Source organism: Oryza glaberrima, chromosome 2 (assembly GCF_000147395.1).
Source record: "Oryza glaberrima chromosome 2, OglaRS2, whole genome shotgun sequence".
NCBI lineage: Eukaryota > Viridiplantae > Streptophyta > Magnoliopsida > Poales > Poaceae > Oryza > Oryza glaberrima.
The window spans coordinates 23,627,059-23,696,066 of NC_068327.1; the positions used below are offsets into that span (position 1 = coordinate 23,627,059).

Consider the following 69,008-nt stretch of genomic DNA (forward strand, 5'->3'; position numbering starts at 1 on the left):
GGCGACAGCGACTCTGGGACCCTAAAATGGACCATTTTTTGGATAAGTTTTTCCAAGTGTCTATTTACAAAATAAGTTTTTCAAAAGGACTAAATTGTAAAAAATCCAGCTCACTCGATAGTTTCCGCTGGTGGTGGTGTTGAGCTTTTGATGACGCTTTCTGATTGACATACCGATTTTACCGCTGGTGGTGGTGTTGAGCTTTTGATGAGCTTTCTGATTAACATACCGATTTTACCGCTGGTGGTGGTGTTGAGCTTTTGATGACGCTTTCTGATTAACATACCGATTTTACGTATGTTTTCATTAACACGTTTTTCAAATTACTAAACAGTGTATTACATGTGAAAACTTTTTATATAAAAATTACTTTAAAATATCAAATATTCATCTATCAGGTTTATATTAATTAAATCTTAATTAATTTCTCGTTTTACATGCATGAATTTAATTCATCTACATCAGTTTCCTCGGTTGAAATCTTTGGAAAAGCTGCAGGAACCGCTGGTAGCACATGGGAGGGTTTGAGACGGGATGCCAGTATGCCACTGCCAGCAAAACCTCAGTGTTTCAGTGTTTGGCTGTTTGCAGCACAGTGCCAGCAAAACCGGCTACAGCAGTGGATCTTGTTCCTGCTCAGGGCGTTCGTGTGCAATGGCTCGTCCAATTGGCTCGAAGCTTATCCTTTTTCTCTCTCTCTCATAGAGAAAAATGTGAAATGGATTGGGAATCATGGGTACAAGCACTCCTACGCGGGCCAAATACGTTGCAACTTGCGAGTTGCGATACCATGCGCTATGGCTCAACGACGAATGGCACACGTACAATCACGAACATTGTCGCAGGGCGCACCTAGACGAGACAACAAGAACAAGGATAAAGTTGGACAGTCAGAGGCAAATGCAATTTGATGAACCGGCAGATTACATTGGAGCATATATGCAAAAAAAAAAAAAAAAAGAAAAAAAAGAAGGTAGTACTAACATACACTGGTGGAGAAACATCTTTCTCGGTCGACCCAAATCCACAGCAGTCCCGATTTCATTAAAAACCGGGAGTAAAAACGATTTTTAGTCCCGGTTTATAATAACAACAGGACTCTTTATTCCCGGTTGGTGTTACCAACCGGGAATAAAAATCTAACGCGTACTATATAATCACTATTACTTATCCTCTTATATCGTCCACACAACAAACTCTCTCTGTCTATTTTTTTCCTCTATAACTCTCTTCCTCTTTCCTGCCTTATCTCTTTCTTTTTGATAGATCGAGCGAGAGCGAGAGCGGGTCGGCGCGGCGGCGCGGAGGACCGCGCGGCGGGGCGGTGGCCGGCGCGGCGGCGCGGCGGTGGCCGGCCGGCGTGGAGAGGAGGCGACAGCGGCCGGCCGGCGTCTCTGTGAATTTTTTTTAGAATTTGTGATTTATTGCATGATCCTGTGATGTATTGATTTGTGTGTGATGTATTTGCAATGAATTTTGTAGAACTTGTGATGTAATTTGATTTGTGTGCAATTTTATTTTAGGATTTGTGATGTATTTGATTTGTGTGTATAAGTAACTTTAAAGATTTGTGATGTAGATTTGGGATATTACCTTGATTTGGTATTTGGGGTTTAATTTGGGATACGCATCTCACTTGATTCGGAAGAAAATAAAAAAGAAAAAAAAAAGAAAAAAAAGGAGGGGGCATCTATACTGCTGTTAATTATCTCCTTAACCGGGACTAAAGATCCCCTATCTTTAGTCCCGGTTGGTGTTAACAACCGGGACTAAAAATCGATCTTTAGTCCCAGATTCGTAGTCCCGGTTAGATAACCGGGACTAAATGAGAGTTACGAATCGGGAGAAAAGATGGTTTCTCCACCGGTGATATTACCATGCACCAACCTGTCTGGTCTCAATACCGTTCATTTAACCGCTTAAAGCGGTTAGATTTAGTAACAACCTCTACCTATGAGGATACAATGTTTTGCTCCCTTTGCCCATGCTTAAAACGGAACGCATTACTGCTCTCCATAAAACGCACTACCCAAAGGTGGAGGTGTATCACACACCATGATGGCGTACTAATTTGGAGGTGACAGCTACTATCAGGATTTGCTCGGTTCAATGACGCTCAAAGCAAAAACGCACCAACCAAAACCGGAAGTACATCATATAACAATGCCTAATTCGTATCGGCAAATGACGCCTTACCTTACTAAGCAGATCTGCTAATCCAAGCAAACACTCGAAACGCTCGAACAACAAAAGCAGAAGGCTGTTGATCACACATCCAGTGGATACCAATACCATATCCCCAAGATTTGCTCGTTTATGTGACCGCAACTAGCAGTAGAAAAGGATAGTAGTAACGCGCTGCCCCTTAAAATATGTCGAGGTGACACGCGATTCCCCGGCCGGTTCACTCGAACCAGGCCAGCCCAAGCCCCATCTCTATCTAGCCCGGCCCATCACCCCGTCAAAAGCCACACATCACATGACGGATGATGCCCCAGTGGATCGACGTATCCCGTCGCGTAGATACGATTTGCTTGTTTAGTATACTGTCGCGCGTAGCGACCGAGCGAGCCATGAGAGCAAGTTTAACGGTACAGCCAACTAATAACTTCAAATCATCTATAATTAATATAAAAGCTAATACATATAATAATTACTTACTATAATATTAACTAGCTGGGTGACCCGCGCAATTGCGCGGCTAACACCCATACAAAATTATATATTTTTAATATAATTTTACTTAAAATTTATTAAATAATTATCTCGTTGGACCAAACATTATCATCATTGTGTTTTTAATTTTATAGTTTTTATAAAAGTCACACGCCAGTTGATACCCCTTAATTATGTCATATCTTTTTTTTATTTGCTTCCTCGATCTAGCACTGTTTCTATTCATTCTTCTTGGAACATTTAAAAATTGGATCATATAGTTTTTAGAGTTTATTGTTCCGCCGGGTTTCGTTTTTATAATTTATAAAAGTCGCATCAAACGTTGCCATTATACTCCTCTACGCCCGTCCACTACCTCTTCTCTTAATTGTCATTAGTATTTTAAAAATCGAACATAATTATAGTTTAGGTTCATTTTTTTAACTTTCTGGAAGTTCCACCAAAATGTCAGCGACTTTGTCACTGTACTCCAATACGGCTCGCCCGCTGCCTCCCTTCTTTACTCTCATTGAGATTTTATCATTGGTTTTTTTACTTTTCAGAAGCCCGAACCTTTTAAATTTGGACCTTATAGTTTTTATAATTTATTGTCTCGTTGGATTTCATTTTTTATAATCTTTAGAAATCTCATCAAACGCTGCCACTATACTCCTCTACGACCCGTCCGCCGCCTACTCTTTATTATCATTGGGATTCTAAAAATCGAACATAACTATCGTTGGAATTCATTTTTTTTACTTTCTGGAAGTCCCACCAACCATCGTCGGCTTTGCCATTGTACTCCTGTACGACCCTCCCGCCGCATCTCCTTTTTATTATCATTGAGATTTTAAAAATCAAATATGGTTATCATTGGTTTTTTTTTTTTTACTTTCCAAAGTCCCACCAACCGCCTGGACCGGTTGCTTCACGACCTGCCCATTATCATTCTATTTAGTGTTTTATTAATAGATTTTAGATATCCCATCAACCGCCACCACTCTACTCTTTTATAGGCCTATTACTTAATTAATCCCGTCATGTGTTTTAGATGGTCTTTTCTTCCAATAGTCTTTATTTTTTATCACCAATTTTAATTATTTATAAATTGTATTCCTAGTTTAAATCTTATTTTAATTTTTATAATTTCAGAGTTTATTTTATTTTTTATTTCAAAATTTAACTAATATCGTATTGTGTTCTTTTAATATTTTTATTTTTTATTTTTATTTTTAGTCGTTTCAAAATTGTATTCCTGCTTGAACTCTCTTTTTAATTTGTCCAATTTCGGATTTTATTCTATTTTTCGTTCCGAATCTTAATTAGTATTATTGGGTTCTTATATGTACTCTTATTTCAATATTGCTTATATTTAATTCCGAATTTCAGTTAATTTTAAATTGTATTTCTACCTGAACTCTTCTTTTCTTTTCTTTTTTATAATTTCTATTTTTTTATTCCGAATTTTAATATTTTCGTATTGGGTTTTTATATAGACTCTTCTTCCAATATTGCATAATTTTAATTTCGAATTTTAGTTATTTTTAAATTGTATTTCTACTCAAACTCTTCTTTTCCTTTTTTTTTTTGCTAATTTCAGATTTTATTTTGTTGTTCTGAAAATTAATTAATCTCGTACTGGGTTCGTGTGTTAGTTTACTATGAGCCTATGCTTTTCACAGTAAATCTAGAATTCTAAGCACAGTAGCCGTGCAGCCAGACAGAGTCTGAAGGGCCGGTGGGTTCGTGTGTTAGTTTACTATGAGCCTATGCTTTTCACAGTAAATCTTCTAAGCACAGAAGCCGTGCAGCCAGACAGAGTATGAAGGGCCGGTCGGCACTCGGCTCCTGGGCAGCTGCAATTCTACCCCGTAACGGTTTCATTAAAGAAAAGGAAAAATTCGTGCGGCTGCAATCCTAATCCTACTCCTTAACGGTTTCATCAAAGAAAAAAAAAATCCGATTCTAATCTGCCTGATTCCAAATATGAGTAGTAGATTGCTATATTTCATCCACAACTTATTATAATTTAAAAACTACAATTGTACTACATATATATTGCTATCAACCTACACCGTTATAATTTAGATCCACTACGATCTAACAGTGTAGATTTTTCTCTTTTTCTCCGATTAATGTGGGAATTTCTAGCCCCACAGCGAACGTGGTGCCTCCTTTCAAGCCTGTTTTAATAATATAACAGATAGATAGATATCTGGTCCTACCTGTTATACACACATTACGTTCTGAAGTCCGTATTACAGCTGGCTATAGATATATAGTCCGCTGCTCTTCTCTTTTTTATTTATCTTTTTAAAATATAATTTATATCTGGTTTATAGCCCTGTAATTGTACTTGCTCTCAGTGGCTTGTGGTGACATCGCGCATTCGCAGGTCAGGTCGAGATAAGAGACTCCACTCAGCCGGCAGGGCTGCCTCCTCGTGTTGGCTTTCTGGGAATTTTCTTTCCCCCAAAAAAATTTTCCGGCCTCGACGTGGTCGATGGATCGATCGATCGATCGATCCATGATGTGATGTGACCAACTCACCAACGGCGGAAAGCCAAGCCCATCGAGCGAAGCGAAGCGAAGGCCGCCGCGGACAGCGAGAGGGCGCAATTTTTGTACAGTACTCCATGATTTTGAATTTTTGCTTGCAACATCTGATCACTCGTCTTATTTAAATATTTTTATAAATATAAAAAACAAAAATTATACTTAAAGTATTGTAGATAATAAAGTAAGTCACAAATAAAATAAATAATAATTTTAAAAAAATTAAATAAGACAAGTGGTCAAATATTGTAATAAAAAACTTAAAAGCCCTTATATATAGGACGGAGGGAGTAAAAGCGTTTCCACTTCATTATAAAAAAGGCAGCGGCCGCGCTGGCCACGCTCGGGCACCAGGAAGGCGGAGAGAGAAGAAGTTTTCCGCATCGCGACCGCGCGGACGAGGCAGGCTGGCCGTCGGATCGGGCTGACCGCGTCTCGTTTAGAAATATCCTCGTGACTTCTCCTCCTCCTGAGTCGTCGTCGTCGTGGTGGTGGTGCTCGTCCTCCTCGGCGGCGGCGGCGGAGGCGGAGATCCGGGCGGCGGAGATGGCGAAGGGAGGGGGGCCGCTGCTGCCGATGTCCGCGGAGGCGGGGAAGGGCAACGGGGGAGGGGGCGGCGGCGGCGACGATGCCGCGCTGTTCAAGGGGTCCGCCATGACGCGGCGCGGCGCGGTCGCCGCGCTCTCCTACATGGCCTGCTCCGGTACGTTCCCCCGATCCCCGCCGCTTCTTCTTCTTCTTCTTCTTCTTCTCTGATGCGTCGGCTGGGTCTCGGGATGCGGTCGTCGTTAGCGAGAATTTGAGGGTGGCGTCTCGTGATGCGGCTGCGAATTTGGGGGGTAGCGCGTGGTTGGGGTTCCTGCGGGTTCAGCTCACGAATTTGTATTACTACTAGGTGACTTGTGGTTTCAGTTTTGGTCGTTAATTCAGTTGGATTCGATTATCTTTGGGAAGAGGGCCGGTTGGTTGACTTATGTCCAACAACTTCAGAAAAAAAAGTTCATCCATTTTGGCATTACACGCAAAGTACATGCTGCTTGGTGCTTGGAAATTCGTGGTGGTTTCACTTGACGGATGTGTTCCGGGGGTCTGGGAGGCTGCTTGCATCTTCAACATTAAATACTAGGACAGGAGGTGCTAAGTGGTCAGCGGCTGTACAAACATCATTATGTAGTAATTACTGTCAGCGTTTCAGTGAAAATCTACAAGGATAATAACCTTTTAGAAGAGAAAAACTGCGTTTGGTGAAAATTCTGAAACTTTTGTTTCGGGTTTGGCCATGATGGCAGATCTGCGAAGCAATCAAAATCGATAGAGATCTCTGAGATGCAGATAGCATGTCGATGATAGGTTGAAAACCTGGTGATGATTGAGTTGAGAATCCAATATTATGCCACTTAGTTGTCCAATACAGATAGTCAGCTAGGTGGTGTTCTTATGAAACAGGGATTAGTCACTTAATTTCACATACGGACATCTTGTTTTCGTTCTTTCTACATTTGTTTTCATTTTTCAGATCTCAGGTATCATTTTACTAACTTTGGCAACTTTTCAATCCGCAGTGTTGCTAGTGATGTTTAACAAAGCAGCACTGTCTTCATATAATTTCCCCTGTGCAAATGTCATTACGCTCCTTCAGGTACTTCTCATGTCACCTTGGATGGACTCTGGAAAGTCTGGCTTTGCTGTTATGTTGTGCAAGTGTGCATTACACATTTACACATGAATAACTTGCTTGTAGTCTAGGAGATAAACTGTAGGATAGCATAATAAAAAACATTACATATTCGATTTTATCTAATCAAAGAACATTCTGAACTTCCGACCTTTACTTGAGCATCTGCTTAGCAATGGATATTGCTAAAGGTCTTTTCATACCTTTATTTGATATCACTGTTGATGAACTTCTTGATGCATATATGTAATCTGCTGCTCGCATCTCCTGCCTCTTTTTTTTTTGACACTTAATAAACATGTGCAGATGGTGTGCTCAACAGGCCTTCTTTATGTTCTGAGGCGGCTAAAGATAATTTCATTTACAAATAGCGAGCCATCCGTGCCTTCTGATGCGTTATTCTTCGTTCCGTTCAGAATACTGTTGCGTACTACACCTCTTTCTTTGGCTTATTTACTCTATATGGTATGCTTCTTTCTTCACTTATAATACATTTATTAAATACACTTAGTCGCATGTATTCTATTTGAATTGAATCCTGAGTAATGTTTTCCATCATGGTAAAAGTTAGCTTCAATGGAATCTGTGCGTGGAGTCAATGTTCCTATGTATACAACACTGAGGCGCACAACAGTAGTCTTTACAATGACAATGGAGTATTTCTTGGCAAAACAGAAGCATACGCCACCTATAATCGGCAGGTACATGTCTATAAAAATGATTTTTCCTTTGTTTTTTTTTACTGTATTATAAATTCGTAATATTCTCCGAATAGTCTGATGTGCTAGTAACTAATGTAAGCTTCCTTTTGTCATATGCTTTCTTATTTATTTCTATATATTATTTCCATCTTTTGGAAACCCTGAAATTATTAGTCTATCCCAGTGAACTAGCGATTAGTATCTGTTTCTGTTTTTTGTTTTCTGTAGCCTATTGCTAACTGTTGTACCTGTATTTTTGTAGCTTGAAATAAGGTTGCAGTTGTAGCACTTGTTTTCTTACGCTAAACATTTCCAGAACATTGTTATGTTCTGAATATGCCATATTTTACTTTCTGATTTTTTTTACCATGGGTTTGTCAGCGTGGCTTTGATTGTATTTGGAGCATTTATCGCTGGAGCTCGAGACCTGTCGTTTGATGCTCGTGGGTATGCTATTGTCTTTGTGGCCAACATTACAACAGCTGTTTACCTTGCTACTATAAACCGTATAGGTAACATTTCATTTTCAGTTTTGCCACATACAATCCCCTTCTAAACTACATAGCTTTCTAACCAGCAGTTTTGTTTTGTTTTAGGAAAATCTAGTGGTCTAAATAGCTTCGGCCTGATGTGGTGCAACGGTATTATTTTGATGACCTGTTTCATATTCATAATATCCAGATTAAACCATATTTGCCTTAGCATTCATATCCTATCCATTTGGATTCCAGGACTTGTCTGTGGGCCTTCAGTACTTTTTCTGACATATATTCAGGGTGACCTGAAGAAGGCTATAGAATTTCCCTACCTCTATTCCCCTGGGTTTCAGGTACAGATTTCACAGAACCATGGCCATCACTGATCTTATTTGTGCAATATCTACCCTCCTTTTATCTGTAATGTTTTTAGACACCTAAAGATTCCAGCACTTCTGGATGCACCATTTTTTTAAAAAAAGGAAAACACAATCATGCCTGTTCACTTCAGTGGAGGAGTGACACATCCAACTTCTGTTATTCTTCAGAAAGCTATCAATATCATATGATGTTATTCCGATTGTAGGCGGTGCTGCTATTCTCATGCATGCTAGCTTTTCTGCTAAACTACACTATCTTCTGGAATACAATCCTGAATTCTGCACTCACACAATCGATGTGTGGTAATTTGAAGGTATAACAGCCTGCATCCAGTTCCTTCCACTCCACTAAACTTGCAAGTTGTTTTTTAGTGTCCTTTCATATTTACCTTTTTCTGCAGGATTTCTTCACCGTCGGAATTGGCTGGGTTCTGTTTGGTGGGCTTCCTTTTGATCTGGTGAGTTAAATGTAGTGTTCGTTTAGGATGGAAAGAAGATTTGTCTCCTTTTCCACGCGTGCTTTCCGAACTACTAAATGGTGTGATTTTGTAAAATTTCAAAAAGTTGCTTTAAATAACCATCTTAATCCATTTTTTAAGTTTAAATAATTAAAATTCAATTAATCATACGTCAATGGCTCAACTTGTTTTACGTATCTTCTCAATCTTCACTTTTCCTTACGTAAATCTAGGAAAAGTGAAGATTGAGAAGATACGTAAAACAAGTTGAGCCATTGACGTATGATTAATTGAATTTTAATTATTTAAACTTGAAAAATAGATTAATATGATTTTTTTAAACAACTTTCCTATATAAATTTTTTTTTGCAAAAACACACACCATTTAGCAGTTTGGGAAGCGTGCGCGTGAAAAACTAGCAGTTTTCTCCCCCTTCTGCCCGGAACAAACACACCCTTAAGTCTTCAGTCTTTCCCTGAATAATGACCCCAAACTTTCTTATGGCAGCTTAATGTTATCGGGCAAGGTCTTGGCTTTCTTGGCTCTGGCTTGTATGCCTACTGCAAGATCAAAGGGAAGTAGATACGGATGTCCAGTGGGGATCAAAAGGAGAGTAGATATTGAAGTTTATTTTGGAGGGGCCAATGTGCCATACTGAAGTAGAGTTCGTGTTGTTTGCTCCTGCATATGGGAGAGAAATTTTGTAGGTTTTCCTGTATGTATTTAACACTTCAGTCCTCCTGAATACAATTTCGAGTGAACAGCCATTGTTTTACATTTTTACAAGGAAATAGAATATAACAAGATTTCAGTATTATCGCGTAGTGTACAATTGGCGTCCTTTTAGTTTCCTACACCGTGCTGTGATCATATTTACCAGACATGTCAAAGTGCGCCAGGAGGAGCACCTTAAATGCCTAGTTCTGTATCAAATATTTTCACTTTTGGCAAGAGTGCTGGAAATTCAACTGCTGATGAGTTCTAACAGTTAAAAATACCATCAAAATTCAGAATACCAAGCAGCATTACATATCTATAGAGCGACACAATTGTCGTACTCGTACAATTATCTTGCAAAGAGCTTGTGGCGGTATGAATATTCAACCGGCAGAGAGAGGAGTATTTCTGCAGAAATATAACATTGCATATTTGTGATCAGTCAGACAAAACTTCCATGGCTTTAGAAAAGCTCAGGGGTGCTCCCAAAACAAACGTGTCTACAGCCTATATGAGCCGGCAGAACTAACAGGTCAAACCTGACCCTGAGACCTATGACGTTCTCTCAAGGATATGGCAGATCTAAACATAGTGTTTTTATCTAACATAACCCACATCATCCAAAATTACTCCGTTGGCTTGTCCGGGTCATCCTCCTCAGGTTCTTCCTTGTCAGGATCATCCTCCTGTGGTTCCTCCTGAGGTTGTGGTTCTTCCTCTTCCTCTTCCTCATCATCATCCAGAGGATCATCAGCTGGCAATGGATGGGGCAATGGTGTTTTCATAGGGCTGAATTTTGGGAAGATATCAGGCCTCCTCCCAGGCTTTGGTTTCTCCCATTCCTGAAAATTAATTAAAGATAGACATTATTTCAATGCTAGCACAAAAGCGTAAAAGGTGGATAAACCACTGAACCAGTGCATATTTTTTGCTTAAGGCTAAAGACAAATCACATATGGAAAGAAAATGCTTGCTGATGTGGACTGTAATATAAACAGAACCATATGAAAAAGGAGAAGATGCTTGTACTCATAACTATGGCTATCATATTAAAAATTGAAACATGATATGAGCAAGGTGATAATTTTCCCATATTGTCTCAACTAGTCAGCATTACCCCCAAAAAATAAATCAACAAATCTAGTTTCAATATGATAACAATCACGACCAACATTGAACACATGATGGTGCATGTGAATGGAAGATTTCATGTGACATGGTCTGACCTTCACAATGGGAAATGCACACAAAACAACTGATAAGCCTGAGCACTGATGTTCACTTACTATACTATCATATGAACATTATCTATCACTATACTAACTCTGAAGGATTAACTAACATGTACTTCTCTAGGATATAACAAACTACAAGCTGTGTTTGAAACAAGCTAAATTAATTACTAGCATGATGACATCAAGAGAACAACTGAAATGAAAAGGCTAAGAGAAGGATATGATAGGACTTCTTACTTCCAAACATGATTACTTCAATGCAAGTTACAGCAATAAATCCAGATAAAATTTCGTGCTTCTATTTACTGAAGGATGAACATTTGGAACTAATCTCATGGCACGGAATAATAAGCAGCTAATCTGCTCAACATTCTACTTAGAGATCTCCAGAGTTCTACAAGGTTAGCTTAACAAGCTCTGGCCTCCAAATAACCTATGATAATTTCAATGGACCTCCAAACATCCTATAGTTGTTTTAACTCAAAACAACTCCATCCACAGGACAAGCAGTGTAAGTAAATAACATATTTGTACTCCAGCCGAGATCTTCTTCTAATGGCACTCCATGCTGAAGAGTGACGAATTCCTTCGAAACGTAAGGAGAATGTCACTGGGATGGCTCTATCTAATAGAGCCCGTGCAATTCGGAGGAGCACATAACAAAAAAAAAAAATGTCCAACCTAATGACAAGCACCTGCGAGCTAGAACCTATATATGGCATTTCTTCTGATTTTATCCATCCCCAATCCCCAAATCCCATGAATCCGCATGCTATAAGCTAGTAAAATGACCAAAAAAAAAATTCCTCAACCCGAGCACTCAATTCAACACACACGAGAGCAATCAGTGCATAAACCGAGAGAATATTTCACGGTGAATCGGGAAGAGGGGATTATTACGATGGGAAAATCGAGGGGCGACCGCCGCGTAATCTTCTCCTCGTCGGGGGCCGCGCACACCACGAGCGCGTCCCACCTTCGCCGCCTCCTCGAGGGGACCGCCGCCCGCGCGAGGGAGACGGAGGCCACCGAGGCCCCGAGGGCCCCGGGAGCCGCCGCCGCCGCCGCCACCGGCGCAGCGGCGGAGGCCGAGGCCGAGAGGCACCAGACGGACGCCATGGTGAAGGCGGCGGAGCTGGCTCTCTTCGTGGATTGGAGAAGTCGGGTTGGAATTGGGGTTTCGCGAAGTGGTGGTGGACTTCTTGAGCTTTTCCTCCACCGGAGGCTGGCTCTCTCTGAGACGAGACCGGCTCCGGGCGATAAGAGTCGGCCCGTGTACAGTACCGCCGACTTGCTGCTGTGCGGAGTTTGCTGTGCTGTCTTGCCGAGGCTGAGCTGGTGGAGAATTTCTGCGGATGCACGCCACAGATGGAGAAATCATGTCCATGTCCCTCGGCCTCAAAAACCGTATTTGCAGAAACGCCCGTGAAGAGGGTAAATACTAAATATTGTGTTTATATCATGTTCATACTATGTATTCTTTTCGTTTCGTATTATAAGTAGCCTTGATTATTTTTCTAGTTAAACTTTTTAAGTTTAATCAAATTTAAAAAATTAGCAATATCTATAATACCAAATTAGTTTCATTAAATATGACATTGAATATATTTTGATAATATGTTCATTTTGTGTTAAAAGATATTATTATATTTTTTCTATTAACTCGGACAAATTTAAAAGGTTTGATTAGAACAAAAATTAAAGCTAATCATAATATTAAGGAACTGTCTATATATACATATACTAGATAATACCCCGCGCGTTGCTGCGGGATATTTTTTTTTGCATGACCTAGAGTTGTAAACTTTTAGTAATAGATATTGACCGAAAGTTGTTTCATATAGTCTAATGTTACATGATAATTAATTTGAAACCCTGATGTTTGTAGCAGTGAATTGTGAAGATGTTCACCTAGAATAATGGAAGTTCTTAATTAATTAGCAGCTTATTTGTTTACTGAATCACATTCACCAGTTTGTTATATTCTTACGTCATGATTGAATGGTTAGCCTGATTAGGTTGCAAGCAACTTCTGAGCTCCAGCCATACGTACAACAAATGAACCTGCCATCTACAGTAAAAAACTCGGTTAGTCGAGCAACAATGTGTAGGCTGCATGTGAAGTTAACGGTGTGTAATTAACAGTGTATATATTTTCAAATATATAAAAAAAAAATACGTACAACACACTTTGAACAATTGATTAAGTAAAATTCTATGGGAACATTTGAAAGGGTCAGTTTTACCTCGTAATGCAGTATTGCACTTTATTGAGTAAACAAATAGCTGAAAATTTTCCCTAGTAAAGCTTATACATTTCTAGACTTTTTTAAACTAAACAAAAACGTGATATTTGCAGGATGAATTCAGAAAGAGAAAAAAACAATCCGTAAAATAGAAGCTACGGAGAACGAATACTAACACACTTAACTGATGGATAGTGAAATACTGAAATACCTGCCCTGTACTGCAGATGACGATCAGTTGCACTTCTATTTTGTGTATTGATCAAATCATGCACTTCATGCAATTACATCCTTTCACTACATCTGAATCACCTGATAATACTATGGTAAGGTAGTGAATCACCTGATGATACTATGGCAAGAAAAATGAGAAACAAAGGAGAAAGATTAGAGCACCTTCGGCAACATCTTCTATTATGAAAAGGAAAACTGGATTCTCAAAAAGGTAAAAACCATGACAGTTAAAGGTAGAAGACCTGGGGATAATAAACTACCTCATCATCAGAGAATAAAGGTGGCCAGTTGGGTAGAAGCTTGCTTTATCACTTCAGTTTAGGGAAAATTAAATCTATGCAATATGGTCATTGGCTGGAAAGAGGACAGATTAATCTGAGTCAGCTGCGGGCCTAATACCAAGATCAAAGATGAATAATGTTAAAAAAACAAGAGAGAGAATAGAAGTATAGCTGCCTACCCGCAGGATAATGGTGGCAGGTGAGAGAATCTTGACCAATTGTTGGCGCCAATACATTGAGCGAGCACATGTTCTTATTGTACAACACATCAATGACTTACTGCGACTCCCTGCAATGTTTGATTCAAAAAATCAACCTAGGACTAATCAGCTGGATTGAACATACGTACTGAATAAAAATCAGTTAAATGGTATAAGGTATTCATCACCGGTTAGCTATTTAAAACAACCATTGAACTTAACTCTGACAAAGAGAATAGGGTAAATTGATCATTCGCTTGGAGACAACTGAATAAATTTCGGAGGAAGGTTTAAGGAAAGCGGTACATACCCTTTTTTTTTTCAGATTGAAGATCTACAGGAGCAGCATAACACATTCAGAAGGAAGGCTGTAGATACCATATCACCAAATAATTTTCTGTACATATCAAATATCCAAAGGGATAAAAATAAAGCTACTTACTACGGTTATCAATGCAGAACATCGTACATGTGGAAACTCAGATGAAGCAGAGTTGGTGGAGGAGAACAGAGAACCTGATTGAAACATTCCCCAGTAATAAGCGAAGGCTAAGGATGAATTCACCATGACGTTATGGGAGCAGTAAATTGATGTCTTTGATGACAACCATGAAGTCTGATCTCGAAGCAGCGGTTTCGTTTCTCATGACATTCCAAAGAGGAGGCGAAAAGGCTGGGAGGCGGCAGGTGGGCTTGAACCAAAGGCAGAGGGAGCGCCAGATAGATGGAGGGACACGACGCACGTGGGAGAGGAAGTGACGGGCACCGCCACCTCAGGTGGTGCGGTGTATGGAACTGGAGGGTTTTCCTCTGGTTAGGGATGGATATCCGTTGAGTTGGGCTATAACATGGGCTTCTTTTGGCCCAATAAAAAACCGGGGAACTCTGGGAGGCTGCTTCATGGCTTCCCTGCCGAATGATTCAGATCGTACGGTTCATAGCAAATGGGGTGACGTGGAAGCACTGGGAAGTAGAGAATTCCTAGGGATGATTTGTATAGGTATATAGGATATGTTGATAGAAAATCCCACCTCCCATTTTTCAAATTTTGGACCGTCGGATATGCTTTTAGATTCGTGCAGAGGTATTAACCCTAACTCTCCTCCCGTTCCCCTCCCCTCGCTCATTCCGTCGCTGCCACTCCCTCCCATCGCGTATTCCACCGTCACCGCCCCACCGTGCATTCCACCGCCACCGCCCCACCGCGTCGCCGCCTACCTCGCCGGCTGGCCGTAGGGCGTAAACGCGCCAGCGAGCCCCCCCCCCGGTCGGCCCCTTCCCCTTCCTCTCCTCTTCTTTCCTCAAGCGAATGGTGGCGCGTTGTCCCCTCGCCGTCGTCTTCCCCATCTCCGGCGGCAGGGCGCCACCACTTGCCGCCTCCTTCTAACACACCCTTCCGCTTTGCCCCCGCCGCCTACACCGACCTACCGCCAGCTTCCGACCCTGCGGCTTCGGTAGCGCCGCCGCTGCCTCACCGCCCGCCAGATCCACCACCCTCCCACGGCCATCCCTCTAAAGCCGGCGAACTCTCCCCTCCCCCTCCCACCCCTCCCACTCCCACCTCAACCCGGGACCCTAACCCGTAAGGTCCTCAACCGGAGTCTAGGGTCTCGTCGGCGCCGGAGAAGAAGAGGAGGTCGCCGGAGTTGGAGGAGAAGGCCTGGAGTACGAATCGCAAAGTTCATCCGGTGGACCAAAATCTGCAAGTTTTTGAGGTAGATTTTCTGTCAACAGATCGTTAGCATTCCCATAATATTAAACGGAGGAAGCACTAAAGTGATGTTGTGTAAAAAGGATGGCGATTAAGATACAATGATATATGGAGTTCATTCTTCACAAGTAGGGACGGCAGTCGGGCATGACAGGCACGGGTAGAGACTACCCATACCCGTGCCCGCGAGGTAATTCATGCCCGCGGGCATACCCGTTACTACATGACGGGCAAGGAACACTACCCATGCCCCGTTGCCCGCGAGCGCCATGTGCCCACGGGCATGCCCGTTTACCCATCACAAACTCACAGTTCAACATTTCAAACACAAATCTCCACAAGCAGAGAGACATTATCACAATTTATAGAAAGGGTAGAGTTGTACCAAGTTCAACAATACAAGCATTACAAGTTCATCAATACTAGATGGTGGCATTTATACTAATTTGACTGAGGGACCACATGTCAGTTGGTTTTCGCGGGTAAACGGGTGAAGCGGGCATGGGTAGTGACTACCCATGCCCGTGCCCGTATGCCCGTTGGGTATAGGTTTTGACCCTACTAAATGGAGAACAAACCCAACTCTATTAGGGTTTTTACCCACGGATAAACGGGTTAAATTGCCATCCCTATTCACAAGGTACCAACTTTGGTGTTTGGGATTATTTTAGAAAAAATGGTGTTTTCAGGGGGCAGAGGCAGAGTGTAGTCACCGCCTCACCGGAAGTCCGGGCTGGTCGACACTGAGAGCCTTTTAATTACTTCCGTTGTTAAAATCATCTTTTGAATGGGTGTGTATGTATGTATTTATAAGAGTGAACATGCACGTGTTACGAGTGTTCGTGTTTCTACTATGCTCTTGTAAAAAAACAGTTTATACTGGGAAGACGACTCACAGTGGCGCAGCTAGGGGGTGCCAAAGGGTGCCAACACCCCCTATGCAAACACTGCCACCACTACACCCCCATGTTTTTACTCTATATTAAGGTTAGCTAAGATAAGTATTTATCTAGTTTATTTTGTGTAGCTTGAAAGTATTATCAGTTGTTTAGTTAGTTAGCAAGTTTAAAATATTAGCAAGAAACATGATCTACAAAATTAGTTTGTGATTTCTCGTCTTTTTCAAAGTAAAATAGATGATACTTATTTGTGAGATTATTCAATATTATTTGTGAGATTATTCAATAGTTTACATTAAAAGAATTTAGTAATAAAGAGTAGTTTCATACTTTCAATGATATTATTAAATAGCTAAAATTCAAGTTTTTCTTAAAAGACTAGTTTACGCATTGCTTGTTATTGATGGTGACTATTTGACCTCCTTTACTATCAATATTAGTTATTCGATCTCATAGTTTATCTTCACCCCACACCCCTCTAATCTCAAATCCTGCTTCGCCCCTGACGACTCATGTGCTTTATTAGTGCGTGGTGCGATTGGAATTGGTACGTTTGCTTTCCTTTTTCAACTCTGGACATTGGCCGTTACAGTACATCCATCGCTTTGCAAAGCGCGTCCCGTGCCTTCAGATCGTTGGCACAGGCCAGGACCAGCCAAAAAGGAGAACTGCATGCCTTTGTTTTCGTTTACCTCCGCCTCCGCGCTGGCGCGCTGCGCTTGTCAACCAGGGCAAAATCTAATATTAGGACATGTACAATGGTCTTTATTAGTTATCACTCTCTATTGATATATAAGTAATTTTAATGATATGGAAGAAAGAGAAAGGAGGAAAGAGAAATATGGTTGTTATGCATGACAACGGCTTAGAGTCGACTCTAGCATTTATTAAAGCAAATTTTGTTACATGGTGGTGAAAGAAGGAAAGAATAGAAAAAAATATATTTTGATACATTAATAATTAGAGAGCATATTGTCTCCAACTATTGTACTCCCTCCGTTTCGAAATGTTTGACACGTTGACTTTTTAGCACATGTTTGACCGTTCGTCCTATTCAAAAACTTTTATGAAATATGTAAAATTATATGCCTACATCAAAATATATTTAACAATGAATCAAATGATAGAAAAAAAATTAATAATTACTTAAATTTTTTGAATAAGACTATCAGGGTTATGGATACCACATACCTAATAGTAGTTGACTAAATTTCGGCAGGATCCCCCACATACGATGTCTTATACGGAAACTGACCTCGAGGGAGTTCCGGATAAGGAAAGAACAACTAGAGTTCTACATGGAAATGACAATGACTACTCGGATTGTATCCATATTGGTTTCCCTAGTTCTACTTGAACAAGGGGACACCTATGGGTATAAATACAAGCCTCCCGAGAGAGGACACGAGAGAATCAACACCCACCATGGAGGATCAACACCTAACACAATCGACATAGAAGCCTACATACGCCAAGACACGCCGCCGGATATCGACTTCAGGGATAAGCACGGCTAGTACCCTACGGTGTCTCCGGATACTGTCAGGAGAGACAAAAGCGCTATCTCTGATCTCGCCGGGCACGGATTTGAGGAGGAAGGCTACCCTGTTGTCGACTACAAGTCAGACCTTCAAACCGCCATGTCGACAACAGTTAGATAGGCTACCCCAAATATTGTACTCGTGTGATTATGGTGAATAAGAGCAACAACCGGCTCCGGCTAACAGGATGTAGGGTTATTACCTGACAATTCAGGGGCCCAAACCTGTATAAAAATCCTCGTCTCCGTCTCGTTTACCTCAGTCTCGCATATATCTTAGCACCAACGGTCTCCATACTATGCAAATACCAGGATTGCGACATCAAACGTCGACAAAGATGAACGGTCAAACCTGTGCTAAAAAGTCAACGGCGTCAAATATTTCGAAACGGAGGGAGTATGATGCTAGTCTCTAAATAGCGTAGAGCTCATACCTGACTCTATTTTTGTACATACCCTTAGCATGTACCGCCTAATCGGTACGCGTAACACACTTGCTATATATTTCCCGCGCCGTGTGGCCCGTCCGTGCCTGCCGCACCTGCAGTCCTGCACACGCATTGGCCGGTCAGGACACCGGGCCGCGGCTCGACGGGATGCGCTCGGTTTCCCCCAAGAAGAGAGCAGCAAATCGCCGGCTTGTGGCATGGTGGCCTTTCGCCTCCGCCGACGTGCGGACCGCGACGCTGAGCGCGGTGAATCCGCGCCCCGCGAATGTAAGGCGCCGGCCCACCACTGCCACCCCGGTGCGTGACGACGGGCTGACGGCCCATGACGGTGCGGAGCCCATCGACCGAGCGGATGCGCACGGATGCAACGCGGCCCAGGCGCACGCTGTTGCGTGCGTGCGTCGTCCCTGCGGTTAGCTCGCTTGCTCCGTGTCCGCGTGTCACGTCACGTGGTGTATCACCCGGTTGCGAGCGTCGTACGCGGACGCGGTGCGTAGTACAATACCAATTCTACTATACTACAAATCTATACGAGTCTATGGAGATCGACGGATTAGGCCGGAATCAATGGCCCGTGCCTGTCAGCCCAAAAGATTCACCTGGCCGTGTAAAGCGCCTGCCACCTGCAGCTCATGCTCCGACGGCTGTCGCAGGGCTCGCCTGACACGTGTTGAGCCGGGCGACAGGTATATTCAGTCCGCTACGTACCTAGCTTTGCTATCGGGTTGGACTCTGCAGGGGTCTGGCACATGCATGATATTCAACCGGGGGCTCACACGATCTCTTAAACCGTTCGTGTAGATTATTAGTCGTCGCCTACTCGCCTGTAGTACTACTCCGAGTATAGATTAATTAATCGAACCGCTGCAACGACACTCGCGCACAACACATGCATTCGCTGAACCGAACGTGTGCGTGGGTGGGGGCGGCCGGGAGGCCCGGGACACCGGACACCCGCGCGCGCGCGCGTGCAGCGAAGAAACGTACGCGAGGCCCGGTCGCATGCACACGCACGGGCGGGCACAAGATACAGGAGCATACCGACGAGCAACCGCTTTGTTGGGTAGTAGCTTCGTCGCCGAGAGCACGTACACAAGCATGCATGCATGTACAGAGGTGGTCCTGTATAGCCTAATTTTGTCTCAGCTCCTTGGACGGAGCCGTGCGACGACCCTGTGACTATCCGATCCTAACCCAGATTATTATAAAAAAAATCATATATATCTAATTAAGCTACGCGCGTAACCGAGGGAGTTAAACGTGTACGTGCACCGATCACAGGTAGGTTAATATACTGTACTTAGTAAAAAATCACTGCGAGGGAGAGACTAACATGTGTGTGTACGTTTTGTTTTTACTTTTCACCGCTGCATGCACGCATGGCGTCCAGTTTGACGGTCAAAGCTTCGGCAGGAAGCGCGGGAACCGAGCGCTCGGACCGGTCCTGGCGCCCAATATTCTACTCGCGCGCCGCGAATACTCTACTGGTGCCGTCGTACTACGCACTACGCCGAGGAGGATCCCATGCACAGTAGCGCCACCACCGCACACGCACGCACGCATATGTGTGTGCACCGCATGGGGAACCGGCCTGCCCGGCTCCCCCCCTCCTCCTCACGTGCACCGTGGAAAACACCAACACCAAGCATCCCTTATTGCAGAGGGCCATGCCTTGCATGTGTCAACCGCTGCATCTGCATGAGGCAAGACAGTGAGTTCAGCAGCCCAGCGTGAGACAATTTATCTGCATGCTGTGCCCAGCAACCGACATTTTCCTCTCTGGGCAGAATCACGGAAGCTAGCCCTGTGTATGTACATTGATCAATGCTAGATTCGCAAGTTGGTAGGTAGAGAGACCTGCTGCATATGGTTATTCCTCTTCTGCGTGTAGAGCTACCCAGCGTAATTGGTAACCAACGAGGAATGTGAAAATAGCGTGGCTGACAAACAAAGCTAGCGCAGAGCACTGTTGGTAAGTCCTGCCAATACACACACACACACACATGGATTTGGATATGACGGCAAGCATGCAATTTGTAGTTCTATACGTGCAGAGATAGACTCATAGAGGCGCAAGTTGTTGGCAGATGGTATGATGATCGAGGTCACCTGTTGTAGCTACTTATATCCCAATGACCAGCCTAGCCATTAGCTAACTATAAACTAGTTGCAAGCGAGATAGCATTATTAACATTCTCCCTGTAATCATGTATATTGCATGGTCCTGGAGCTCTGCACATGCACGGCTACCCGGCCGGGGCATGATATATGAGAGATCGAGGAGAGGACGGGAAGCTGGGGCTGATCAGGCAGGCATGTTCCGTAGAAACGTTCATGGCACTCCTCTCTCTCTCTCTCTCTCTCTCTCTCTCTGCATATGCTGCGTGCGTGTAGGCACTGTTCATTCCTCTCCGTCCCCAGCTGGTGTGTGTGTGCATGCCCGGAAGACAAGGGTGTGTGTCCTTGTAGAGGGCACAGCTTGCAACCCCAGCTCCCCTACTTTATTCGGGGTCACCGTGACCTTTCTTTAGGGTTAACCTTTCTCGCTCTTTGGGGTTAGCTGGGCGTTTCTCGATACGGAGAGAGAGAAGAGAGAGAGAGGAGAGGCCCGAGTGATGCGGGGAAGACAGTGGGTTTGGATCATTTGATTATAGTACCAAGGAATGATCAAGAAAGATAAACAGTGGAGTGAATATAATATGCTCAGAGTGAGATTCACACCAGATTGACACTTTCTGTTCTAGTCTTGCATTTTCAGAATATAGCAAGTAGGTTTTCAAATGTACCTGTACGTGCATATTGGATAGATTTCTTTAAAGAGTTCTATAAGAAACATTGATGCTTTTGCATTAGCCTTGAAGTTTTACGTTTTCACCTATTCGCTTAAGAATTTAATATCTAAAATAAATCACCGCATTTTTTTTGAAAACTATCAAATATAACTGTAGTTTAATTGTAGTATAATTACAATCTAACTATACAATAAATGTATATATTATAACTTAGTTTCATATAACCTGTACATATAAGTTTTATAAAATTTATAATGTAATTACACTATAGTTATAATGTAGTAGCTGTGTAATACAGTTATAGTACAATGCAGTATATTTATATTTGAAAAAAATACCTAACATATTGTGACAATTTTTAGCAATTCACCTTTGCTTAGAGCGACATCGCTCCATGCAATAATGGCAGAAGAACCATCTCCACTCCCTTCAGGGGGACTCTTTTTCTATTATGGGTGGCCATCTAGATAAAAAAAACTTATGAGAGATATATGGTGATTTTCTCTTTCAATTTGTTGAAAGGAGTTGAAGGTTTTTGTTCCACTCCCTTCTTTTGTTATCGTAATATTTAATAAAAACAAAAAAGTATTTTAACCTACATATATGTAAATTAATTGCATATTATGCCTAACTTACCAAATGCCTTAAAGATCCATAGACGAAAACACAATAGTAGCTTACAAACACTCATTGCACATATGTTGAAGTGTCACATCACGCAATCCAAGGGGCATACAAATACACAAGTTAGAGCAAGTTTAATAGTATAGCCAACTCCTAACTCCAAATCATCTATAGCTAATGTAATAGTCAATTTATACAATAGTTGCTTACTATACCATTAATATCTGGTCCTACCTATCATACACACATTACGTCTTGGAGTCTGTGCTACAGCTGGCTATAAATCTGTAGCCCACTGCTCTTCTCTCTCTTTCTTTATCACTTTAAAATATGTTTATAGCTAGCTTATAGCCTGCTATGGTACCTGCTCTTAGCTAGAAAGAGTGCGTGGTTAATTGAGTCAAATTAATTTTGTCTTCTCACGATAAACACCTATAAAAAAGGGGAGTGTCCAGATTTTAGGTGACTGGAAATTTTAAATAGGTATTAATAGTTGTATTAATGGCTTATGGTATGTTAATTTGTACTCCCTCCATCTACTTTTGATAGTCATATTTCATCTTGGCACACAGACCAAGGATAAGTAATTCTACTTATTATCATCCATTTAAACATGTTACTCCCTCCATCTACTTTTGATAGTCATATTTCATCTTGACACACAGACCAAGAATAAGTAATTCTACATTTAAACATGATACTAGTCATTCCTCGTAAATAAGCAATTCATTAATATTTACATTTCTCGATGCCCATGTAGCCAATCTTGTGTAGAAGAATGAAGAGACATGCATTAAATACGAGAAAGTTATTAAGATGATAGATTGTTGAATTGAAATATGCCTATCAAAAATAAATTTTTCAGATTTGAAAATATGACTATCAAAAGTAGATGGAAGGAGTACTAGTTATTCCTCGTAAACAAGCGATTCATTAATATTTACATTTCTCGATATCAATGTAGCCAATCTTGTGTGGAAGAACGGAGAGTCACGCATTAAATACGAGAAAGTCATTAAGATGATAGGTTGTTGGATTGAAATATGCCTATCAAAAATAAATTTTTCAGATTTAGAAATATGACTATCAAAAGTAGATGGAGGGAGTAATATGCTAATTTAAGCCACTTATTTATGCATGGTGATATGTTCTAAACTCTTAGGGGATGTCATCACTGGTTCACCTGCACAGTTAAAAATGCAACACAGATATTTTACCAAAAATCCTGATTTTTTTTCTAACATCTCTGTGCATTAAGATTCAAAACATTATACCATATCTTAAAAAAAAATCAACTCCATATTTGTGAAGGGAAAAAAGAAGATAATTAAATTGTGAATTCACGACCTTCTATTTCCCATCTTGTGTGGATCGAGTTCAAACACTACAATACTTTAGCATTCCAACTACCAAATGTGATCCCATCATCTCATCTTCCAAGATCATGTTCACACACACCGCCGGATCGGAGCGGAAGGTAAGGTGGGCGGCCGGTTTGCATGCATGCATGCAATTGCTAAAACCAGAAGTCGATGGACGCTGCAAAAGCACAGTCAATCAGGCGGCTGGGCATGCAGGGTCGTCATACCAGTCCAATCCAGCGATTCACCTCGAAAGCACCATAATTATAGATCAGCGGGCAGGCCTAGGCGCGCGCCCTTGGCTAGCCTTGTGCCCTATTATCGGTGGTGCCCGCCGCGCTGCAATGGCTGGTTGGAACTCGGAAGCAGTGGAGAGAGAACGAGAGAGATGGGCCATGGGCGCGAGACGAACGACGATGCGCACGCGCGCGCGCGCGCGTCCGGCGGCACGACATGTCAGAGAAGAGAGAGGCGGGTTGGACTGATTTTTTTCTGCACAGGTGTGCGTGCGCGGCGGTTTGACCGGCGTTGTTGAGGCAGCGAGCGTTTCGTCTCTCTCTCTATGCTCTCGGTTTTTTTTTTCTTCTTTTCTCCGGCGCGAGCGGGAATCTTTCGCTGGATTCGTCGCCGTTGGACGGGACGAACCGTCCGCGCGCGCTAGGACCCGAGCGTGAATCCATCCACGCGTGCGCGTGCACGTACATACGTCGTATATACATACATAGTAGTGTGGCGATCTTAACTTGCTTGCTTGCGCGCTATCGGATCCAAGCTCTGATCGAGTAAGGTCTAAGATAGATTGATTAAGATCCAAGGATATGTCGTCCCTGATCGATCTCGTTCTTGTTAAGCTTATTTATTCGGCTAGCTAGCTCTTTCCCGCCACTGCTTGCATTGGTATATATGTTTGGATTGATCGAGCTCCTCGATCTACATGTCATGCATGTCGTCTTTTGTTTGGGTTCAGATTCATACTAATTAAAAGGAGAACTTGATCCATGCTATATAGTACTATATGACAATAATTCAACAAAACAATTGTCATATCCCGTATGGTTTATGAATGCCTGAACTTTTCTTGATTTGGTAGGAGTTAAATTGCTCTCCATATGTATTAACTGACGGTAAACAACTGCTAGCTCCATCCGTTCTCAAATGTGAACATTTCTAAAAATTTTTTGCCCCCTTCAGCTTCAGAATCCTGACGAAACAAAAGAAACATAACTACTCGCTAGCTACCAGCACAACGTCTAAGACTAGTCTTCTGCTATACTCTGTTCTTAACTTATAAATACAGGCCTCCTAGAACATTTCCCCTCCTCTCAGGTGGCCAGGATATTTTTTTTCTTGGCCTCTCTCTCCTGCCATCTTCACATTGACCCAAAATGTAGTGCATCCCCTGGAAAAGCTATACCTCCTCCCTATCAGCTTCCAACTTAGTACATCCCTCCTCTCATCCTCACCAATGTTTTCACTGCTGCTCTGATCATCAGCAAGAAAACCAATCCCACTGTTCTATCAGCTTCTTCTCCCCCTGAGATGGCTTCTGCAAACAACTGGCTGGGCTTCTCGCTCTCCGGCCAAGAGAATCCGCAGCCTCACCAGGATAACTCGCCTCCGGCAGCCATCGACATCTCCGGCGCCGGCGACTTCTATGGCCTGCCGACGTCGCAGCCGACGGCGGCCGACGCGCACCTCGGCGTGGCGGGGCATCATCACAACGCCTCGTATGGCATCATGGAGGCCTTCAATAGGGGAGCTCAAGAGGCACAAGGTATGCATGCACGCGTGTGTCTCTCGTTTTCTAGTAGTACATGGAGTGATGGGTGTTTGATCTTGATATTTGATGTGAACGCAGATTGGAACATGAGGGGGCTGGACTACAACGGCGGCGCCTCGGAGCTGTCGATGCTCGTCGGCTCCAGCGGCGGCAAGAGGGCAGCGGCGGTGGAGGAGACCGAGCCGAAGCTGGAGGACTTCCTCGGCGGCAACTCGTTCGTCTCCGAGCAAGATCATCACGCGGCGGGGGGCTTCCTCTTCTCCGGCGTCCCGATGGCCAGCAGCACCAACAGCAACAGCGGGAGCAACACTATGGAGCTCTCCATGATCAAGACCTGGCTCCGGAACAACGGCCAGGTGCCCGCCGGCCACCAGCCGCAGCAGCAGCAGCCGGCGGCCGCGGCCGCCGCCGCGCAGCAGCAGGCGCACGAGGCGGCGGAGATGAGCACCGACGCGAGCGCGAGCAGCTTCGGGTGCTCCTCCGACGCGATGGGGAGGAGTAACAACGGCGGCGCGGTCTCGGCGGCGGCCGGCGGGACGAGCTCGCAGAGCCTGGCGCTCTCGATGAGCACGGGCTCGCACTCGCACCTGCCTATCGTCGTCGCCGGCGGCGGGAACGCCAACGGCGGAGCGGCCGAGAGCACATCGTCGGAGAACAAGCGGGCCAGCGGCGCCATGGATTCGCCGGGCGGTGGCGCGATAGAGGCCGTGCCGAGGAAGTCCATCGACACGTTCGGGCAAAGGACCTCGATATATCGAGGTGTAACAAGGTTAGAACAATATTGGTTTGTCTATGCTACTATGGCTAGCTACATGCCTACATACTGATCGATGATGGATTGCTGATTCCTTTCAAATGGAAGGTACCGTTAGTTAGAAAATTAATTATCTCCTTTTTGAGTCGAGGCGCGATCGATCTATCGAGAACATAAACTATCATCAGATCTATGGTTCTATACTAGATAGCTAGCTAACTGCAATCGAATGTAGATAAATAATAATGCAATCGCTCGATCGAGACAGTGGCTATATATGCTACTTTGAGTTAGTATATAGTTTATGTGATCCTTTGGAAAGGTAATTGGGTATAGGCTATATATGTAGAAAGTTCATTGATCTAAGAAAAGGAGGACAATGAAATTAGATGTTGATGATACGGAATTAGTATGGAGTTAGACTAACTTCGTTAACAAGCTAAATATACGATTGGGAAGTAAATAATTTTGTTCACAAGAAATAGGAGCCACACTAGTATTGGTAATTGTTGATAGATACGATATTATTAATTCTGGTATTGCCCATATTCTAACCAATTGAAAAAAGATCAAAAACATGCTAATACTTTTGCTTATTAATTTTTCTCACTAATGTTCTATTGCACACATATGCGCTTAGATCGAACATGCAAGGATGTCAACCAATGTTTATATTTTTTTTTCAGACGTGATTTTGAATCTTAATAGCATGCATATGAGCTTTAGTAAATTACCTGCTCTTGAAATTGTTGGTTTCAGGCATAGATGGACAGGGCGATATGAGGCTCATCTCTGGGATAATAGCTGTAGAAGAGAAGGGCAGAGTCGCAAGGGTAGGCAAGGTAATGCAAAATGATTATATATCATCTCTTTTCTCCCTCCAGCATAACACTACGTATGTTTATATGTACACTTAATTTACAGTACTAATTAAGCATACTTTCAATTCGTCTGTTCCCCATCGCCTAATGACTCGATCCGGAATGACACCGTTATGCTCCGCAATGCGCAGTTTATCTTGGTATGCATGCAAACGCCTTCAGTTTTTTTTTCATTGTATTTAACTATATTAGTGACTGCACAATCATTATACTTGTATCACGACTACTCAGGTGGCTATGACAAGGAGGATAAAGCAGCGAGAGCTTATGATTTGGCAGCTCTGAAGTATTGGGGCACAACAACAACAACAAATTTCCCAGTAAGAAATTAAACATATAAGTTTGTCGTTTTAGTTTTCTAGCTAGCTTGTTAATAGATCATAGTTTTCTACACACCACTTATAATACAGTATATAAAAATTAAATTGTGCACTTGTTGATTGCATTATCCCTTTTTTATTGTAAAATTTCACTGCAGATAAGTAACTATGAAAAAGAGCTAGATGAAATGAAACATATGACCAGGCAGGAGTATATTGCATACCTAAGAAGGTAACTGATGTTTCACCATATGGAATTATCACTCCCAGAATATCACACTAGCACACTGAGATATGATTTCATTAATTAAATATGCAGGAATAGCAGTGGATTTTCTCGTGGTGCATCGAAATATCGTGGTGTAACCAGGTAATTAATTGATTTATGTTTTCTTCCTAGCTAGTAGTATACTAAAAAGCACGCAATGTACTAGATGTGCTTGTTGTCCTTATTTATATGTATTATGAACTACTAATCTCTAAGCTATGTCAACATATATGTACACGGCTCATGTTAACTGTATATGCTTAAATTTTGTAGTGATATTTTGGTGTTCCAATGTTGTAATATAGATTAACATATAATTTTTGAGCAGGCACCATCAGCATGGGAGATGGCAAGCAAGGATAGGGAGGGTTGCAGGAAACAAGGACCTCTACTTAGGCACCTTCAGTAAGCTGCTACACTGATCTTAGACCTGTCTCATCTAAACTTAATCGCTCTCCTAATGAAGATCCTTAAAACTAATCAATGACTAGTCATAGTGTTATATCCCCAAGATCTAAGTCATCGACCCGTACTAATTTAGTCCTTTTTTCTTGAAATCTTCGTACGTCTCGTAGAACTGAAGATTAGATATTCTATATGTTGCCCTATGGCGCATAAAATAGTAGTACTCCCAGTTAGCGCATTAACTATGTCCGAAATGTACCTTTCAAAGTTTTTGTCTCAAAGTTGTCTGAGAAAACCGGGGCATGGAGTCAAGGGCCAAGTAGAAAACCCTAGCCCCTTTGAATTTTAATCACATAGCTCTTGCTTAATTTGCTTTGCACCGTCCATGCGTGCATGCATGCATGCAATATGGAACATGTTGCACACATGCGTTTGGGAAACAAAAACCCTAATCATATGCATCTGATGATATAATCGTTGCAAATTCTGTCGTACGTATAGGCACCGAGGAGGAGGCGGCGGAGGCGTACGACATCGCGGCGATCAAGTTCCGGGGGCTCAACGCCGTCACCAACTTCGACATGAGCCGCTACGACGTCAAGAGCATCCTGGAGAGCAGCACGCTGCCGGTGGGCGGCGCCGCGAGGCGGCTGAAGGAGGCGGCGGACCACGCGGAGGCGGCCGGCGCCACCATCTGGCGCGCCGCCGACATGGACGGCGCCGGCGTCATCTCCGGCCTGGCCGACGTCGGGATGGGCGCCTACGCCGCCTCGTACCACCACCACCACCACCACCACGGCTGGCCGACCATCGCGTTCCAGCAGCCGCCGCCGCTCGCCGTGCACTACCCGTACGGCCAGGCGCCGGCGGCGCCGTCGCGCGGGTGGTGCAAGCCCGAGCAGGACGCCGCCGTCGCCGCCGCCGCGCACAGCCTGCAGGACCTCCAGCAGCTGCACCTCGGCAGCGCCGCCGCTGCCGCCCACAACTTCTTCCAGGCGTCGTCGAGCTCGACGGTCTACAACGGCGGCGGCGGCGGGTACCAGGGCCTCGGTGGCAACGCCTTCTTGATGCCGGCGAGCACCGTCGTGGCCGACCAGGGGCACAGCAGCACGGCCACCAACCAAGGAAGCACCTGCAGCTACGGCAACGAGGAGCAGGCCGGGAAGCTCATCGGGTACGACGCCATGGCGATGGCGAGCGGCGCCGCCGGCGGCGGGTACCAGCTGTCGCAGGGCTCGGCGTCGACGGTGAGCATCGCGAGGGCGAACGGCGGCTACTCGGCCAACTGGAGCTCGCCTTTCAATGGCGCCATGGGATGATCGATGAATTAAGAGGGCAGGAGCTAGTATAGCTAGTTAGGGGATCGATCGATTAATTAAGCTAGCTAGATCGATCAAGTCAAGTTTAGGTTAGACGAATCTTGATCACGGTTGTGTTGCAACTCGTTTGGTCGTTGATCAGGTTTTGCTTGACTGGGTGTGAGTGACACACGCAAAGGTGCTGCCTTCTGGAAGCTGGGTAATGGCAGGTAAGGGTATAAGCTAGTAAAGTTTGTGTTGTAACCTCTAAGTTAATATCCTTGCTTGCTGTTAGTTTTGGGTATAGTTTCAGAAGGATCATGCCAATCCTCAGAGGAGATACACACTAATTAATCTCGTGCAATGACAATAACTTCATCATAATATCTTGGCGCTCATACTTTATTTAGTTGTCTTAACTCTTATCATTATTGCTCTATATAGTTCTTAGATCAATTGACATTTAGACAATCACTAGTATTTATCTATATCTATAAAAATTGGGCAATAGTCCTACCTCCCACGTGTTAAAAAGAATGGTAATTTAACCATCCTTAGAAATGTATTGGAAAGTATAGAAGTACATTTTCTAGTATGAAACTCAATACCTCCAAATACTTGATACTTTGAGTTACTAAAATTTTTAGTATAAATTTAGTAGCTTAAGTTGTTTTCTTAAGAATTGTAAAATTTCTTTAACCTGGAAGTTTGGTTAGTAAGTGTGTGGATTAATATATAGGTTGTAACTAATGTATATACCGCTATCTAAAATAACAGTGATAATATTTTTTAATAATATGTATAATTAAAGTTTGGATAATTATAATATCAATAACACTAACATGTGCAATGCACGGGCTAGCTTGGTTTGTAATTATAGTATATATTATTGTTATCGATAAAACTCCTGACAATAGAAACTTGTATACATGTGTCATGTTTGTGTGTTCTCGAGGGAATGCCAGTCAGACAAGGTACGATTTTTACACAGGTTTAAGCCCTTCTTAGAGTAATAATTCTACGTCCTATCGGTTTGGGGAGGTTGCTTTATTTATATATGGAGAAAATGGGGTGTATGTGTCTATCATAAGCCTATCTACTAATCCCGTAGAGGGTTTTGATGAATGGTGGTATGATGTATGTATGAAAGTTGGACTCCGCTGGCTCTCGATGGATCATCGCCTCCGCCTCACAGCCTTACTTCCCTCCTCCCTCCACATCACGGCGGGCCGATGGATCAAGCAACTCTCTCATAGACTCCGTCGCCACGTTGTGTGCCCCAAAATCGCTCAGCCTCTATCATGCATCTTTGTCTGCTAGGTTTCTCGAGCGCCACAATGGTTGCTTAGGAAGGATGGATGTTGGTGGTGGTGGTCGATTCGATGGGCCACAGAGGAGGGGTCTGAGAGCTGAACCCATTCGATGACATGGATGTCAGCGATGAGCTCATTGGAATGCTGCTTGATCGACCACGTCATCATGCTTGTTGACACCGTTGGCAATGGCGGAATGATGCGCGGATCTGGAGGAAGAGGGAAGGGAGAGAGGATGAGGCGACCTCGCCGCCGTCCCTCTCTTCTCCACCGTTACCGAGTTGGGCGGTTTTATGCGACCTCGCGGCCGTCTCCGATGTCCGCTGCCCTGTTCCCGGTTGTCCTTGAGCCGCCCCCAACCCCACTCCACCTCCCTGCTGCCATGGTTGCGATGGCAGCCGCCACCACCACATCGCATCTCCTAGCCATCCCCAAGTCATTCCTACCCGCTGTGCGCCGTTCCTTGCCAGAACACTTGATGCATCGAACTCCAGAGGAATGAGGGGGAGAGATGGAGAGAAAGAGGAGAGGTGGGGGGGGGGGAGAGGGAGGTGAGTAGAGTGTAGATGACATGTGGGGCTCACTTTTATTTTTGCCAAATAAGCGCTTAGTCAGCACGAGTGTGGAGATTATGGATACCCCATACCTACATGGCATGTGTATCCGACTGGGTATGGGGTGCCATGTATAGATAGAATATCTTTAAAGGGACTCAGGTTGAATATTAAACTTGTATGTCAAGGAAATATCCAGGGTCCTAGTCGGTTACGATTGTATTTTATCTGTAACTACCTATTCCATTAGGGATATGGTCTGTACTTTGTAATACGGACTCCTTCCCCTATATAAGGAGGGGTCCGGGTGCCTCTAGGGGCACGATTTTTCTCCCAGATCATACGATCAATAACACACTCGGCGGATCAATCCCCGGACAGGAGTAGGGTATTACTTCTTAAATAAGAAGGCCTGAACCTGTATAAAACTCCTTGTCTCCTAACCCATCTACTTTTCCAGCTTGATAGCCACCCCCTTTTAGTATTGCCGAAATCTTGTTTCGACAACGAGTGGATCGAGTCAACTTGCCACGTTAGTGAAACCAGCCATATATACTGCCGAAGTACCTACTTTAACTCGGTTTTATAAGTTAGAGGTTAAGATTTCTGGTATTGTAATTTAGGAATGTGTTTGAAACTCGATCTCAAATGAGGGATCTAAAGTGAACTTACTACCAAAATTCATCGTAATTAGGATGCTGGGCCCTAATAGGTGAACCGGGCCCAATGCCATATCGGTCCCTACTCGGTTCATAGTCAATCTCCCCGTCTCCTCGTCCTCGACTCCCCGTGTCCGAGCGAGTCCGCCCGCCGCCCGACCTTATCTCCATCCTGCGAGCAGCGGCGCCGGCGTCGGCGTGGGCGTCCCCCCTGCTGCTTCCGCCGCATCCTCGCTCTCGCCGGTGAGAATCCACACGCTCTGTTACCCGCACCCTCTTTCTCATCTCTCTCCACCCAGACTTCTTCTCGAATTCGCGTTGAACCCTAGCTTCTTTTATTAGATCTGGATGCTTTTCCCTTTTGCGTTAACCTTAAGTACTAATAGCAGACAGTTTGTTCCCCGTTAAATTGGGGTTGAAATGATCATCCATACCCCATCTCAGGCCCGTCCCTGGGGAATGCTCAGCTGAATTCAATGGCTCAAGTTACTGCGACCGCGAATGCTCGGGTGTTCGGTTTTCCTGCCGCGAGCCGCCATGGTGGCCCTGTAGGATCGCGTGCTGGACCGGCGTTTCTGAATCTGCGTGCTCCTGCACTTCGGCATGACAGAAAAAATCAGCCTTTGAGAGGTACTGATTTTCTTGCATATGTGTAATTTTGCATTGGATGACAATATAAGCTCGTTACTGCCCATACATGACGAACTTGTTCGATATAAACCTGAAGGACTAATATAAGTTTCAGCTTCTGCTGGAGTACACTAATCAGTGGAGAAAAACTGAAAATTGTTCTGCATACAGGGGTGAAATCCTGTATGATGGTCTTTCAGGCAAATGATTGTTCTGAGAAGTTATATTTTTATTGGGATACAAGTTTACAATTACCATAGTTACAGTCAACACAATCTTGATGTTTGTAGACTTGTTACGCTATCTTAAAACGGTGCATCAATTGTGATTAAGTTACCTATCAGTGTTTAAAGGATTTTTTTTTTGTGAAGAAGGTGTATGAATTTAGATTTATAACATGTTATTTATTTGTTTCAGTTGGTGCTGCTTTGTTCTCTCCATCATTCACAAAGTATGATCCTATCAAAGGCATCAAACCATTGCTGTCAGTTGACAAGTTACGTCGTAGAACTCAAGTTGGCTGTCGAGCATCTTTATCATCATTCAGTTTCCCTGAGCTGGAGACCAAACCTAGATGGTGGTGGAGGACCTTAGCGTGTGTCCCCTATCTTCTGCCACTGCACAACATGTGGTCCTTTGCAGATGCTGTGTACCAGCTTCATCCATACTTGCAGCAGTTTGGGTTGTTCTATGCATTCATTGACACAATGGCATTAGTCCCAGGATGGCTCTTTCTGATGATCTTCATGACCGTCTACTTCTTTGTGGTGAGGCGGAAGTGGTTGCCACACTTCTTGCGGTATCACGTCATATTGGCTATTCTCCTTGATACTGGTTCTCAAGCTCTGGCGACCATGTGCAACTGGAATCCAAGCATTGTTTATCAGGGTAAACCAATGGTGTTTTTCTGGATGACGATTGCCTTCATTCAGATATCCACAGTTCTTGAGTGCATGAGGTGTGCTCTGGCAGGCATGTACCCCAGCGTTCCGTTTGTATCTCAAACGGCGTTCATCCACTCTGATATGAGTATGTTCAGGTAGTTGGTTAGTGCAATATGCATCTTTTGAATATAAGAAGCATTAAGGGATTTTTGTACGAGAGATTTGAAAACTGCTGAGACAGTAAAATGTCGGGAATTATGAGATACAAGAGGAGGGGATGAAATCATTTGCAGTGTTGGCACTTAGCAGCGCAAGTAACTGCATTATTTCTAATATTCGTGGCCTGGAGAGTTACTTGATATATTGTTTAGGTTGTGTTTTGTTTGATTTTGAATAGGATGACCATTTTGAAGCCTGTGAGTTCAGTTTCATAGTCCTGGAATTTTCTTTTTTTATTTTTATCCTTGGAGGCGCCCTTGAAATTCTCTTAAAACCTCTTCAATGTTGCTGTGTTGTGTTGTTGACATATTGACCTGCTAATAACGTGGTATGAGGTTTGATGTCTGCAATTACTTGGATGCAGTCCATAGCAGCATAAGGCTATGAGTATGAGGTCATGAGGTGGAATGGGCTTACTGGAGCCGGTATACATGAAAATGACCACGAAAATGCTTAGTGTTGGATGTCTGCCGTAACATGAAAAATCGGACACTTACATCCCTGTCTACCACACATCCGTACACACTGTATGATTTTCAAAATATTTTTTTTCTGAACTACTTATCCATTCTTCGCACCATTATATTTGTTATAATTTAATCTTTACAACAAGATATCACATTACATTCCGATCAAAGAAAAACAAATGTTTCAATCCGTTAAATTTAATGTTTCAGACGTGATAGGAATATGTTTCAACATGTGTCTTCATTGTGTTTCATAAAAAAAAAATTAAATGTTACAATAACTGAAATTTTGTGTTTTACTACGTATAACTCAATGTTTCGTTAATGACCGAAAAAGTGTGGGACACTCGTGTCCCTACTCTCTCTCTCTCCTGCCATTCTATTGGCTCTCGCACCATGCATGCATGTGTTAGTGACCTTAAAAATATTTTTTCTTGTGAACTACTTATCCGATGAATGATTCGATCACGCCATTGAATTCCTTATAATTAAATCTTTACAACAAGATATCACATGATTATATTCTAATGAAAAAAAAAACATATGTTTCAAACAATACAAGCTTATTGTTTCATACGCGATAGCAATATGTTTCACCATGTGTTCTCATTGTGTTTCACAAAATTTCTAAATGTTTCATAGGCTAATTTTTCTGTTTCACTATATATAACTTAATGTTGCACCAACGGTTAACTGAAACATTTTACTGTCAGATTTTTCCGATCGGTAGCTCTCCCCAGATGACCAGTGTTGCTCAGCCACTTCTCCACCGACTCCACGTGCCATAACAATATACATTGATACTGCCAGGCTAAGCTGGAAAGCCAAATTTCCTCGAAGATTGAAGGGGTGCAGCAAACCTCATAATTTAAAGAAAGGGTTTCTCTGAGGTCTGATTGACCCTACTTCATCTTAATTGTTATTTGAACAAAAAGATCACAATAAACTTCTAATAAAAGTTCTGTTTTAGTCGAAGTGGAGATAGCATTTCTCTTCCACATATCTACGGAGTTTTGCAAAATCCGAAGACCTCAGAGATAGATAGAGGTAGGAATTTCTTTTCAACAGATATCAAAGTGAAGACCGATCGATTTTATATACGCAGTTAGTAAACGGAACATCACAGCTGAAATTATCTTTCCATCATATATGCAGTTACTCAATGGAATATTACAAATTAAATTATCGTCGCGCTTAGTTCCTGCCATATTCTGTTGTCTGCTATGAATTTCAGTTGTACAGAAACATCTTTAAACTTACCAGGAAAAAAAAAAGAATAAATCAGATCGTGGTCCTCTCAATGCTCGCTAAGCAATGGAGCTGTAAAAATAGCGAAACAACTTTGTTTCAGACCTTCTGATCAAGCTCTGATTGTGATGACTTCTGAGTTTTCTCGCTGGGCACCGAGTAAACCTGCCGCTCTTTGCCTCCCGGTTTTGACGAAGCATTCCCGTACCAAATCATGCCAATCACAGCAAGGATCATGCCAAGGACTACGTGAAAATTAAGGCCCTCTTTTCCAAACAAAAGAAAACCCAAGGTCAACACAAGAATCGTCTTCATATGGCCTAGAACTTGAAATGAGACAGCTGTGAATCTTCCAATGCATATGAACTGGCTTAGATTGGTCCCAACAGCAATTGTGCACGACAATACAATGAAGAACTGGAAATTAAGTGAGTGAAGAAGAAAGCATTAGTCCCAGTTTGCTCATGTAAAGAACATGTAAAAGTCAAGGGAACATCAGGTCTGCACTGCTATGATAAAAAACCATACATGTCATGCTCATTCCATAAAATTTTATTCATAGATAGAAGAAAACTAGGTATCTCTTAATCTCCATGAAGTATATATAAGAAGCAAAATTGCTATTGTGCAACAAAGAACTATTCATATACTTCTGTATATTTGAAGGAGGGACCATACTGTAAAAACACATTTCAAGTTTCAACTGGAATGTGCAAGGTAGCTTACTAACTATAGCAGTTAGGTGGTTGATCCATTATAGAGAGGAAATGAACATGCACAAAAGGGATTGAAAAGAATCACTGCCAGTACTCTACTAATAACGCTTGGATAATACAATGTTCAAAAAATTTTCTTTAAAACTGCTGTAAACTTATATCAAAACAGAACTTAAAATATTCCTTTCCAGCCTAAATCGTAATTCATGGACCAAATCCAGGAGATAAATCTGGTGGTTACAGGATATGGTAAACTCTTCATGATCATCAGTATCTAACTCAAAACAGATTCATCTACAGCTATGTACAGTTTATAATGCCGAAATAGCTGCATAGAGCCAAATGGAGCCAAATGGGACTGTAATGCAACAAGTTCATAAGAGAATAAGCAGAGAACTGATTCAAAACAAGAATCACATACCGTAACTATTGTTGTGTAATTGAAAGTATCAACTCTTCTATTGGTCAGCCAGAAGTCCACAAAAGGCCCCAGTATTAACAGGGATGCTGCCTGAGCCGGAGCAGTATGACCCAATAGATTGAATGAGCCAAGCGAGTACTTCTTTTGAAGGTGATGAACGTACTGCAGCATGAAAGAAAAATAACTGGAATAAAACAAGTGCTAATTATCCAAAACCTCACCATTAAAAGTGAAAACAGCAGCGAGGGACAAAATTTCTGTTAGCAGATAAATGAGTAAGACTAAATATTTGCAACTCTTTTAGATACAAGTTACTACTGAACATTTCCTTTGAACATGAGTAATCAGTACAGCAGTTAGAAGCAAGCAAATATCGACAGAAATCCAGATTACAGAATGAGATAAATCAGACTGAATTCACACGAACAGTTTGGAAAATATGTAAATGTAATGTACCATATGCGACGTAATTTGAACTGAAACTGCTAATTCAGAAGCCAAGGTATTTAAAGAGGAGTCAAACAGAGAAGTTATCACTAGGGCATGGAATGCGTCGAAATGTGCGCAATGAAATACTCACATGCTGCTGTAGTGCTGTGCTCCATACTGCAATTACAGCTGCTAGCAGCCCTTTTGAATTCACACTAACATCAGTCACAGTACATACAGCAACTCCTACTAAAACAAGCACTATACTGAGTTTTGTATTCCTTGAGTAACGGACTTTGTCAAACAGGATTTCCAGAATGCACAAGACTGGAATAATACACAACTTGGCAATCTGAAGAGGCATGAGACGAAAATTAGTATGTGCACTCCATTCTAACATTGAATATAGAAGGATTTAAAATTACTCTTCCCACCTGATAGAATCCAACAGAGTTCCACATCAAACTAACATTCATCCCAACAATTGACAAGTTTGCAAAAAAGACGAATTTAACGAGTTCTGGCAATGGTAAATAGGATGGCTGAATATGTCCCAACCATTTCATTACTAATGTCATCAAGGTTGTGGTTGCAAAATGCAGTCCAGTCAATGTTGTAGCTGTACAAACACACAATGGAACACATCATTAGTACAAAAAATCTGACTGGTTTGCTGCACAACGATAGTTCAGTTTAGTCCAACTATCCATAAGACATGCGGATAAGGCATTCTTGACAATTCATCCACGAGTGAGGAATTATAGCATGTCTTACCAAAACTAAAACCATGTGTGGCCATTAATGCCTTGTTGACCATGATGATACCAACTGATGTCACAACGTTGAACATCCATGCTCCAGCATCTAGCACTGCTTTTCTCTCTGCTTTGCTTGCTGGTGCCATACTTTCTTATCATGTAGAGTACAATTCGATCTGAAGCATCAGAAACTACTAGTTCAATACAAGTTGCAGTCAATTAGTTTAGATATAAATAAGAGGTGCATCAGCAAGCTACTACCAAAATAAATCAGAGCTCCAAATCTAATTTTGGTACGGTAGATAATTCTAGAAGCACAGGTACTCAGCAAGTACAAATCAGCAAACATAAGTAGAATTCTTAATAACTAAACAAACAATCCAAGCATCAGAAAACATGTACTACACAAGTTGAACACATGGGCACATGTCACACCAGTACAAATCAGAATCAACAATTATCTGCAACAGTTCATATTCTTCCACCAGATCTACCGCTTTGAATAAACATACAATGGCACTGCCATAACTAGGACAGTCGCAGTAGTCTCTACTCGACGTGAAACCCCAACCACCTTGCCCTGCACACTCTCACTCCCAGTTAAGAACCGAGTGGAACAACCCCAGCGGAGAGAACGCCCCCCCTCAGAAATCCGATGCCGGAGATCAGCGCAGTACACGGAACTCGGATGCCGCGGAGGCAGCGGATGCGTGGATGGAATGGAAGGAATCCTCCCCATCGGCGGAGGAGGGGAGGAGAGGAGAGGAGAGGAGACGGGAGAGAGCTATGGTTTCGATACCTCCTCTTCTCCGCAGCGGGCCGCGTCGGGCGATGGAATGGACGGGCCCCTTCTCTTCCTCCTCCTCCTCCCGTCTCATCTTCTCAGTCCTCACGCGCCATCACGCGTACGCGCAGAGGGAGAGAAAAGTCGGGTCGCGTCGCATCGCGCGTGGCCGCAAGCGCGAGTGCGTGCGCACCGAGCCACCGAGGTGTTGTGGTGGTGGCCTGGTGCGGTGGTGGGCAGCGGCGGCGCCCATGCGGCTCGGCTCGACTTGGGCTTCCGCCGTGGGATGGGATCCCAACCGAATTGGGCCCACGGTGAAACTAGGTGACTAGCCCAACTCAAATCCAGCCACCCAGGCATCCCCGAACGCTGCTTATGCTGCTGCAGCCGCGGCCACCCGCCGGGGATTTTTTTTCATTTTTAAATGTTTTTCTTTTAATATTTACAGAAATAATTTATTGGCGCAAAAAATTACAAAAATAAACCCTGCCGCGCTAGTGGAGGGCGGTAAGCTGACGTGGCAGACGGCGGCTCGACGGCGCCGCTGTCTGCGAAAATTGCATTTAGCCCCGGGGCTAAATGCAATTCTCGCAGCCCTAAAGAGCATTTGGCTGGTACTTTTTGGGCCCCTTGCCGCCCTACTAGTGGGCGGCAAGGGACCCAGATGTAAAAAGTACCAGCCAAAAAGTATTAGGCTCGGGTTGGCTTTTTTTGCATGCGAGCCTCATAGGGCGGCAAGGGTTTTCGTGCAAAAAAACCCTCCCTCTCCCGTCTGCCGTCACCGCTTGTCCCTCCCCCGTTTGCCACGTTAGCTTGCCGCCCTAGTGGAGAGCGGCATGGTCTATTTTTGTAATTTTTTACGCCAATGGATTATTTCTATAAATATTAAAAGAAAAAAATTAAAAATGAAAAAAATTCCCCGTCGGGCGGTTTGCCGTCTCGCTTCCGCGACGATGTGGCCTTCGCCGTCGACGGTGTTAGGTTTAGCCCCACATCGGTAATTGCTGATGGAGAAATACGACTTAAAAGATGGGGACGGTACTCACCCATCAGACTGTTTTTTAGGTTGTGTAGACTTGAGATCTAAAGTTATGGTTTCAATTGAACTTGTGGTGGAGCAGGTCCAATGTGACCGTAAGATCTAAAGTTACTGTTTTAATTGGATCTATGATGGAGCAAGTACAATATGACCGTGACTTAGGTTGACCCACGGATAGTAGGAGGGATGGTTGCACTCCAACTTCAACCGCGTTGGGGTATCACGATGTTGTGATCTTGCTGTGTGTCTACGCAGGATTTATTTCGCTGGACAGCTTTTTTTTTAACGAAGTGGAGTAGTAAATTTTTCTCTCAACTTTTTTTTTTAGGGAAATTTCTCTCAACTTTTGGCGACTGGTCCATCCACCGGACAACAGTTTGATGAAAAGCACTGTTATTTAGTGGACGATATTAATTAGGCAGAAGCTCAATTAGGGTGCACAACTGACGGTGATTGATCCATGACAGACAGCCTAACCGGCTAATCCCCACCCTCTTCTCTTCTTGACATTGCAAAGACCACGCAACCACATCGAGAAAAATATGCTAGAGGAATGGCTGCGCAACACACATAACTTGTGTGACACAGTACACCATCTGAAACGAGTGTCACCGTTCCAGAAAACAAAAGAAAACGCCCGCAAGATTGGTGAGTCTGAAGTTCTAAACGCGACAAATATTTTCTTTTTTTCTAAATGGAGAAAGCTACACAATTGGTGTTCCTGAATGATTGTGATCATGGGATAACTAATGACTGCTACTTTATTTAATCGCTAAGCATGGAACACAGCATTTATTTCGGATGTAATGTAAGCATAGAGCATAAACATGCGTTGGTCTAATTCTTCCCATTACCTTTCATCTGCAAATCACCAGCAAATCCTTATCTTAGTAGAGTTTTGCAGTGTCGATTTGATCGCTCATCAGCCAATGTCCTGTGTGCGAAAAATACTACTTGCTCACAGTCTACTACTACACCAAAGGCTCAAGAGGGGGTTTGGTGCTGAGTTTACTTCACATGACCCACCACTGGGTGAGGTATGTCTGCACTACTGCATATTGTGCTTTCGCTCCATTCCCAGATGTTACATCTTAGCTTCCCACCGATGCAATCTTCCAACTGATGATAAATGCAGGATAGCTTTGCCCTTTTTCAAGCAGGTTGTGCATCCTACGTCACTGTCTAATTCCTTATAGTATCTAGTAACTAGTTCATCCGGTGCTCGAACTGTACTATATGGTATAGATGGTTTTCTGGACCAATGTGATGACCCTTTTCATTGAAGCCGTATTCTATATGTGCGTACCTAATCTATAGAAAACTGGTAAGAATGTATTGTGATGCACATTTCTGTCATGCTAGGACGACGATGGTTTATGACTTGCTTCACTTCCCTAGCAGCGTGATAAACTGACGTCATGTGATTTATGGTTCAGTGATTTGGTCTAAAACCTCAAAAGCTGACAGAATCATTTTACCGAATTGTGTTCATTAGCTTAACACCACGCATAAGGTGGCACATCAATCCCCTATATGGCTAGGTAGTTCAGATTGCTCTTCTCAGGCCTAAGAATAACTGCACAAGATTTTCTGAAAGCAAAATTACACGCATTGTGACATTTTACGAACCCATATGCACCAGTCATACTCGTCTTGGTTGAAACAGTTTCTGCGTCATGAGCAAACATATTGCAGATAGACCGAATTCAGAATTCAAATGACAAAACACAACTAATGTAAGGTTTTGTAAAATTAGCTGCAAACTCATGTAATCCTGCATCCTGGTAGAATGTCAAGAGAGTGGGACATCATTCTTGAGCTGGAAGTGGAGCAGGAAGAAAAACCACTTCCAGTGGGGGCTTGTGTGTGTTTCGGTTCGGACACAGAACTCAACAGCCCAACCGCTCCAGTTGAGCTTGACAGAATGCTGGAACCACCAAACTTCCCTTGGTTGCCTTCTTCTTCTTCCTCTTCCTCCCCTTTCCCGCGAAAGGGCCACTCCCGCTGCATCCTCGACGCTATCCTCATTTCTTCCTCCATTAAACTCCAGGCCTCGCCCCCTTTTTAAATCCACCGACCAAACTTCCTGAACCTTGCCAACAGTACAGAGGCCTCGCTTGTTCATCTTCGTCTCGGCTCTGCCTGAACCTTCAGCGCCATGGACGGCAGTGGTGTGCGGTGGATTTAAGCTTTGTTCAGGCTGATGAGTAGTTCTGCAGCAGCTTCATGCTGCCTTGCTCATCTGGAGTTCTTGTAAGGTATGGTAACCATGTTTCGGTTTTGCAATGAATATGTTCATTAGCTGCTTCCGTAGATGAAATTTGCTTGCTTAGTCATGTTTTTTGGGGTTCATATCTTGTAGTCATATGTATTCTGCATTTACTAGATATGTGCAGTATAATGGCAAGGTTAATTCTCTTAATATTTATAAATCATATAATATGATTTGCTCGGTATAATAAGTTTTCGCTTGGACTCAATTTCTCAATTTCGATATAATGATATTAATCCTTCAATACAATGAGCTGTATACTTAATCCTTAGAGATCTTGGTGAGATACTAGAAGGTGCCATTTTTTTTCTTTTTAATAAAATTTAGTACCTCCTAGTCAAATACAGCAAAATCATTCTAATCCTTAATACTTGGAGGAAAAAAAAAAGTGCATATTTGTGGTTTGTTTTCATAACGCAAACTGATAAAATTGTATCCAAAGCTCAAATGTCTGAGGTTAAATTGATGAACTGATAAGCAATTGAGATGTTGAGTTTCATCTAGCAACCAACAACACTAATCACGGTTGCTTTAGAAATTAGAATACCAGAGAAAGAAAACTCTTTTAGAAGAGCTTAAAAAGACACTAGTCATGTCAGCTTTAGAAATTAAAATACTAGAGAAAGAAAACTCCTTTAAAACTCTTTTTAGAAATTACAAAACCCACTTAGAATGAGGCATGACATCTTTCTAGGATTAGTGTCATCTACTCATTTTGGTACAAACTGGTTGTGTATGTTTGTATGTTGTGTACTTGTATATGGACATTGTCGCAAGTTGCAACACCCTTATCGTCTGCACTATGCTCAACTAATAAGCTACTAGTGTAATCAAAAACATTGTAGTTCACTCTGAGTTACAACTTTTTCGAAAGAAACGGCTATGTGCATCAGATGATTCAGAGACTAGGGTACTTATTCCATGGTCTAAAACAGCTAATGTTAATATTTTAGACTTAAATGCTCCATAGTTTGCTTTTCAGCTTATCAACCACAGACAAAATTTAAACTAAATAAAAAAATAAACTAAAACTTAAATTTAGAGTTATTTTTGATGTTTTATCATAGTTTATTTTTTATATTGGCTTTTAAGTCACTAAAAACACATTTAAAAAATTTTACACATAAATTATTGTTTTCACTAATAAGTGTTACGGTTTATAATCAGCAGTGGACGAAACGATGAAACTTAAAGTGAAGAACTGAAGAACCTGTTGAGTTGGTGGTTAGTACTTCTCAAGTGAAGAACTGAAGAATCGTAGAGGGGACAATGTCGGAGATGGAAGGAGCTCTGAGATCCTGCATGGAGCAGCTGCTCATCGCCAGGGAGGAGCGGGAGCAGATCATCGTGGAGGCAGCCAGCGAGATCTCCTCGGAGAAGAAGAAAGCGCGGGAGCTCCAGCGGAAGCTCGACGCCGCGACCAAGAAGGCCGCGAAGCTCGCCGCCGAGAACAGCAGCCTCGCCAAGGCCCTCGACGCCAAGGACGCGGCGATCGGCGAGCTGAGGGAGTCCAAGTCGGCCTCCGACGGCGAGCTCGCCGGCGCGAGGGCGAGGCTGGACGCGGCGCAGAAGCAGGCCGCGTCGCTGCAGTACGAGGTGCGGATGCTGCAGAAGGAGCTGGAGATCAGGGGCCAGGAGCGGGAGTACGACCTCCAGTCCGTCGACGCGTCGCGCCGGCAGCAGGCGGAGAGCCAGAAGAAGATCGCGCTTCTGGAGGGCGAGTGCCAGCGGCTGCGCGCCATGGTGCGGAAGCGCCTCCCGGGCCCCGCCGCCATTGCCAAGATGAGGGACGAGGTGGACCAGCCGGCGACCCCGAGAAGGTCGCGCTCCGTGGCGCCGATGTCGCCGCGGTCCGTGGCGGCGCCGATGACACCCATGTCGACGTCGGCGCGGCCGATGACTCCCACCATGTCGGCGCGGCCAATGACGCCCATGTCGGCGCGGCCGATGACGCCGCGCCGTGCCGCCGCGGCGGAGCACGAGACGCCCGCGGCGGCGGCCAAGCTGCGCGCCGTCGAGGACGAGAACAAGGCGCTGAAGCAGACGCTGGCGAAGAGGGACGGCGAGCTGCAGTTCGTGCAGATGAAGTACGCCGACGAGGCGTGCAAGCTCTCCGTGCTGCAGCGGCAGCTCAGCGAGCTGACCGAGGAGAATAAGCAGCTGAGCGACGCCCGTGGCCAGACCGAGTCGTGGGCCTCCGCGCTCATCTCTGAGCTGGAGCAGTTCAGGGCCGCGAAGCTGCAGGGAGCAGCAGCATCTGAGATGAGCTTGCTCGACGATTTCGCCGAGATCGAGAGGTTGGAAATGGCTTCGGGTGGCCAAGGATTGAGATCGCCCAAGAATGCGCATTCGGAAGCGATTTCTTCAGAGAAGAATGGCAAAGACACTGTCATAGAAAATTGTGTCTCCAATGGTCAGCCTGAATGGGTTCAGGATATGTGCAAGCTTGTGATGCAGAAGCATGAAACCAGTGGGGAAAACATTGACACAATTCTTGAGGAGATAACTCGTGCATTGGATCAGAGTGCTAATAATCAGAAAGGAGATGATCTGAATGGATCATATGACTGGAGCATAGTGAAGGAAATGGTGTCCAGCCTGACCGAAAAGATCACCTCTGTTATTGGCATATCTGAAGAAGGCAATGTTGCAAGTTCTGAAAAACTGCTGCTTGACAGGTCTGAATTTTGTGCTCGCCTTGAGCATTTGGTCCATGTCTGTCATGACCTACTGCATGGAAAAACTGACCTTGAAAAGTTTGTGCATGAGGTTTGTTTGGTTCTAGAGTATATAATCAACCAGTACAAGAATATATCATTCCAAGAACAATCAGACACTGTGAATAATGATGCAGAGAATTTGGATGGAGAGGGATCATTTAGTAACATGAATGGTGGATGTGACATAAACAGTCCGAAATCAGCATCTGCTCTAGACATACAAACTGAAGCACTGGAAGAATCACTTCAGTCAGTAGAAGGCCGGAAAACAGATCATATTTTGGTTAACCAAGAAGAGAGTCAACTTGATGAAGAACTCACAAGAGTTATACTAGACCAGGACGAGAAAATCAGTCAGGGGAACTCAGCATCCTGTGAGATAGAAAGGTAAATAACACTGAACACATTTAATAATAATCTGTTCATGTGCAATTAAGTTAGATGAGAATGGTGAAAAATTGTGTTACCCTTTAAGTTACTGAGAAATTAAGTTACAGTACCAATTTTACTGCTACCGAGAAATTGTGTACCATCATGCCATTTTTTTAAATGCAGCCCCAATGATCATCCAAGTGCTGAAACCCTGGCAGAGAAAGAGGAAAAGAATTTAGCATCAGTAAGTTTCTCTGTTGCTCCTATAATTTTCAGTAATCATATGCATATCAATCATACAGGTCTCTGGTGTGCCTTTTTCACCATTCTCATCTATATATAATACGTTTGTCTGAACTTAATCACGAAGTTTGAGCTTATGCAGAGTTCAGAGATATCAGCAGCAGCTGAGAAGCTTGCAGAGTGTCAGGAAACCATCACAAATCTAAGCAGGCAGCTGCGAGCTCTCAAGAGTCCGGCAGTTTCAGGCAATCTAGACAGCCCAATGTCCAACTCCAGACCAAGCTCATCTGACTACAAGCCCCAGTCACTTGCATGCATTCTTGCTGAAGGGGAGGACTCCAGCACTGAGGATGCCATTTGTCCTGCAACCAAAGAGGTGCACTCCAAGAAAGAGCCTGATGCTGCATCACGGAAAAGCGTAGCACAAGATGGTAGTGTTAATGCTGCCCTCAAAGCTGTGGAAGAGGAATTAACACAAGCCGTTGTTCATCCGATCTTCCCAGAGCCATCCCAAGAGACTATTTCTGCTGATCTCAAGAAGAAGAGACGGAGCCCCAGCTTGCTGGGTAGGATAATGTTCAGAAAGAAAGTGGAAGGCAGCTAGATCATGCTGCTGATCTGGTAGATGCACTGTGCTGGTAAAAGCTTGCAAAATCTAGTAGCACTCCACCACTATGCTGTCACTGGAGATTTCGACTTTGAACGAACGAGCTTGTTCTGTTTGTTGAGCATTCCTGTTCCTTAGGGTGCAACCTTTTTGGACACGTATTCTGTCACAGAGACTGATGACTTGTGGTAAGAGAGACTCTGAGCACATGATCTGTATCGGTTTTCCTTGACATGGACAAATTTTCTTTTGTATTTATGGCTCCATGGTTGTGTAAATGTTTATTTAATAAGTTAAAAATTCGTTCTTCTTCACTGGAATACGTACATGCAATTCTTTTTTTCTGTCTGAGCGGCTCCAAGTTTCAAGACCTCTCTATGCTGTTTGGGAAAAATCCATACACCGACATGAGATTACAGGTACAGAAGTACTCCCTCTATTTCATAATGTAAGTCATTTTAGCATTTCTCACATTCATATGGATATTAGTAAATCTACGCATATATATATATATATATATATATATATATATATATATATATATATATATGTCTAGATTCACTAACATCCATATGAATGTAGGAAATGCTAGAATGACTTACATTATGAAATGGAGGGAGTAGAGATTTTGGAAAAGATCACAAATTCACGATAGAAAAACATTGGAGTTGGATTGCTTCTGAATTCTGATACGGCAGAGGCAGATATCCACTGTGCCTTTTGAAACCACAATAGAGATATACTGTTAGTTGCCCTGTAGTTGTAGCCATTTGAATGCAAAAGCATTTCAAGATTCTTTTAGGTAGGGTGAGGTCGCCACCAGTACTCATCCCAAGAAGGATTCTCTCATCACAGGGATGTGACCTTCTGACTTTGCATACTATATAGAGAAAATTCTCTATCTAGCATAAAAAAAAGTTGATCTTCTCTCTGTAGCGTTCAAACTTAAAAAGTTCCCTATCTAGGTATTTTTAAAATTTCCCTTCTCTATGTAGCACTTCCGTTAGTTTTTATTTTGACGGTGTTAACTAGCAGGAGAAAAGACGGTTTTGCCATTCTTTAGTTTTTAGACTTGCCTGGGCATGATGTTGGTTATTAATTACTTAAGTTAATTAATGACAAGTGAAACCACAAGAGGATAATTATTATTTTTTTCAAAAGAGTGGATCGACCAGTTATATTTGCAGTGTTACGTTAAATCGAGAGAAAGCACATCTAAAATACCAATGATCATGCACGTGCAAGTCTGAAAACTAAATAAGGGCAAAACTGTCTTTTCTCTTGCTAGTTAAAACCGTCAAGTGTAAAAACTAATGGAAGTGCTACAAAGGGAAGGGAAATTTTAGAAGTGTCTAATAGGGAACTTTTGAAGTTTGGGTGCTATAGAAGGAAGAGCAACTTTTTTTTGATGCTACGTAGCGGAATTTTCTCTACTATATTTGCTTTATAAACAGCTGAAAAATACCAATCATGCTTACCTTTCAAAAAAAAATAAAATAACCACGCCGGTGATTGTCGTAATCATTTACGAGGTGTACAGTACAGCACCGGCCCAGCTGATCTCAACAGAAAGGAGCACAATTGGCCTAGGCCTCATCATCTAGAAGCAATACCGTCAAAACTAATCCCGAGTCAGCACAAAGGATGGCCATATTCATATATTCTAAAGGCGGTCGTGACAGGATAGAAGGCAACACCATCAAGCCACTGGGGTTTCCAGACGCTGACCGATCCCAAAAACAAACAAAAGTCTGAAGCACTAATATGCTTGCGTCAAATACAAAAGAACGGCATCACTGCGTCTGCATGCTACTGACAATTTTCTCAAGGCTTTATATTCTTCGAGTCTTTGCGTTGCAGTTGCAGACACCTGGATGCAGTTCTGCTCCAATAATTAGATTATCATTCAGGTTGCAGACAGGAACTCATCCAGGCCCGGTGATGCCTGGGACGGCAAGAGCTTGTCTTTTTCTTTCATTTTTTTTTTGTGTTATTTTCTGCTGCTGATAGACTGATGATGGCAATTGTTTGTCACTTGTCAGTCATGTACTCTACCTCGTACTTTTTGTTGCCGGATAGCGTTATTCGGCAGCGTAGCCATGTTATCATGTCTTATCTTGTAGGCTTTCTTTGGGTTGTAATGCAGGCCAAATGGCAACTTGTAGGATGGTTTCAGATCCTTCACGCCGCGTTTGTTTTCTGAAGGGGACTGAGATTTCGTCTCCTCCCATTTGGTTATAGCTATCTGTCTATCACCACAAGTTTACTGTTTGCTTGTGTTCTTGGTCCAATTCAGACTTCTGCAGTGCTGCTTTCTTGACCTGCAGCTCATCCAAATTCCATGTATACTTTTCTTGCCATGGTTATCCTTTGTAACACTAAACTGTCTCTGCACCTGCGTTGAAAGTTGATTTGCGTGTGATGTGTAACACGTGTTCATGTATTGCAACTTAAACTTCATCACAAACTTGTTTCACTAATTTGTCAAAGTTTTGCTTTTTGCAAGTTTGCAACCCTAGGAACTTCATTACGAGAGGTGATAGTACAAATGATCAAGGACAGAAGAAGATGCCATTCTCAGCCATGCAATTTTGTACTTCAACAGATGAGTCTTTTATTTTTTTGAAATTGAAGCTCTTCCCCGATCCTTTTCTCATCTTTATTCCAGATTATAGTTACAGAATCTACCTCCAGGCTCCAGCCCTACATCTTTACATCCCAAAGAAAAAGCAAAAAGAATGAAAGGGGAGAAAAAAAAGAAGAACGAATCAGAAGCTCACTATATAAGACAACCTTTTTCCATCTTTTTAATCTTTTGACCTTTTTACATGTTTACATCTAGGTAACAACATCTAGAAGATACAAACATCCATGGAAAACTGCAGCCGCGATGTCCTAACTCCTAAGCATATTGTCAGAATCAGCCATTAAGTGCTGCTAATTCCTGTTTGACAAGTGAGCCACCTGTCCCTCTCATCAGTGCTTACGTCAGTCTCGTAATGAGATCTCGAACAGGTCGGAGTCGGCGTCCGGGTCGCCGGCCGACGCGCCGCCGGCGCCGCCATTCTCCTTCCTGCTCTTGCTCATCCGCGACGCGGTCTCCAGCCAGCCGGAGTCGACGCGGCCCATGGAGAAGAGGTCGCCGCTGTCGTCGAAGTCGAGGCCCAGCGAGCCGCCGCTCCGGCCGTCGTCCCCCGCCGACGCGGCGCGGAGGAAGCACGGGTTCGCCGTGCGCCGCGCGTTCGCCGGCGCGTACCGGAACTTGCCCTGCCCGAGGTTGACCAGCGCCATCACGTCGAAGCTGGAGGCGAGGACCGGGTACATCGGGGCCGAGAACGCGTCGGCGTTGCAGCTCACGGCGTGGACCAGCTGCCCGTCCACCGTGAAGAACACCTTCCGCCTCGCCGGCTCGAAGCCGCAGCCCACCACCCTGTCCACGCCCGCCCACGACGACTTCTCCGACTCGTACACCAGCTTCATCCCTGCCATCGAATCCGCAGAATTTTCAGCTCAAGATTTCCACGGTCGCAACGCGAGAAAGAGAATTCTTGTTACCGTCGAGGTAGACCGCGCCGTTGGAGTGGAAGCCGATGGACGACGCGTACGTGCCGGCCAGCGACGGCCGTGGCGGCGCGGCGGCGAGGCCCAACGACATGACCGTGTGCCGCTGCTTGTCGTGGTGATCGTCGGCTTTCGTGGCGGCTCTGGTTTCTTGGGCCGCGTTCTTGGCGTCCGGTGCAAAGCTGATGAGCTTGGCGCGGTCGCTCTCGCTGGAGCCGTCCCTGCCGCGGCGGCTCGCCCTCGACGCCGACCACTCCGGCCGCCGCGTGTTGAGGTAGATGATGGTGATCTCGAAGTAGGCGTCCTGCGGGAACGGCGCGCCGGCGAGGGGCGGGCCGGGCAGCGGCAGGCTCATCCTGGCGAGGCACAGGGCGCTGCTGTTCCCCGCCGCGTCGTGGTCGCCGCCGCGGAGCGGGCTCGGGATGCTCCCGGGGAGCCACTTCTTGGTGGACGCCGAGACGGCCGCCGCCGCCGCGGCCACCACCGGGTTGAGCCGCACCGCCTGCATCCGCTCCGACGACCCCGCGGGGACCTCCCACGCGGCGTCCGCCATGTCGCGGCTGGTCCCGGAGTCGCAGGCCGGGCAGAGCCCCCACAGCGGCGACGACGACGCCGACCTCGTCCGCGGCGGCGCCACGGCGAACACGAACTGCGCCCACCCGTTCTCCGCCGCCTCGGTCACCAGCCGCGGGTGGTCCGCCCACTGGAACGGCCCCTGCTGCGCGCCGCCGCCGCCGCCCCGGTGATGATGCCTCACATCGACATGCCCATGGTGGTGATGGTGCAACTGCTGGAACCGGAGCCCCGCGCGGCCACTCGTAGCGTTGTACCTGATATTCAGCTTCCCCAACCCAGGGCTCGCCGCCGGATCCCCTCCTCCACCACCACCAGCCACACTCTCCGGCAGCTCAGGCTGCGCGTTCCGCGACGACGAGCTCCGCCGCCGGTAAACAAGAACAGCCACCGCGACCAGCGCCGCGACCGGCAGGAACACGGACAAGAACAGCTTCAGCCACAGCGCCATATACTCTCCTAATTAACCTCCTTGCACCTCTCACTCTCACACCACTCTACTCGATCAAATCATCCTGCGCCACCGGAGCTGAGCCGGCGAGGTGGGGCGAGGTCATGGACATGGTGGTCGTGCCAGGACTGATTCGTGTGACCTGTTGAGTTGTCGTGGGGGTTTGGTTTGGTGAGTGGTCTAGGAAGGCAGGCGCGGCAAGGGAGGAGGGCTGACTGGCTCAACGGAAGCAGGCGAGGAGGAGGAGGAGGAGGAGGAACGGGAGGGCGGTTGGAGATGGAAAGGGTTTTAAGCCGCGGGAAAGCGGGGTGCATTTTTGGGGTGATTTCTCTGTGGGTGGGTAGCCCGTAGCCGACGGGAGGAGGGCTAATCTGCAACGGGTACATGGGCACGTCATAGGGTTGTTAGGTTAGTGACGTGATGTGAGAACGCCTTATGTTAATAAACACAGGCGAAAGTGTTCCGCACCAAATCTCTGTTTCCTGAGTATGAACACTTTTCGGGGTCCAAATGGAGAAATGTTTTTGCGTTCCATTGGCTTTATAGCACTCAATTAATTAAGTTAGCATACAGTTGTGAGACTAAACATTTATCAATGATTGTAGCATACCCACGAATTCACGATAGAGATGCCAATTGTACTAAACCAGTAATTTTATTTGTAATTTTAATTTAAATATAGTCGTTTTTACCATTGTGTTGTTCTTAAACCATCGACTTGTTCAACTAGATCTATTGGCTAAATAATAACACCTGCACACTTTTACGCCCCCCACATTTTTTTGTTGTTAGTATATCACTTTTGTGAAAAAATAAAAATGAAATGCATTGAAATTTTGTTTCGGCATATAAAAGTGAATGATCAGTGTAACCTTGAATACGACGACTATAATCCTTTTAGACTAAGGAGATAGATTGATAGGTTAAGCCTAAGTTTTTTAAGATAATGGATAAATTGGTCGTTGCTTTAATAGAAACTACAACTACTCCCTCCGTCCCATAATATAAGGGATTTTGAGTTTTTGCTTGCAACGTTTGACCACTCGTCTTATTCAAAATTTTTTGAAATTATTATTTATTTTATTTGTGACTTGCTTTATTATCTACAATACTTTAAGTACAACTTTTCATTTTTTATATTTGCAAAAAAAAATTGAATTAGACGAGTGGTCAAACGTTGCAAGTAAAAACTCAAAATCCTTTATATTATGGGACGGAGGGAGTACTTATTAGTACAAGATAAACCTTTGAGCCTTACTGAATGAATGATGGAATGAATGAAAACATTTAATTTTGAACAGAACATTTTGTTGTGGATAAGCTAGTAGTGTGTCCTTCTCTCACTTAGTGAATGTGGCTCACAACTTTGATATAAAAATGCATTCCCGGAATTATGTATGAATATATGATACATTTTTTTTTTGAGAACTAATATATGATACTTGGAGTAGTCTAGTAGATGCAGCACTGCTCTCAACGAAATGTCACTATGTGGTATTTGTGACAATAAGTTGTAGTTGGTTAGTTACTATCACTTTCCCAATCACTATGATAAACTACACGACGTTACCAAATACGTGTACTGATAAAAGTATAAGTACACAACTGGTAGTTTTCGCCCACATATCTTATTTTAAATAAAATAAACAACTGAAACGCTCTAGTCACTCACATATCTTATTTTAAGATAAATAAACAGATCAATATGCACTAGTGATCCGCATACCAGCTCATCTGTACTCCCTCCAATATTTGATTTTAAATATATGTTTGACAATTCATCTTACTTAAAAAATTATAAAAATATATCTTGTTTTGTTGTGACTTTTACCATTAAAGGTGCTTTAAACATGTCTTATGTTTTATACTTCCTCCGTTTCATAATGTAAGTCATTCTAACATTTTCCACATTCATATTTATGCTAATGAATCTAGATATGAATATGGGAAATGCTAGATAGAATGACTTACATTGTGAAATGGAGGGAGTACTAAATTTTTAATAAACGAACGATGGAAACATGCATAAAAGTAAATAATGTCATATATATAAAAATGGATGTAATATTATTTTTGCTGATTTCACCAATGTCAAATTTGCAGAAAAGAATAAACATTCTTTTAGAAAAAAAAACTGTCCCCAAGAATCGGTCATGTTATATGTAATTTGTTTGCACAAAAGGTTACATTTTCCCCCCTACAAAAGAAAATGATGGATGTTTGGCAGTACTTCTTTTCAGCTGAAAATTTTTCAAAAAAAAAACTTAAGCGCGTAATTAATCTGCAAAACGCATCCGTTAACCCTTTGTTCTTTGCAAAAACTTCAGCTCCGCCCTCACTCCTCACTAAGCCATCCCCTTGCAGTTTAATTTGGAGGTACAAAACGCCGGTGGACGTAAGCCGGATGGCACGCGAGAACAGACGTCAGATACTCCGTATATACCAAATCCTACGAAAAGCAAATGTTCTCCCTCCGATGCGTCGGTGTCGCGGCAAACGTCAGATACACCGGCATGATCATCCCCGGCCGCGCGTTCTGTTCACGATTTCTTCCACTTTTTTCTATTCCAACGGCTCGCTAATCTCTCTCTCTCTCTCGTTGATAGCAATCAACAGCACGTGATTTGGAAGGGGCTCACACGTGGGGAAGCATCGATCTGGGACGGTGTCATTAGGCGAGAGTCATATCCTGTTCGGTCTGTGCAGAAACGAGTTGAATTTGGAGCTTAGTATCTGTCTTAATCATGGAGCTCTGCATCCTTTGTCAGCTCAACTTGGGTGCTTATTTTTAGTCCCATCATAAAAGTGTCTTACTAGCTCAACTTGGGTGCTTATTTTTAGTCCCATCATAAAAGTGTCTCACTAGTTTCTTGTTATGGACAGCTTGTCCTACTTTTAAATCCATCTCGGCTCAAACAGAAAATTTTGGCTTTGGACATAACCTTGATTTGGGCCTAGCAAAGGGAATGCACTTCGATTGGTCCAATAAAACTCAGGGAAGCAATTGACTAGGACGCTACAGGCCCAAAGACGAGGTGGAAGCAATTGACTAGGACGCTGCAGGCCCAAAGACGAGGTGGAAACAGTACCGAAAGCATCAAAGTGCATGTGTGGCTGTGTACAGTACTTGCTGGAGAGTGCTAAAACCTGATTTTTTTTTTGTGTGGAGAAAAACCTGAGATATGTATTAAAAGAAATGGATATTACCTAGGGTAAGCCTCTCATTTGCATATTCATTCAGATTCAAAGCCAACAGACTAGAAATTTAGAATAGAATGATAGAACTCCTCATTGGGTTCACGACTCTACCCGCTAGAGAACTCTAGTTCCAAGTCCTGGCGTCGATAATTATGACCCACGTAATATCCAGAAGTTAGTGATTAGTGTAGAGGCTCGAACCCAGAAGTTATAATTCCTGTGTAGAAAAAAATCTTTACTAAATTCAATTATCTTATACGGCATTGCTGCATTCTTTACTACACCCTACATCTCTAAATGTTTGACGCCGTTAACCTTTTCTAAACATGTTTGACCGTTCGTCTTATTAAAAAAATTTAAGTAATTATTAATTCTTTTTCTATCATTTGATTCATTGTTAAATATACTTTTATGTATACAAATAGTTTGACATATTTCACAAAAGTTTTAGAATAAGACGAATGGTCTAACATGTTTAAAAAAGTAAACGGCGTCAGACATTATGAAATGAGGGAGTACTTATCGCAGTAGCTTAGAAACAAAAGACAACAAAAACCTTGGCGAGAATTTTCTAAAAACATCAAGGGCGTACTGGCCCCAGCCCAGGTTGCCTCGGCCCAGCCCTGGACACGGTTACTCCTCGTCTTCTTTCTTGGGCCATGTGTATGGCTTCAGAACTGTCAGAAGTCGATTCCGCAACAGGAAGAACTCATCCCTCTGGTTCCTCTTCCCGCACACATATTTCCCGTCGCCCGGGTGCAAAATCCCAAAGCTGGCGGGGCAAAATTCATACTTTGTCTTGAAGCCGTGTGGTGCACTCTTATCTGTTGATAGAGTAGAAGAAAAAAACAAGTCATAAAAGTTAGGATCCTTGTTATGAGAGTAAAATCATTAGCAGGTGACGCATAGCACAGAGCGTCATAAAGTAGGCACCAAACCAACACACGATAAATGCAGTTTATCAAATTCAATAAATCCGTAACATAAGCCGTGACTTACCGATGATGGTGCAGGTCACAACGGTAGCAGAGTCGTAGTCGTCGTAGCGTAGCTCGGCGAAGAACTGCTTGTCGGGTGACTCGGGAGGAGCCCTGTTGCGGTTGTTGCGGGAGCGTCGCTTGCGGCCCTCTTTTCACGTCGGAATCGTCATCGGCAGCAGCAGCTGCTGCTTCAGCTGGCTTTACTGGGCTGCTCCTCCTGCGAGCCAGAAAGCTGACATGAACCCAGAGCGCGCGTCTGAAGCTGACGGACGCATAACCCAGAGCCTTGACAGGGTCGAACTCGGCGCCCTGTAAAAATGTTACTACTATGTCAGTAACATGGTTTATTTCGTTTAAGTACATTGCTAATCATCGGTTTTGCATCCATACATATTCAGCTGTTACTGCACTTATGTACGTAGTGAGGTGCTTACAGGATTGTTGGCGTTGTAGTGATGGAGAGCGCGGTTAACATGGTCGACGATCAAGGAGAGTTCAGTTTGCCTGCAATGGCAAGTGCGGAATTATTGTTACCGCTACATATACTCATCTTAAGAAAAAGAAGAAATATATATACTTCCTTCCAAAAAAGCTATCACTGCTCGATGCACTTATATTATTAATTCAAAAAGAAAAACCATCCAGAAAATATCCAACAAGCAATTAGTCCAGCAACGAGAGTAATTCTAATTTTTCGGTAACCCTAGATATCAAAGTTGCGCAAAACCATATGGGTCTTGATACGTGCCACATAACCTTGTGTTGTTGTGTGTTATGGGCTATAAAATCTCACAAAATTACATTATTTATTATTTTGATTTTAATCCAATACATTTTTGAGGTCTACACATATCAAATTTATAGGTTTTTTAATCCATGTAATGTGCTTCTTAAAATTTTGATATACTAGCCAAATATCTGTTCATTGCAATGGATTATCTAGAATAGGCAAAAAAATATTGAGTCCTCCTGTTTGATTATCTAGGTCAAAAGAAGCAAACCATTGATTATCTAGGTGAAAAGAAGCAACTCAACAGAAAATTAAAGAGCTGATCCTCTCCTAATCTCCCTCCATGTTCAAAGTTCAAATATATAGGACACTAACATCATGTACGTGTAGTGCACCTCTTGGCCCCACGTGTAATATATGAGTATGTTAAATTGTTTAACGGTGTGATTTTGCAAAACTTTAAAAACCAAATACTTGGGGTTATATGCCACGTGCTAAAATCTCGATGATTTTATAGAACTTTGACCATAATACGTGTGTTTTTATGATATTTTGAATAGAAGCTCTTACTATGACCATTATAAGAGGAATCGCAAGTTCGATTTTTCGAAACCGTCCCCGAGCGCAAACCGCTTGAGATCTAAACAATCAATCAACATAGGGAAAACATGCATGCAGATCGATCGTGATGATCGAAGATGATCGATAGAGGCGCAACACGGCATGAGAAGTGAGATCGAAGACGTACCACCGTTCAGGGCTTGGGACCCCGCCGCCCCTGCAGCGGCGAATGTCGCAGCCGCAGCGGCGCAGCCGTTCCACCGCCTCGTCGATCAAACGCTGCCGCTGTACTAGCTCCCCGCGCGACAGGTTGAATAGAAAGGGGAGCCTCGTCGTCGGCGCCGGCGGATCAGCGTCCTCCTCTCTCGAATGTTGGGATCCCATGTCGTCGTGATCCAGCCAAGATCTAAAGTTTTACAAGAAATTCTCAAAAAAAATAGGGAAGTTTTACAAGGGAGGCTAAAGTAAATTCGGCCCATTTAAGTGTTCAGGCCCATTTAAGACTTTTAAGTGCTCATGTGGGCTGCGCGTCGTGACCCAATGGAACGGGCTGACTTGCAACTCCCTCTCCTCCGCTTCCTCCCGACGGCGTCCCGTCCTGGATGGCCCGAGGCGGCCGTTCGCCATTGACAGGACGAGGAGCTACGTGCATGGCGTGAGTACGTCGATCGTTGCTTTCCGAGGAGATTGGATCGTCGGAGCAAGTACTCCTTGAATCAGCCCAATCCATAGGAGAGATTTTTTTTTATACCGTTGATGTGTTCGTGTTGGACTTGGAGGAAAGAAAACGCTCGATCTCAAGGCGCGTAGCAACGGTGCACGTGCAGAGCATATCAAACTCAAACATGCATGCCGTTGTCGACAGCCGACATGGCACGGGCATGCTCTGTGCACAGCCGCATGGCGAGAAGATTGCAGTCCTATTTGATGCATCCTTGAGCCTTCCCTTCCCGGATTTCAGTTCGAGTGAGCAAGATAAGCCAGCTTGTCATTTGTCAAGACGGCAACAGGGAGAAGAGGACGCATATCGTACTGGACTTCTGGGGACGACGAAAGTTAAACGCCTCAACGTCTCGTCCTTTGTCCTGTATGGCTGGCTTGGCTGTATAACAGTATGTCAGCATAAGCGGTCAAGCCACGGCACGACAATTTGAGAAACAAAGCATGTGGATGTAATGCAATGCTACTTGGGCCATGTGGCCGGAGTGCCTGACACAATCACACACGAGAAAAGACTCATACTCGATTTTGTAAGGTAAGTCTCTAGTGAAAAAAAAACTGACATCTTGCTCGTAATTTTTACGGTGATTATTACGGCTAGTAGAATCAAATCTAAACCTTCCTTCTCTTATCATTCAATGGAATATGTCATTTTATCCTAAACCGTGCTACGCCTATTTCATTTGTATTTTTTGCAGCTGAAGTGTTCTACATATACGTGTCAAGACTCAAAAACTCAGAGAGCCAACCTGACAACCTGTAAACAAACAAAAGATGCTTGTCCTGAAGGTGCTGCTGCTACTGCTCTACTGCGTTGGCAACATCGGTTGCTCAACGGTTCCTGACAACACAACAGATATGCTCTCTCTGCTTGGTTTCAAGGAAGCCATCACCAATGATCCATTAGGAGTCTTGAGCAGTTGGAACAAAAGCATCCACTTCTGCAGTTGGAAGGGAGTCTGGTGCAGCCCCAAGCACCCTGGGCGAGTCACGGCGCTCAACCTCGCCGGCCAAGGTTTGTCCGGCACCATCGCCGCTTCGGTTGGAAACCTGACTTCTGTTCGTTCAGTTGATTTATCCAGTAATAACTTCTCCGGCCAGATACCTCATCTTGCCAATCTCCAGAAGATGCAAGTCCTTAATCTTAGCTTCAATACACTGGATGGGATTATTCCAGACACCCTCACAAACTGTTCCAACCTGAGGAAACTAGACCTCTATACAAACTTGCTAAAGGGTATGATTCCTTCGGCAATAGGTCTGCTTAGAAATCTAGTTTACATTGACCTTTCCCGGAATAATCTGACTGGGATCATCCCGGCAAGCCTAAAAAATATATCCCTCTTAGAAACAATCTATCTTCAAGACAACCAACTTGAAGGAAGCATTCCTGATGAGCTTGGCCGATTTTCAAATATTTTGGTTCTGGTCCTAGGGGGAAACAGGCTATCAGGTAATATCCCAGCAAGCCTTTTCAATTTATCTTCTCTTCAAGCACTAGAACTACGTGCAAATCTGCTAGGAGGGACTCTACCTACTAACACGGGTGATCATCTCACCAATCTCCGAAAGCTTTACATGGGTCACAACATGCTCGAGGGTCACATTCCAGCTTCCTTAAGCAATGCCTCAATGCTAGAAGATATTGTTCTACAATCCAACAATTTCACAGGCCGGATCCCTACTTCCTTGGTTAAGCTTTTACGACTGTCTAAACTAGACCTTCAGCTAAACATGCTTGAAGCAAAAGATACAGAAGGATGGAAATTCCTGGATGCGTTGACAAACTGCACGGCGCTAAAAATGCTCGCACTAAATGCAAATCAACTACAGGGAGTTATACCGAATTCAATTGGTTGCCTACCTAGCACTCTTCAATATCTCATTTTGGGTGGAAACAAATTATCTGGTATAATTCCACCTAGCATAGGGAACCTCTCTGGGTTGATTCTACTGGCACTTGATGAAAACAGTTTAGCAGGTGCCATCGACCAATGGATTGGTAATCTTAAAAACTTGCAATCTTTATATCTTCAAAAGAACATGTTCACTGGGCCTATTCCATACTCCATTGGCAATCTTACACAGCTGACAGAGCTCTATATGGAAAACAATGCATTCGAAGGTCACATACCACCCTCCTTGGGAAACCCTTCGCTAATGTTAAAGCTGGATCTTAGCTAAAACAGTCTTCAAGGTACCATACCTCCAGAGATCAGTAATCTTAGACAACTCATCTACCTACAACTTACATCAAACAAGCTTACTGGGAAAATACCTGATTCTCTGGGGATGTGCCAAAACTTAGTGATCATCCAAATGGACCAAAACTTTCTCACAGGAACCATTCCAATTACTCTTTACAGCCTAAAAGGCTTGAGCGTACTAAATCTTTCCCATAACATCTTATCGGGCACCATCCCAGCAGTACTGGGGGATCTACCTCTACTCAGCAATCTGGACCTTTCCCATAACATCTTATCGGGCACCATCCCAGCAGTACTGGGGGATCTACCTCTACTCAGCAATCTGGACCTTGCTTATAACAATCTCCAAGGAGAAATACCAAGGAATGGATTATTCAGAAATGCTACATCTGTTTATCTTGAAGGCAATAGGGGACTATGCGGAGGAGTTATGGATCTCCATATGCCATCGTGCCCCCAAGTTTCTCACAGAATAGAAAGGAAGAGCAATTTGACCAGATTGTTGATTCCAATAGTTGGTTTCTTGTCACTCACGGTGCTGATATGCCTTATATACCTTGTGAAGAAGACACCAAGAAGAACATATCTATCGTTGCTTTCTTTTGGAAAGCAGTTCCCTACGGTTTCTTACAAGGATATAGCCCAAGCTACAGGGAACTTCTCACGGTTAAACTTAATTGGAAGAGGAAGCTACAGTTCAGTATATAGAGCTAAGTTAAGTCCGGTTAAAATACAAGTTGCTATTAAAGTTTTTGACCTAGAGACGAGATGCGCAGACGAAAGCTTCATATCAGAATGTGAGATCTTAAGAAGCATTCGACATCGAAACCTTCTTCCTATCCTAACGGTGTGTTCAACAATAGACTATAGTGGAAATGATTTCAAAGCTCTGATTTATGAATACATGCCTAATGGGAACTTGGATATGTGGTTGCATAAAAAAAATACCAGTGTTGCTTCAAAATGTTTGAGCTTATCTCAGAGAGTAAATATAGCTGTTGACATTGCTAATGCACTGTCCTATTTACACCACGAATGTGAAAGATCTATTATCCATTGTGATTTGAAGCCAACGAATATCCTTCTTGACAGTGATATGAATGCATATTTGGGAGACTTCGGAATTTCAAGCCTCATTCTTGAGTCTAAATTTGCCTCACTTGGACATTCCTGTCCGAATAGCTTAATTGGATTGAAAGGAACCATAGGGTATATAGCTCCAGGTATATATGGTTATTGCCACATCTTCAATTCATGAAAGGCAATTTGTTTTCTGAAGTAATACTTAGACGTTGCATTGTACTAATTAGTGTGATTTTATCTTTTCTTTTAGAGTATGCACAGTGTGGCAATGCATCGACCTATGGGGATGTTTACGGTTTTGGAATAGTACTTCTAGAGATGCTGACAGGTAAAAGACCAACAGATCCTATGTTTGAGAATGAGCTCAACATTGTCAACTTTGTGGAGAAGAGCTTCCCAGAGCAGATACCACATATAATTGATGCTCAACTCCAAGAAGAATGCAAAGGCTTCAATCAAGAAAGGATCGAGCAAGAAAATAGGTTCTATAAATGCTTGTTGTCTGTAGTGCAGGTTGCTCTTTCTTGCACTCATCCGATCCCAAGAGAACGAATGGACATTAGAGAAATAGCTATTAAGCTGCAAGCAATCAGAACATCCTATGCTGAAGCAACCAAGCGAGACGATAAGCTTCGAAGAAGGGAGTTACAATGTACCATGGAACTTGTGTAATTGTGTTGTCTGTTGATTTTGAATGCAACGTGCATAAAACATGATAAATTGGCCATCAGCATACACTGGATGTGTGTGTGAGAAACTACTCTTCTGTACTGCAATATATAGTTGTGGGGTAATTTTACCATCCTTAAAAAGATATTGGAAATTACCATATTTTCTAGTATAGAATTTAGGTACCTTGAGGTACTTTCTCAAGGATCGTACAATTTCTCATAGTTGTGTGTGCGACTATGGTGGAAAGCAGTATTGGTATGCACTGTGCACTGACACTTTGATTTGGGTTTCGCAAATTTGGGGAACGGTTCCTACAGGCTACAGTTTATGTAACTGGGATAATGGGATTGTGAAGGATATAAGCTAGGTGGTTCTTTGGACAGCTTGTCATGGCGATTAATACTCCAGGAACATAAACCAAAATATGCATAACTGGTGTCAGATTGCATGGAACAACACAGCTATTCCGCGCTTATCATTCAGGAGTTAGGACTATCACAACCTAAGTTGGGTCGATCCCTAAATCCAAATCCCAACCTGCAGTTACTCATCACTAGAGGAGTATATAAGATTGGGGAAACCCTCGGGTACCTGTACCGTGCAGTGGTATATGCCCACTCGACGAATGCCGATCCGTGCGCCGCCGCGGCGTCTTCCTCTTCCCGCTAGGAGAATCGACGGCCTCGGCCAGGACGAAGTGTCTGATTCCGGTGACGATGAGGGGCCGCCGGAGCCTGCGCCCCCAGCCAAAGCAGAATGCGTCTCCCGAGCTCAAGGGGAAGGCGCCCCTGATTGAGGCCGTCAATTCTCCTAAGGCGAAGAAGAGGAAGACGCCGCCGCGCGAGGTCGGTGAGTCTTCCGCCCGGCGCCAACGTGCACCGCCGCGGCGCCGTCCATCCTCAGCTCCTGCAGGGTTGCAACCTCGCGGTGAAGTGGAACAGAAGATGGCTTTGTTCGGCTGCTGATACTTTGCTTTGTTGGGCCATATGTATACTACTTTGGCTACCACTTCTAGAGCATCGGCGCGTGCAAACCCTGCGTTGTAACTAGGGCTGTTATTAAAAAAGCTCGGACTCATGAGCTGCTCAAGCTCGGCTCGTTCTAGACTCGATTCGAGCTCGGCTCGAGCTCCAGACGAGCCGAGCCCGAGCCTCTCCCTAAGCTCGCGAGCTTTGTCGAGCCGAGCTAGAGCTTCTAACGAGTCTAGTAATATATCATTTTTATTGTTATTTAATAAATTAGGATATCAAATATGTTATTTGTATATCTTATATTGACATAATATATTTATTTTATTCTTTTTTTCCTCTTCTGTTAATATGATAAACTAGAAAATAATTATTTTTTTAAAGATTATCTTTGAAATATATATTTTTTTACTTAAAAATCGAGCTCGGTAGTCGAGCTTGAGCTTGATCGAACTCGAGCCGAGCCTGTCGGAAAGCTCGAATATTTTATAGGCTCGGCTCGAGCTTGTATCGAGCTCGAGTCTAGGCTAACGAGCTCGCTCGAGCTCGGCTCGTTGACAGCCCTAGTTGTAACGAGCTTGACACCAGGGGGCAACGCCGAAGAGGAATAAGTTCACCGGCCCCTTAACTTTATGTCGAGTCCGCATGACATCCCTAATCCCAATACCAGAAATCTTCACCCCTAAATTATACAAAACCGTGAAATTTGGATCCCAGGGAAGTATGGTCTCTGGTTTCATTAACGTGGCATCCTAGTCAACAAAATAAAAAATAAAAAAATTATGGGATCCACATGTAAGTGAGTAAAAAAAATGTGGGGCCCTTATCTCATCTTTCTCTCTTTTCTTCTCTCCTCTTTTTCTTTTCTTTCTTATCTTCTCTTCTCTTCTCTTCAGCAATCTTGGGAGGCCGGTGGCGTGAGAGAGGGGAGAGGCAGCTGGTGAGCCTGGCCAAGCTCCGCCGCCTTGAGCGCCTCGTGACGGGAGGAGGGAACGGGATAGAGGGGAGGCGGCCGGTATGAGATGGGAGGGGAGAGGCACGGTGATGGGGACGACAAGGTGATAGGGACGGGGGGCGCGTGCACGACGACAGGGACTACGAGGCGATGGGGACGGAGCGCGGGGCAGGCAGGCGTTGTGATGGCAACTCGGTGCCTCCTTCACGGGGGAGCCGTGGCGATGGGGACGGCAAGGCGAGTGGCTTGGTGACGGGGAACAGGGTGTGGGACAGGCGGGCAAGCATCATGAACCAGCGGTCTTCGTGGGTGGCGACCTGCTGCTCGAGGTGGAGCGGCGGTATGACCCGCGGTCACCGAGGTCACAGCCTGCTTCCACCACCTTTTCATGGCCACCGTCGCCGCCGCCCCTAGGCGTATCCTATGAGATCTTGCATGGGCACATCGCCCGTGGCTCGCTGCCGACTCCGTAGCCCACACTAGAGGACGACTCGCCTTGCGGCTTCAGTGTTTAGACGGGCACCGATAGCGGCGACGCCTGCTGCGCCTCCGCGGCGTGGCTCCGGCTGCCCCTTGTGCCCTTGGTCCCATCATCACCACGGGCTTGTCGAGGGTGGTGAATGGTGCTCCATGACCACACCTTGCCACCCACTACACGGTGACCATCATCGAACACTAGCGAGTCGTGGATCATCTATGACATGCCACATTTTCCGCTGGATCTGCGGCGGTCACCGTGTCCACCACCACCATCACCACCACAAGCGTTGCCGTGTCGTAGACAGCCATAGGGGACGACGAGGACGACGAGGAGGGCAGCACGAAGCGTGCAAGAGGAGCGGCCTCAATAGTACGAGGCGATGGCGAAGGCCCCTCCATGGTGCAGCCGCTCCAGAGTGAGGTGGCCTCGGCGGTGACCGCCGACGGCAACTTGCAGCAGGTGCATCAGTGGCCTGCGCCCACACCGGGCTGATGTTTCGGCTCCACACCGGACCAAGTGAGCGCTAACATGTGGGGCCCATCGTACACCACGTCAGTGAAACCAGGAATAAATTAGGTCTATACTGCCTCAGGACCTTTTTTACATGGTTAGGGATAGTTGAGGGATAGAGATTTCTAGCATTGAGGATTGGGGATCTCAGACAAATTTGATATAAAGTTAAGGGACGTCAGGTGAACTTATTCGACGCCGAAGACGCTTCCTCGCGAGAAGCATATGCAGCCACTAGCCCACTACCTTAAGAGGGGAAAAAGATAAGAAAAGGAAAATCTTATGCGGTCCTGCCGGATTTCATTCCCATTTCCCTAACACGCAAATCAGAGAACACTGGCAAAGAGGACAAACTCCTGGAGACGAAAAATCGGAGTAAACAGTAAACACCAAAGGAGTCGCTCTCTAGCAATGGGCCATGGCAGTGGATGCAACACTACTGTAGAGCAGTGGAACTGCGTTTTAAAAGTTCTGTATCCGGGGGACTAAACCCGTTGTATATGCAAGTTAATTATGCTGTGTTTAGTTCACATCAAAATTAGAAGTTTGGTTGAAATTGGAACGATGTGATGGAAAAGTTAAAAGTTTGTGTGATAAAAAAGTTGAAAGTTTGAAGAAAAACTTTGGTACTAAACACGGTATTAGTATCTCTAGTCTACGGCAAACCGACGATTGCAGGGAGAGTTCGCCGTGGCGGTGCTCCCTGTTCGAGCATAGGTTCGTTAACTTTCTCTTGTTTTGTTTTCTGATTAGACTGTATGCATAAAGCACTGCATGTCTTATTTACTGCGGGTTCTGGCTTGAATAGGCCTAACCACTCTTAATTCCCGTCTACCTCACAATGACAATATAATACTTGTGTGTGCTCGACTTATATGATATATCTCCACAGATAACATCTTTAGGCTGCTTTTGAAGGTAGTGGTTAAAAACTTCACCGACCTTCACGTAAAACGGGATAATCAATTAGCGTATAATTAATTAAAGATAAAATACATTTAAAAGATAGATTAATACGATTTTTAAAGCAACTTTTCTATATAAACTTTTCTTTTAGAAAAATGTTGTTTAGGGTTTAAGATTATCACTTTGGAAAATGTGCGTGTAAAAGAAAAGAGAGTACAAGTTAGGAAGAGGTGGTAAATAACGAGAAATTTCTACTAGGATACAGTCGTTAAAATGAGATTTGCTCGAATGCCACTCTCAAATCGTGGGCATTAGTTATAATGCCATTTTCGTTGTTTCTCGCATTTGTAAAGCATTTTTCATTCAAATATTTTTTTTCGGGCGTGGCTAGATAGCAAATATCGGTCTCATCTTTTCGCTTATGCTTATACTTATCAGTCAAAATTGAATTTTCAGCCTTAAATTTGGAGTTGATTTTGAGGGTTTTTTCATCGAAGTTTATTTTTCAAATTTACTTTTACATCGCTAAGAACAAGTATATAAAAGTTTTATTCATAAATTATTTTTTATTTGCAAATATAGCGTTTAATAAGCGAAACGATGTGGCCTTATTTGTAAATCTTGTTACTAGATAGCGACACCAGCACGAGGACAAAGTGCTTGGGAGAAAACGTTTACTATTCTGATGAAGTCGAGTGTCACATCTGTAAAAACGGTCAAGCTACGGCAAAGCATACATGATGAACAGAAAAATATCTTGCGGACGTGACACTGAAATACAACTCTTTTAAACCCAACCCCGTGGTGCTGGTGCCTGAGCCAAGTACAACTGTATAAGGTCTAGCAGAACAGGTCCGAGGAAAATTTGACATGCCGAACGAGGAAGAGGTCTGCTAATCTTTTGTCAGTTAGTATTTCATACTAGCCTTTCTCTTGTTTCTTGTTACAAGATTACCTAAGGGCGCATATCCTGCTTTTACATGATGCTGCTTATATATGATGAGGTCGATGTGAACTGTACGATCGTTCAATGTATTATATATGGTCAGCTGCAGAGGAGACAATAAGTTCACTTGAACGATTATACATATATGCTTTTTATCTTTTGCAGGTGACGAAAGCTTCATGTGTGCAAAGCAACAACTGAAATTCACCATGGTTGTACTGGTGGCATTGCTGCTACTGACTTACGGATTTGGCAACGTCAGGTGCTTACCTAATCATGATGATTACAGCGTCGATCTGCAGGCGCTGCTCGGGTTCAAGCAGGGCATCACCAGCGATCCAAATGGAGCCTTGATCAATTGGAACACCAGCACCCACTTCTGTAGGTGGAACGGTGTCAACTGCAGCCAGGCGAGGCCTTGGCGCGTCACGGGGCTCAACCTCACTAGAAAAAGTCTATCAGGCCAGATCTCATCTTCTCTTGGAAACTTAACGTTCCTACGAAAGCTTCTTCTCCGTGATAATAACTTAAATGGTCCCATACCTCTTCTAAATGATCTTCAACACCTAGAAGTCCTTAATCTGAGTCAAAACAGTTTGAACGGAATTATTCCAGATGGACTTGCAAATTGCTCCAGCCCGACCGCCTTAGCCCTCTCTAGCAACAATCTAACGGGTAGGATTCCTCCTACCATAGGGAATCTTTCCATGCTACTTGGTTTGGACCTTTCCCAGAACAATCTCGCTGGGATCATCCCAGAAGCCCTCGGAAAACTTGCCACTCTACAATATGTTGATCTTTCAGAAAATCAACTCAAGGGTGGCATTCCTAACAAGTTTTGGCAATCGCAGAACATCAAGGTATTGTACCTAAACCAAAATAATCTGTCAGGTAGACTCCCACAAAGTCTCCCTAACATGTCTTCTCTTACGAATTTATCCTTGACATCCAATATGTTAGGCAATACATTGTCATCTAACATCGGCGACGCCCTACCTAACATCCAATTCCTATACTTAGGAGACAACATGTTCGAAGGTAACATCCCAGATTCAATAGGCAATGCTTCAGAGTTAACAGAATTGGAGCTAACGCTCAATCATTTAAGTGGCCATGTCCCAAGCTCTTTAGGAAAGCTTTCAAGTATCTCCTATCTAAACCTTGCGTGGAACAAGCTTGAAGCAAATGACAGCAAAAGCTGGGAATTCTTCCATGCGTTGGCAAATTGTACTCTCCTCACTGCGCTTTCGTTATCTAATAATCAGCTACAGGGAGTCATACCAAATTCGATTGGTAACTTTTTGGTAAATCTTCAATATGTACTGATGGGTGGAAACAAGCTATCGGGAATTGTTCCTCCAAGCATAGGAAAACTTCAGGATTTAATTCAACTCTCACTAGACGAAAGTAATCTTACCGGTACAATTGAAGAATGGATCGGAAAACTCACCAAGCTGCAACGCTTAAATCTCCAAATGAACAACTTTGTCGGGACAATTCCAACCTCCATTTGCAATCTTACACAATTGGTGTTTTTGTCTATTGCGAAAAATGACTTAACTGGTTCTGTACCACCTAGCTGGGGAGGTCTTCAAAACTTGCTGATATTAAACCTTAGCTATAACAATCTCCAAGGGAGCATACCTTTTGAGTTTGGTAATCTTAAACAACTGAGACGACTAGATCTTTCGTCAAACAAATTTAGTGGGGAAATTCCTTAAACCTCGGGCCAATGTCAGTACTCAGTACTTACTGATCATTCAAATGGACCAATATGTCTGGTCCCTTGCTAATTTCAGTAGTTCTATAGGAAACATTCCGACCATCTTCTAAAGAGCTTTCCCATAACAATTTGTCAGGCCCCTTCAATTTCTCCAAATGATTTGAACCTCACTAAACTAGATTATGTTTCACAATAAATTCCGAGGAGTAATACCCTTGTGTATTCAGTAATGCTACAGTGTTTCACTAATTGGGAATTCGGAACCATGTGGTTCGAGAAAAAAATTTTACATAAACATCAGCTTGTCATTCAGGTTTAGATTAAAGTTTTAGCAATTCAATCGGATTGAAGGGAACTATTTGGATATATTGCTTGGTGACAGGTGTAGTTATTCCCACATCTTGAAATCATGTAAAGCAATCTATTGTTTACTCTAAAAAGTGAGCTTTTACACTGTACTCAAAGTGTGAAACATAAATTTTCGTTCTTTTTTTTTTCGTTTTTTCGCTCAATTAGTGGGGATGTCTACAGTTTCGGAATAGTATTTCTAGAAATAGTGCCCGGCAAAAGACCTTCAGATCCCGTGTTTAACAATGGACTGAACACTCTCAATTTTGTCTGAGAGGAACCTTCCGGATAAGATTAGCACACGTAATTGATGTTCATCTCCAAGAAGAGTGCAAGGGATTTATTGAAGCAACAGCAGTAGAAGAAAATGGCGTTTATCCATGCATGCTTGCTGTCCCTCCTGCAAGTTGCTTTTTCTTGTACACGCCTATGCCCAAGGGAACGAATGAACATGAAAGAAGTAGCTAACAGGTTACATGCGATTAAAATGTCATATGATGTAACGGCCAACCGAATGCAAGCTAGCCAGGTTTCACCAATCACCGCAGTGATACCATGATCTGAGCCAGTATCGTAGGCATAGGCATAAACATGGTAATTCTCTCACGTTGAGAGAGATAAATTGCGCCGCTATTTTACTGCTACATCTGGCTATGATTGCATAAGCTACTAAGCTCTCCCTGGTGCCCCATTCAGAATGCAAAAGTTCTATACTAATGGCTCGTTAAGGATCGTTTCAAGTATAGGCAATTTGTTTTGGACAAACTGTCGTGGGGCTAAACAAATATCATGATCCTGATCCATCCATCCGGGCGGTCAAGTTTCATGGATGAAAACCTTAGCACAATTTCGACCGAACAAAGACCAGGTTCCTTATCCAAATCCCAAACTGCAGATACGCATCGGCTATCACAAATGAGATCTAGGAGTCCAGGCATACCTAAGGCGTGGCCGCCGCTCAGCCGCGTGCGCCACCACTGGCTCACGCTCCGCCATCCGGCGACGGGGCCACCGCGCGCGTCACCGCCTGGAAACCTAGATCGAGTGCGGTGGTCGGCGGAGCTTGGTCAGGCAAAGCCGTCGATTAAGGTAGGGAGTGTCCTTCTGGGCTTGGCGATGCTGCAGCGTTGCTCCCTTGATTTAAGGAATAAGTTCACTGGAGGTTCCTCAACTTAACAGCGATATTTTTTAAGGTCCCTTAACTACAAAACCAGAAATATCTACCCCTAAACTTACACAAACGGTGCATATAAGGTCCTATGGCAGTATATACGGGTGGTTTCGCTGACGTGGCATCTTAGTCAGAAAAAAAATTTAAAAAATATGTGGGCCCCACCTGTCAGCGACACAATTTTTTTCTTCTCCTCTTCTCTTTTCTCTCTTCTCTCATCGGCGCGGAGCGGCGTGGGCGGGCGGCGGGCGAGCGCGACAGTGGGCCCGCGCGGCAGCGGCGCCGGGCGGAGCGGCGGGCGGCGGTGGACGGAGCGGAGGCGCGCGGAGCGGCGGCGAGCAGTGCCGGGTGGAGTGGCGGGCGGCGGGCCCGTGCGGCAGCGGAGCGGCGCCGGGCTGCCGGCGCAGCGGCGGGTGAGCGGTGGTGGGCAGAGCGGAGGCGCGCGCGGAGTGGCGGCCAGCGGCGTCGGGTGGAGCAGCAGGCTCGCACGGCGGGCGGAGTGGCGACGGGCAAGCGCAGCGGGTGGAGCGGCGCCGGGCGGAGCGGGAGGCGGACCACACGATGCCGGAGTTGGGCAGTGAGTGGGCTCCAGTAGCAGCAGTAGCCGGCCTCCTCTCCCTTCCCCCATCTCCCGCCGACCACCTTTCCCACCCACTCCGTCCAACGGCGTCCAGGAAGAAAAGAGAAGGAAACGGGGCGCTAGCAGCCACAGCCCGCCGGCCGGCTCGCCTACTGCCGCGCTCGCCCTCCGTTGCTCTGCCCGCCTCGTCAGAGGGAGAGGGATACACCTCTGGCTCCGCCGCCGCAACCGACGGCGCCCCGGACTGGGTCGTCGAAGAGGTGGAAGAGGGAGAGGTGGCGGTGGCAGAGAGGAGAGAGGTGGCCGGCGGTGGAGCGGGGGCGGCGGGAGAGGGGGAGAGAGCTGGTCGGCGCGACAGCGGTGGCGGGAGAAAAGGAGAGAAGGCGGCCGGCGTGACGGCAGCGGCGGAAGAGGAGGTGGTCGGCGCAACGGCGGCGGCGGGAGAGGGGGGA

The 69,008-nt window shown here is 44.1% G+C and overlaps 8 protein-coding genes across 10 annotated transcripts; 5 read left to right on the forward strand and 3 right to left on the reverse strand.

Annotated features, from left to right (window-relative positions):
• The first annotated feature begins 5,548 nt into the window (after nucleotides 1-5,548).
• On the forward strand, nucleotides 5,549-9,726 carry LOC127763408 (UDP-N-acetylglucosamine transporter UGNT1). Its single transcript, XM_052288096.1, has 10 exons — nucleotides 5,549-5,914; nucleotides 6,774-6,850; nucleotides 7,193-7,351; nucleotides 7,454-7,587; nucleotides 7,969-8,099; nucleotides 8,184-8,228; nucleotides 8,319-8,416; nucleotides 8,650-8,757; nucleotides 8,845-8,901; nucleotides 9,410-9,726. The coding sequence occupies exons 1-10, from the start codon at nucleotides 5,758-5,760 to the stop codon at nucleotides 9,482-9,484; spliced, it is 1,041 nt and encodes a 346-aa protein (XP_052144056.1). The 5' UTR covers nucleotides 5,549-5,757; the 3' UTR covers nucleotides 9,485-9,726.
• Nucleotides 9,727-9,877: 151 nt separating this feature from the next.
• On the reverse strand, nucleotides 9,878-12,149 carry LOC127763409 (uncharacterized). Its single transcript, XM_052288097.1, has 2 exons — nucleotides 11,755-12,149; nucleotides 9,878-10,461 (listed from the first exon to the last, which is right to left on the reverse strand). The coding sequence occupies exons 1-2, from the start codon at nucleotides 11,971-11,973 to the stop codon at nucleotides 10,246-10,248; spliced, it is 435 nt and encodes a 144-aa protein (XP_052144057.1). The 5' UTR covers nucleotides 11,974-12,149; the 3' UTR covers nucleotides 9,878-10,245.
• A 12,378-nt stretch (nucleotides 12,150-24,527) lies between these two features.
• LOC127763652 (AP2-like ethylene-responsive transcription factor PLT2) lies at nucleotides 24,528-29,284 on the forward strand. The gene is made up of 9 exons (XM_052288416.1): nucleotides 24,528-24,965; nucleotides 25,050-25,740; nucleotides 26,485-26,567; nucleotides 26,738-26,746; nucleotides 26,838-26,926; nucleotides 27,085-27,158; nucleotides 27,246-27,296; nucleotides 27,523-27,599; nucleotides 28,101-29,284. Exons 1-9 carry the CDS (start codon nucleotides 24,731-24,733, stop codon nucleotides 28,916-28,918), a joined length of 2,127 nt encoding a protein of 708 aa, XP_052144376.1. The 5' UTR covers nucleotides 24,528-24,730; the 3' UTR covers nucleotides 28,919-29,284.
• Nucleotides 29,285-31,524: 2,240 nt separating this feature from the next.
• On the forward strand, nucleotides 31,525-33,442 carry LOC127761293 (protein TIC 20-I, chloroplastic-like). The gene is made up of 3 exons (XM_052285565.1): nucleotides 31,525-31,666; nucleotides 31,868-32,053; nucleotides 32,471-33,442. The coding sequence occupies exons 2-3, from the start codon at nucleotides 31,900-31,902 to the stop codon at nucleotides 33,094-33,096; spliced, it is 780 nt and encodes a 259-aa protein (XP_052141525.1). The 5' UTR covers nucleotides 31,525-31,666; nucleotides 31,868-31,899; the 3' UTR covers nucleotides 33,097-33,442.
• A 1,292-nt stretch (nucleotides 33,443-34,734) lies between these two features.
• LOC127764420 (UDP-rhamnose/UDP-galactose transporter 6-like) lies at nucleotides 34,735-38,103 on the reverse strand. Of its 2 annotated transcripts, none has more exons than XM_052289300.1 (6): nucleotides 37,995-38,103; nucleotides 37,212-37,371; nucleotides 36,872-37,056; nucleotides 36,589-36,789; nucleotides 36,009-36,170; nucleotides 34,735-35,288 (listed from the first exon to the last, which is right to left on the reverse strand). In XM_052289300.1, exons 2-6 carry the CDS (start codon nucleotides 37,339-37,341, stop codon nucleotides 34,971-34,973), a joined length of 996 nt encoding a protein of 331 aa, XP_052145260.1. In that variant the 5' UTR covers nucleotides 37,342-37,371; nucleotides 37,995-38,103; the 3' UTR covers nucleotides 34,735-34,970. The 2 variants fall into 2 exon arrangements, with proteins under 2 accessions (XP_052145260.1, XP_052145261.1); XM_052289301.1 differs by having other exon boundaries at nucleotides 37,770-38,058.
• A 2,894-nt stretch (nucleotides 38,104-40,997) lies between these two features.
• On the forward strand, nucleotides 40,998-45,474 carry LOC127761329 (filament-like plant protein 7). 2 transcript variants are annotated; one of them, XM_052285605.1, is made up of 4 exons: nucleotides 40,998-41,276; nucleotides 42,458-44,397; nucleotides 44,566-44,626; nucleotides 44,768-45,474. In XM_052285605.1, exons 2-4 carry the CDS (start codon nucleotides 42,560-42,562, stop codon nucleotides 45,227-45,229), a joined length of 2,361 nt encoding a protein of 786 aa, XP_052141565.1. In that variant the 5' UTR covers nucleotides 40,998-41,276; nucleotides 42,458-42,559; the 3' UTR covers nucleotides 45,230-45,474. The 2 variants fall into 2 exon arrangements, with proteins under 2 accessions (XP_052141565.1, XP_052141564.1); XM_052285604.1 differs by having other exon boundaries at nucleotides 42,461-44,397.
• Nucleotides 45,475-47,844: 2,370 nt separating this feature from the next.
• On the reverse strand, nucleotides 47,845-50,082 carry LOC127761568 (uncharacterized). Its single transcript, XM_052285880.1, has 2 exons — nucleotides 48,788-50,082; nucleotides 47,845-48,714 (listed from the first exon to the last, which is right to left on the reverse strand). The coding sequence occupies exons 1-2, from the start codon at nucleotides 49,815-49,817 to the stop codon at nucleotides 48,221-48,223; spliced, it is 1,524 nt and encodes a 507-aa protein (XP_052141840.1). The 5' UTR covers nucleotides 49,818-50,082; the 3' UTR covers nucleotides 47,845-48,220.
• Nucleotides 50,083-58,643: 8,561 nt separating this feature from the next.
• LOC127763252 (probable LRR receptor-like serine/threonine-protein kinase At3g47570) lies at nucleotides 58,644-59,968 on the forward strand. Its single transcript, XM_052287902.1, has 2 exons — nucleotides 58,644-59,436; nucleotides 59,547-59,968. Exons 1-2 carry the CDS (start codon nucleotides 58,644-58,646, stop codon nucleotides 59,966-59,968), a joined length of 1,215 nt encoding a protein of 404 aa, XP_052143862.1.
• Nucleotides 59,969-69,008: the final 9,040 nt, after the last annotated feature.

Excerpts from the sequence above, each read along its gene's own strand:
- LOC127763408 (XM_052288096.1), top strand. The coding sequence starts at position 5,758 with ATGGCGAAGGGAGGGGGGCCGCTGCTGCCGATGTCCGCGGAGGCGGGG. Across the intron at positions 7,352-7,453 it reads TGGCTTATTTACTCTATATG|TTAGCTTCAATGGAATCTGT; the intron begins GTATGCTTCTTT and ends TCATGGTAAAAG. Across the intron at positions 8,758-8,844 it reads CGATGTGTGGTAATTTGAAG|GATTTCTTCACCGTCGGAAT; the intron begins GTATAACAGCCT and ends CTTTTTCTGCAG.
- LOC127763409 (XM_052288097.1), bottom strand. The coding sequence starts at position 11,973 with ATGGCGTCCGTCTGGTGCCTCTCGGCCTCGGCCTCCGCCGCTGCGCCG. Across the intron at positions 10,462-11,754 it reads CGCCCCTCGATTTTCCCATC|GAATGGGAGAAACCAAAGCC; the intron begins GTAATAATCCCC and ends ATTAATTTTCAG.
- LOC127763652 (XM_052288416.1), top strand. The coding sequence starts at position 24,731 with ATGGCTTCTGCAAACAACTGGCTGGGCTTCTCGCTCTCCGGCCAAGAG. Across the intron at positions 24,966-25,049 it reads GGGAGCTCAAGAGGCACAAG|ATTGGAACATGAGGGGGCTG; the intron begins GTATGCATGCAC and ends ATGTGAACGCAG. Across the intron at positions 27,297-27,522 it reads AAATATCGTGGTGTAACCAG|GCACCATCAGCATGGGAGAT; the intron begins GTAATTAATTGA and ends ATTTTTGAGCAG.
- LOC127761293 (XM_052285565.1), top strand. The coding sequence starts at position 31,900 with ATGGCTCAAGTTACTGCGACCGCGAATGCTCGGGTGTTCGGTTTTCCT. Across the intron at positions 32,054-32,470 it reads AAAAAATCAGCCTTTGAGAG|TTGGTGCTGCTTTGTTCTCT; the intron begins GTACTGATTTTC and ends TATTTGTTTCAG.
- LOC127764420 (XM_052289300.1), bottom strand. The coding sequence starts at position 37,341 with ATGGCACCAGCAAGCAAAGCAGAGAGAAAAGCAGTGCTAGATGCTGGA. Across the intron at positions 36,790-36,871 it reads ACTCTGTTGGATTCTATCAG|ATTGCCAAGTTGTGTATTAT; the intron begins GTGGGAAGAGTA and ends ATGCCTCTTCAG. Across the intron at positions 36,171-36,588 it reads GCACAGCACTACAGCAGCAT|TACGTTCATCACCTTCAAAA; the intron begins GTGAGTATTTCA and ends TTCATGCTGCAG.
- LOC127761329 (XM_052285605.1), top strand. The coding sequence starts at position 42,560 with ATGTCGGAGATGGAAGGAGCTCTGAGATCCTGCATGGAGCAGCTGCTC. Across the intron at positions 44,398-44,565 it reads GCATCCTGTGAGATAGAAAG|CCCCAATGATCATCCAAGTG; the intron begins GTAAATAACACT and ends TTTTAAATGCAG. Across the intron at positions 44,627-44,767 it reads AGGAAAAGAATTTAGCATCA|AGTTCAGAGATATCAGCAGC; the intron begins GTAAGTTTCTCT and ends GAGCTTATGCAG.
- LOC127761568 (XM_052285880.1), bottom strand. The coding sequence starts at position 49,817 with ATGGCGCTGTGGCTGAAGCTGTTCTTGTCCGTGTTCCTGCCGGTCGCG. Across the intron at positions 48,715-48,787 it reads CGGCGCGGTCTACCTCGACG|GGATGAAGCTGGTGTACGAG; the intron begins GTAACAAGAATT and ends ATTCGATGGCAG.
- LOC127763252 (XM_052287902.1), top strand. The coding sequence starts at position 58,644 with ATGGATCTCCATATGCCATCGTGCCCCCAAGTTTCTCACAGAATAGAA. Across the intron at positions 59,437-59,546 it reads CATAGGGTATATAGCTCCAG|AGTATGCACAGTGTGGCAAT; the intron begins GTATATATGGTT and ends CTTTTCTTTTAG.